At 46.4% G+C, this 71,884-nt stretch overlaps 1 protein-coding gene across 1 annotated transcript; it reads left to right on the top strand.

The window, feature by feature from the left end:
• The first annotated feature begins 37,891 nt into the window (after positions 1–37,891).
• On the top strand, positions 37,892–63,412 carry SUCLG1 (succinate-CoA ligase GDP/ADP-forming subunit alpha). Its single transcript, XM_053257753.1, has 9 exons — positions 37,892–38,049; positions 47,198–47,301; positions 50,566–50,682; positions 52,023–52,235; positions 53,139–53,196; positions 53,895–53,978; positions 55,738–55,889; positions 59,116–59,304; positions 63,159–63,412. Exons 1-9 carry the CDS (start codon positions 37,989–37,991, stop codon positions 63,183–63,185), a joined length of 1,005 nt encoding a protein of 334 aa, XP_053113728.1. The 5' UTR covers positions 37,892–37,988; the 3' UTR covers positions 63,186–63,412.
• Positions 63,413–71,884: the final 8,472 nt, after the last annotated feature.

Here is a 71,884-nt window from a genome sequence, read left to right as displayed (position 1 = left end):
CCCTTAGGGGATGGAGCCACTCTGGGAAGAGCATGATCACAATTCCTAGCCAGAAGGTTCCAAGTTCCCTCCCTGGCAGCATCTCCAAGGCAGGGCTGAGAGACATTCCTGCCTGCAACCTTGGAGAAGCCGCTGCCAGTCTGTGTAGACAATACTGAGCTAGATAGACCAACGGTCTGACTCGGTATATGGCAGCTCTATGTTCCTATGTTCCTAAGTATCACCTGACCTGTTCTGGCTTATTGCTTTCCAAGAAACTTTCCTGTAGTTCTCTTCTTCAGTCAGAACAGGGTGGCGGCGGACAGAAATCCATATTGGCAACAACTTTCTATCCCTTCCCAAATTACAACGCGAATGTGAAATTTGAACACTGTGCCTATCTACATATAATGGCAGTACTCTCGCTGCCTCCATCTGCACAAGGAAATTGGTATGAGGCCCACAGCCCAAACCTCTCTAAGATAAGCCCTCTCTAAGATAATACAGAACAGAGGCATCCAGCCAGATTCATGGACAGCTTCTTTCAAGATAAAACTAAACGATGAACACATTTCCTGACACCTCCTCCTTCATACGCTAAATTGAGTGTGTGTGAGTGTGGAGCCAAATGCTTTTATTGCCTCCTGCACATCCTGTATCGAAAATAGCCCTCCTCTTTGAGCCTATGAATAACTCCTTCCTCATTTCCAGATCTCTTCCATTCCGTCTCAGTCTCTACTTCTGCCAGATGTGCTCGATGCTTAATAAAAAATTTCCCAGCAACACCTAGAGCATGGGAAACTCTCTTCTAGGTAGGCAGACTATTGGTTCATCTAACCCAGTATGGCCTACTCTTACTGGCAGCCAATCACCAGGGTCTCTGCAAAAGAAAGAAGTTGTCTTTTTTTTTAGCACAACCAGATCCATGAACCTTTTAGCAAGAGGGACTATGGAAAGAGCCTGGCACCTTCTGTAACCAATGCATCTGTTCTCCCACTGAGGCATATGGCTGGTCTTGAGAACTGACTGAATCATAGGAACATAGGAAGCTGCCATATACTGAGGCTATTCTCACGATCGGCTAAAATCAGGCTAGGGGAGCCTGGCTCAATTTTAGCAGAACGTGAGAACTACCAGGCTCACAGGCTTGCGAAGCCCTCCCCTTAGCCCAGGTTAGTGGAGCAAGTGCTCCGCTAACGGGGTTTCTGAATTGTGTGTTGCCATGGCGCGGCTCTGCGCCACAGCAACTTACAAGGAGACCCCCCGACCGGGAGGCTAAAAAGCAACCTTCCGGTTCGGGGGTCTCTCCAGCATGTTCTGCGCGCTTTTGCAGAGCATGCTGGAACTTCCGGGGGCCGTGTGGCCCCTGAACTCCCAAGCCTCCACCGTTCCATGACGGAGCCGGCAGTCATGTGGGTGGCTGATCTGGCTGCCCAGGGCTTCCCCTCCGGTTGTCTGCTAAGCCCACTCTCTATGGGCTAAGCCCACTCTCCCCGCAAACCCGCTCTGGGCGAGTCTCACCGATCGTGAGACTTGCCTCCTTGAGTCAGACCATTGGTCTATCTAGCTCAGTATTGTCTTCACAGACCAGCAGTGGCTTCTCCAAGATTACAGGCAAGAGTCTCTCTGAGACCTATCTTGGAGAAGCCAGGGAGGGAACTTGGAACCTTCTGGCTAGGAATTGTGGGAGTTGCAGTCAACAGCATCTGGAATTTCCTGTTAGAGGGAACACTGGCTGGGGCAGCCCCTCCAGTGATCAGGCCATGCCCCTCTTGCACATGATGTCACGTGCATGGGGGTCACTTGCATTCACAGTGTACACGTGGTGGGGCCACCAGTGGGGAGGGACTTGGGCCGCTGTTCTGCTGGCTACGCCACTGATTACATGGGTAGTATTACATGGAGGAGCAATTATTATACGGGTAACATAACTTGGAGGAATAGGTGGTTCTCAGTGTCCTGCAGGAGCAGAGCATTGGCATTGGGTGCAGAAGATGGGGGGGGGGCTGTCACATCTCCAGGGTGGACTCATTTGGTTGTTCTGGGCAGATAAGTCACCCCTGCTCAGATTCAGTTCCTTGTACCAAGGGAAAGAATAGTGACAGGATTTTGTGTGGTGGGGGGAGTTGGGAGGGAAGAGAAGCATTAACACCCAGCCAGATAACAGGAGATCATTTTCACCAAAGTGCATTAGTAAAATGGATGGGGCACCAGCTTAATCTGTGCTTTTTCATCAGCGGCTGCAGCAAGAGCTCAGGAGCAGGGTTCCAATTACCATGATGATATAAATGATGCAGAAGGAGGGCTAAGGTTGCCAGGTTTCAGGATACCATTCTTGAAAGATTGTTGAATGAAATTCTGTAGATGTGGAGTCCGTGTTCTGCAGAACAGGTGACCCAAGCCAGAAATTCTCTAAACGTAACCCCTATCCAAGGCCCCAACTTGGACCTCTTCCATCTCCTGCCCTGGACTCAACGTTGGGAACTGCTAACCCCCAAGAACTAACCCACAGGGGCTAATCCACAGGAACCCACCACTGTAAGGGCTGCAGCCACCAAGGGGCAGAGTGGCCCATTGGGCATTCAGAAGCAACCCTGGCCATTGTTGCCCAGGTGACCGAGAGGTATCTCTGTCACTGAGACCTGAATGTGTTGCAAGACATGGAGAGAAGGAGGGAGAGAGAAAGACTTGTAAAGCCTGCTTAAAGACATGCAAAGGCAGCAGTGTTGGACTGAGGAGGATTCCCTATAACTCAGCCATTCGCAGTCACCTGGGCAGAGCATTGGGATGGAGAGGGCTTGGTCATGGCCATCCCTTTCCCATGGAGGCCATAGGCGGGAATCTGCCTTATACCAAGTCAGTCCATTGCAGTCCTCTTAGCTCAGTATTGGCTATGCTGACTGGCAGCGGCCGTCCAAGGTTTCAGGCAGGAGTTTCTCTCAGACCTACCTGGAGATATCAGGGAGTGAACCTGGGGTCTTCTGCATGCAAGCGTGCAGTTCCTCTTCCACTGAGCCACGGCCCCATGCCCTAACGGGAATGGCTTACAGCACTCACATGTAGACACCCATCCAAATGCAAACCAAGGTGGAGCCTGCTTAGCAAAGGGCACGGTACAGGCTCACTACCACCAAACCAGCTCTCCTCCCATTGAAAAGTTCTCCAAGAGGCACAGGGCACATTCTGGTAGCTGAATGGGGCACTGTAACCACAATACGAATACGACGGCTATTTATATACTACTTTTCAACAAATGTCCCCAAAGCAGTTCACAAAGATACAAATAAATAAATAAAATGACTCCCTGTCCCCAAAGGGCTCACAGTTTTAAAAAGAAACTTAAGACAGACACCAGCAACAGCCACTGGAGGGATGCTGTGCTGGGGATGGATAGGGCCAGTTGCTCTCCCCCTGCTCAGTCAAGAGAATCACCACTTTAAAAAGGTGCCTCTTTGCTCAGTTATCAGGGACCAGACCACTTCTTACTCTAGCTCAGCACTGAACAACTTCAGCCCTCCAGCTGCTTTTGGACTACAACTCCCATCATCCTTAGCCACAGTAGCCAATAGTCAGGTATATGGGAGTTGTAGCTCAGTATCTGCAGGAGGGCCAAAGTTGTTCTGCCCTGCTCAAGCTGAAATGCTTGTTGATGGCTGTGAACTGTGCATCCAGCCAGCCTTTCAGTCATTATCTCCAGTATTTAGGTCAATTCTCTCAATTCTTCCTTTAAAAGGTTGCATGTGATTGTCCACCATCCAGTTCTAAAACCATCTATTGTTCCTCAATATGTTTGTTTTGGGAGGGGGGTTGATTTTCCAAGGGATCTCTGCCACAACTGGTGCTGGAAAACTATAGTTCACCATTGGGGACTGTACCATCAGCCCACATACACTGACATTATGAGCCAGGAGAGAAATCTCCGAAAACAAGCAAGGGCTTTTTCCCCCCCCTTGCCAAGAAAGGTTGTAATTACCAGGCTAATTCCGATAAAAGCTGAGCAGAGTTTGCCCAAGAAGTTACCTTACTGTAAATAATGTGTGTGCTGAAAAGTTTTCAAAAAAATCATTATTGATCATACTTGGTTTCTGTAGAACCCATTCTGCTTTCTTCTTATCCTTTGACCTTTGGAGAGCAAGAGTTATTAACTGTAGCCCAGAAATTCCTGGAATTGCACAAACCGTGAGAGAGAACATGCTTCCTCATTCCAAAAGGAGAGCATGGCGTAAGGGAAATAAGCTGGAACCACTATTAAGTTCTAACAAGGTCTAGATAAAGATGATGTTATAAAAAGGCAAGAAAACCCTTTCCTGGCTGCGAAATGGAGTTGCCTTACCAGGACACGCTTATGATGGCCGCTTGTTGCCCGCGCATACGCAAGTGTGCAAAAAGGAAATGAGGTGTCAGAATGTACAGCCAATCAAGCGAGCAACTTGGCTGAACACTTGCAAGGAGCAATAATGGGGCAGTAATCACAGGTTTGACTTGCGGACACTTATAACTATACATACGCCGCCGCCACCCCCCTGGCTTTTTCATTGAAAATGCCTTAAGGAATGTGTTGGTAAAAAGGAGCTTTGGAGGTGGCAATCAGGATACAATAAGAACTAGGCCTGTTTGCATGACCATTTGGGGGAGGGTTGGAGGCTTAGAGAGCTCCTAAACCAATAGCAGCACACAATCAGAACCTCTGTTTGCATCAGCAAACTCTGGAAACACACAACTAAGCCAGGCCTGATGTCCATCATTGAAATTGGAAGCTGATAGTCCTCTGAAGCCTCCATGACTTCCCAGCATGATCTGTGTTGCCTGTAGCCATTACATCAGCAGCTCCCCTCTGATTGGCCACAAAGGAGCAGGAAGCAACCCAGCCTTGTTGAAGCGGCTCCTGCTACAGGATTATAGATTGTGTTTTGCAGAGTGGCACATCTATTGATGGCTGGCCTTGTAGCCACAACGCTCTATGGTTTCCAGGCCTGCTGGGTCCTGATGCCTGGAAAGAAGAGCTAAGTGGATCCACATAACCAGAAAAGTAAGGTAGGAAAGCTCTCCTCTCCTCCTACCTTGGTTAAGAACAGGGTATAAAAGCTGGGTTACTCTGCTTTCGGACAGGGATTTTAATAAATTCACACAATCATGCAAAACAAGGTAACCCAGATAAAGGGATGATCATCCTAGTCCAGCAGTCTGTTTCCAAATACAACCAGTCAACGCCTTGGAGAAGCTCACAAGAAGTGCATGAAGGCAATCTGGTTGCGTCCAGGCATGTGCTCATTGAGCTATATTGAAAATAAAAGATGTGTCCAATGGCTGATGAGGAGTTGTCTTTCATTGAGACTGGACCATGGTGAAAACCTGGCAGTGGCCAAGGTCCCAAGGAAGTCCTCTTCTAGAGTTAGAAGGTGGAGAGCCCATATGAAGAAGGGGGATCTCCACCTTTACGAAGAGAGGGGAGTGGCATAAGGTCTTTCTTGACTTGCCAGATTGAAGGAATGTTTCTCAAGAATCCTTATATAAATGTTCCTTGGCCTTTGAATGAACCAACAGGTCTTTAAAATATTTGCATTATTCAAAGGAAATTCCTGTACCAAACAATTTTTTATATAATCTTTCTTTCTTTTTCTCTTTCTTTCTTTCTCTCTTCCTTCTTTCCTTCCCTCTCCTCTCCTTTCCTTTCCCTCCCCAAACAAAAATATCATCTTTAAAGGTATCATAGCCATCCAAACAGATCTATAAGACAGATATGCCATGCCACACCATGCCTTCAACTCCTGCCTGTGGCTTCCAGCAGCATCTGGTGGGCCACTGTGCGAAACAGGATGCTTGGCTAGATGGGCTTTGGGCCTGATCCATCAGGGATGTTCTTATGACTTCCACCTGAAGGGGCTGTACCCTTGTCTCATGCCTGACCCCGTGAGACCAGGAAAAGAACTGTGATTTATTTTAAGCACAGAAACGGAAACATTCATTGGGGGGAATTAAGGAAATGGCAACAACCCAGTTTCATCTGACCTTTGGAAAAAACAGGAATGCATTCCGGCAAAAATATGATTTTCCTCTGAAACTTCAGAATTTGATATGCAATGCAAAACGGAGAAAAAAGTAACTTAACCCACCCTCAGTGCAGATGGGATCACTGGAGAATCACACCAATGTTCAAGATTAGAAAGAACAGCCAACATATTTTGTTCTGCTGGCTTCTCCATCAATTTCTTTGAATAAAATTCAACCTTAATTCAAAGGAATGTGTGTGTATGTGTGTTTTTCTTTTCTTTTCTTCCTTGTAAAGAGCTAATGCCAATGGGTTCTTCCTCACTGGTTTGATGTCTGGCCACATTTAAGGACAAAAGATGCAGGTGCAAGTTTAGAAGGAGAAGTGGTATTGAGAGAGAACATAATGTACCATACTCCCATCTCGGCAGACAACCTCATTGCCATCAGCCTTATGAAAAGGTCCAGGTGTTCCACATCTAATACCAGTGTTGGCATTTCACATGCTCCAACTACTCTTTCTTCAATTCCCAAAGAAACTACCAGATCACCGTCATTTGCTTTGATGGCTTGGCCCATATGAAGGTCAGTTTGTCCCCTTAGGGGACCAATATTTCTCCGGCAAACACTGTATGGAGCTGTGGAAAAGAATTCTAATAAATATGAAGGTAATGGGAAAACGAGGTCTTCACAGAACACATGTTGTGTCCTTGCCATGACCTGCGCTCATGGCTTGGACGTCAGAAGGAACTCCTCAAAATAGCATTTGGAAGCGGAGGGAGAGCCTTGTGGCCAGCACCTGGCTATACTTCATGTGATGATATCCACAGTAATGGCTTCAGCAACACATTGGCAGGTGCAGCATCGTAAAGTTCAGTTTCAGCCTGAAATTAGCCGGACAGTTGAGATACAGTAAGTGGCAACTGAAGCACTTGCGGAAGGGAAGAGAAATGAGATTTTACAGGGGCGTAACTATAATAGGGCAAGGGGACACAGTTGTCTGGGGGCCCACTGCCTTGGGGGGGGGGCAGAGGCAAGTCATATGACTGACTCCCCCAGCCACACACCCACCTGGGCTTCCTTCAGTTGTATTCATCCTCCGAAATTGATGTGAGTGTTAAGACCTGGAGCTACCAGAACAGCAGGTCTTTCTCTACTATTCAGCCTCGTTTAAGTTTTCTTTACTTCATAACCTAAGCTTCAGTGAGGGATGCCCCATTTTAAAATCTTTTCTGTGGGCCCTCTCCAACCTTGCTATGCCCCTGAGATTTCAGAAACAGACTCTGGTGTCAATCTCTTGCAGTAGGTTGTAAGCTGAGATCAATGTGGTTCAAACATGTTTTATTTGCTTATTTATTGGCTTATACTGGTTGGCATTCTGATAAAGACTGCAAATACACACTAGAAATAAGTGTTCCCACTGCAGAAGTGTTCCATCCTGACTAGGCATTGACACAGTGCCTACCGCAGTGATAACCACAGGTGTTGTAGTCATTGAGATATTGTCTCCAATTTTTCCTTCCCCTGGAAATTTATTTATTTATTACATTTATAGACCGCCTAACACCTAAGTCTCAAGGCAGTGTACACAGCTTAAAACAATAAATAAAACTCCAGGAAAAAAAATTAAAACCTTTTTAAACCCATAAATTTTAAAAAGAACATTTAAAATCGTTTTAGCAAAAGGCCTGAGAAAACTGGTGTGTCTTAAGTGATTTTTAAAAGGCAGCCAGAGATGGAGAAGCTCTTATACTGACAGGGAGCACATTCTAAAGCCCTGGGTCAGCCACAGAGAAGGCGCAGTTCCACATCACCACCCAATGAGTCAGTGGTAGCCATAACTGAACTTCCCTGTGTGATCTCACTAAGCAGCGGAAGGAGCTGTCTTAAATAACGTGGACCCAAGCCATTGAGGGTTTTATAGCTAATAACCAGCACTTTGTATTTTGCTTGGAATGCCCTGCACCATCCCAAAATATGAGAACTGCACAACCCTAACCCTAACCCTAACCCTTTTTTTGTTTTGATTTGTACCCAAATTGAATCACCCCTGATTTGTTGTGGGTCCAAATTCCCCCCCCAATCACCCCAGATTTGATTTGTACCCGAATTTTCCAAATTTGAACCGATTTGGATAAAAAAGGGCCCCAGGGCCAAAAGAGTGGGGTGGGTTGTTGTTCCCAATGGGTGGAAGCTACCACCCAAATTTCAAAGAAATTGGGCAAAGGGGTGGTTTTGAAAGAATTTTTGGTGTGTCTTTAAGCTTTTCCCCATAGGGAATAATGGGGATTTCAGCAACCTTATAGCTCCAAATGGGGGCCCCCAGGGTGGCCCATAGCAGGTTGTGGTGGGAGGTAGTGCCCAATGGGTGCAAGGAAGCTACAATGACAAACAATTAATCCACTCTAATTTGCTACCAGAGACCTTACTCTCAGCTCTGAAACAACAAATCCCAGTGCCCCATGGGCTTGTGGGTTTGGGGGTGGTTGGCATCCTATGTGCACTACACCACTACTCACTCTGGGCCACCCTGGTGCCCCCCAAGTGAAGTTATGGGGCTGCTGAAATCCCTATTATTCCCTATGGGAAAAAAGCTTAAAGATACACAAGCTTAGACATTATTTTAAAATCACTCCTTTCACCAATTTCTTTGAAATCTTGGTGGTAGCAGACACACAGTAGGGCACTACTACCTGACCCACTCTTCTGCCTGCAAAGCCCCCTTTCTGTCCCAAATCTGCCCCAAAGACATGCCATCTTAAAAAATTATTTTAAAACCACCACTTTGCCCTATTTCTTTGAAATATGGGTGGTGGCTTCCTAGTACCCATTGGGCACTACCACCCACCACAACCCACTCTGGGACACATTGGTGCCACCCCCCCCCACGGGATTTATAACTAAGGCTGCCAAAATCCGCATTATTCCCTATGGGAAAAAGTCTAAAGATGCGTAAACTTCAAAAATCATTTAAATATCACCCCTTTGCCCAATTTCTTTGAAATCTGGGTAGTAGCTTCCTTGCACCCATTGAGCACTAACACCCACCACAACCCACTCTGGGCTACCCTGGGGCCCCCCACATGGAGCTATAAGATTGCTGAAATCCCCATTATTCCCTATGGGGAAAAGCTTAAAGACTCGCCAACTTCAAAAATCCTTTCAAAATCACCCCTTTGCCCAATTTCTTTGAAATTTGGGTGGTAGCTTCCACCCATTGGGCACTACCACCCAACCCACTTTAGCCACAAAATGGAGGTCTAAAACTCTGAATTTTTCAGGTCTGAATCTGGGATTATTTGTTTTGTACCCAAATCTGGGTAATTGAAGACAGAGGTGATTTGTTTTGTCTACAAATCACCTGAATTGGCCAGATTCGGGTACAAATCATTTTGTACCCAAATCATTTCACACATCCCTACCTCTGGGATATATTTTTATGAGGAACAGCATACATTCAGGAAAAGAAGAGATTGGCGAAAATTTGTGTGTCGGCCATCTTGCTTTTATGCTCCCAAAACTTGCATCTCTGGGAGGATTACAATTAAAAATATGCTTTGAAAAAACTTGTCTAGAGAATCTTAATCACACAGGGTCAATATGACCTGTTGTCGTAACTTCCTTGTTCTTGATATACACGTGTAAGTGTCTAAGTAACTGTTTGGAATGCTTAAACAGATGAAGTCAAACATGTAACTTCCTCTTTTTACTGGATAAGACAGTGTGATTTGCTTTGTTGTTTGTCTTTGGGTCTTGACAGGTTTGGAGACCTGTGTGAGCTCTCTGACTTTTTCAGCTGAAATCGTATCAACAAAGCAACCTTACTTGGATTACCAAAACACAGCGTGAAGGCAACGTTTCTTCCACATATGCCACCCCTCCATGTGATAGGAACTGTGGGGTTAAGGAGGGTCTCTGCTGCAGGGATGCTTCTTCCCATTGTGCTCATGCAGCCTTGATCAGGATGTCATCTATGACAATGATGAATATTCATATTCTGCTTTTCAACGTAAGTTCCTGAAGTGGTTTACATAGAGAAATACAAATAAATAAAGATAGATCCCTGTCCCCAAAGGGCTCACAATCTAAAAAAGAAACATAAGATAGACACCAGCAACAGCCACTGGAGGGATGCTGTGCTGGGGATAGATAGGGCCAGTTGCTCACCCCCTGCTCAATATAAAGAGAATCACCACTTTAAAAAGGTGCCTCTTTGCAGAAGACCAGGAGATACTTGATGGAGAAGAGGAGAAGTGCTGGACATCTGGCCAGAGGACTGCCCCTTTAACTGTCTTTGTGGCATCTGGGAGGAGTAGTCTGAGCTCAAAGATATTGATTGATTGATTGATTGATTGATTGACTGATTGGTTTTTACATTTATGTCCTGCTTTTTCTCCAAGGAGCTCAGAGCGGTATACATGATTATGTTTATCCTCACAACATCCCTGTGAAGTAGATTAGGCTGAGAGATGCATGACTGCCCCAGAGTCACTCAGTGAATGTCATGGTTGAATGGGGATGGGAACTCGGGTCTTCCTAGTCCTAGTCCAACATTCTAACCATGATGCTATGCTGGCTCCTAAGAACTCACTCCACCTCTGCCCTTTTTGGAGCATGTTGGCCACTGGGAGCTCTCCAGGGTCCTGCAAGCCTGACTGCCTCGCCTGATTTGGGGACAGGACACTGGTGAGGATTTCACTAGGATAGTAGCAAAGAGAGAAGTTACAGACATCAAATTGATTAGCTTTATTAAGACAACAAAATAAAACTAGAAGATGAGCGGATAGTACATAAAACTTGGGATCGTCAAGTTACACATTATATGTTTGCACATGTCAGAAAATCCTGAAGACAACCTGCTTAAAAACGGTGGCTCCACATTGGACCTGACCATGCAGCATGATTGCATCAATTCTAAAAACAACTGCCATGGTTGTGGGACATAGGAAGCTGTCTGATATGGAGTCCAACCATTGATCCGTCTAGCTCAGTATTGTCTCTGGCAGTAACTCTCCAAAGCAGGCCTGCTCAACTTTGCCCCCCCTCAGCTGTTTTTTGGACTACAGTTCCCACAATCCTCAGCCATAGTGGCTAATTGGGATGTGCACAAAGCCAGCTTGGCCTGTTTGTCTTGAATTCAAACCAGCTTCAAACCAGGGTGGGTAGATTCAGTATTGGTTTTGCTCGAACTCCCCCACCCCCACCCCCCGGGTTTCATTCAAATTCAAACCTGATTCAAACTGGTTCTAAAAGGGCATAATGGGGACTTGAACTGGCCCGTTATTCCCTATGCAGAGCACCTAGAGACACAAGACCAGGGTGGGTGTAAACATCCCAGGGGTGCCCACCAACCACTGAACACCACAGCAATTGGACACTCCTGTTATTTTTAATGATTTTTTTGAAGATATTTCCAATTTTTACATTTCTTCCATAGGAAATAATGGGGATTTGAGGCCCCAAGCCAGTGGGGTTTATGGTCTCTCCCCCCAGGAATTATTTTGTTTCTGGCTTCTATCTCTATCAGAGTAGCTTCTCTGTGTATGTGTATATGTATATGTATGTGTGTGTTTGTGTCTGTCTGTCTGTCTATCTATCTATATATCATCAAGTTACACATTATATGTTTGCACATGCCAGAAAATCCAGAAGACAGCCTGCTTAAAAACGGTGGCTCCACATTGGACCTGACCATGCAGCATGATTGCTGCATGATTGCTCCATGCAGATATATATATATCTGACCCATCCGGTCAGATCTTCTCAGATGGCCCTTCTGTCAGTCCCTGATTTCTGAGAGGTTCGAGGCGCTAGGACTGATGAAATGGCCTTTTCGGTTGCTGCCCCACCTCTCTGGAACTCCCCCTTCAGATTCGTTTGGCTCCTTCCTTATTGATTTTTAAATCTCTATTGAAGGCTTTTCTTTTTTGCCAGGCTTTTGCCCTGTAGTTTACCTATTTGGTTTTCTTTCTTTTTTGTTAGTTACTTTAGTTTTTAATTTAGAATGTAATTTTAATGCTGTCTTGCTTTGCATGTTTTTGTACACCGCCCAGAGTCTTCGGAGTGGGCGGTATATTAAATGTTTCAAATAAATAAATAAATAAATAAATAAATAAATAAATAAATAAGAATGAATGAAACATTCTTCGTAGGGGTTCACTGGGAGAGCACATAGAGCAACCAAGAATCCAGTTTGTGTTTGGACTTGCTGCTGTATGAGTTCTCTCAACGACTCCCTATGAAATTTTCACACACACACACACACCAGAGAAGCTACCCTGATTTAAGTAACACTGGTCCATATGTTCCACAGCATTAAGAGGCAGAGCAATGGCTTATGACCTCACAGAGAGGCTGTTGTGGAGATGAGCCAGAGGCTTATCCCATAGGGATGTGCATGGAACTGGCCAGCCTGGACTGGACTCAAACCAGACCGGGCCAGTTCGGTCCGGCTCCCCCCCCCCATTTTGGTTCAGTCCAGAGGGGGCGTGGTTCGTGGACCACTTTCTCTTTTTAAAAAATTACCTGATTCCCCCTTAGAGGGGTTACTGGAGGTGGGGGTGGGGGGTCTGTGGAGTTTCCCCCTCCCCCATTGGCACTCTTTGGCTGGTTTGCAGCCTTCACCTGGCAGCCCGGCGACCATTACAGAGGCTGTGTGCCTGCACACATGGCCTCTGCGTGGTCTGAAAACCGGCCGAAGAGCATCCGAACGAATGACATGATGAAGCATGACGAAGGCCAGTGGGGGGAGGAGGAACCTTGGTGGACCCCCCCCCGCACCACCTCTAGGAACTCCCCCAAGGGGAATCAGGTAAAAAGGTATATATATGGGGGGGGGGAGGGAGAGAGAGAGAGTGGTCCGTGAACCCCCCGAACATTTGGGGGTGTTCGGTCCAGGGTCGGACCAAATGGGGTGATTCGGTTTGACCACGTACGGTCACACTGAAAAGGTTGAACGTTGAACCTGTTCGATGTTGAACCTTTTCACACACCCCTGTTGTTCCACACATTCAAGTGTGTGTGTGTGTGGAGAGAGAGAGAGAGAGAGAGAGAGAGAGAGAGAGAGAGAGAGAGAGAGAGAGATTTGCTGCACTCTCTCTAGAAACACTTTTTGGCTTTGAGAAATATGTCCCTGAGGGCTATGCAACCCTCAGGGACATATCTCCCAAAGCCAAGAAGTACTTTGCCGGGGGGGGGATTGCTCTCCATCTGTACATACTCAGCTGTGGGACAGTCCTTTGACCCAGCTCTGCAACAGCCTCTCCGCAAGGGTGCAGCTCTTGCTCTGTCCTTCTAATGCTGCAAAACATATGGACCAGGGTCTTTGTCTATGAACCCAAAGGCAGTCCCACATGCTCCTGAGAAACTCAGGTGTGGGCTCTCCTCTGCTGCTGCCCTCCCATCATTCAGAGGTATACTGTCTCTGAACGTGTAAGCTCCACATAGCTATCGAGAGGTTCGTTCTGAACTGGGCAGGAGTGCCAGTGCCAGCAGTAATTATAAACTAGGGAATCAATTTTTTGATTCAATTTGTACCCTAATCGAATCACCCCTGATTTGTTTTCAGTCTGAATCCCGCCCCCGCCGAATCACCCCAGGTTCGATTTGGATCCGAATCAATCTGAATCTGAATTGATTCAGGGCAAAAAAGAGGTTCCAGGTACAAAAAAGTGGGGTGGATGGTAGTTCCCAATGGGTGGAAGTTACCACCCCCATTTCAAAGAAATTGGTGAAAGGGGTGATTTTTAACAAATTTTTGAAGTTAGCACGTCTTTAAGCTTTTCCCCATAGCAAATAATGGGGATTTCAGCAGCCCCATAACTCCACGTGGGGGGCATCAGGGTGACCCAGAGCGGGTTGTGGTGTAGTGCACATGGGGTGCCAACTGCCAACCACAACCCCCAAACCACAAGCCCATTGGTTAATGAGTTTTGTTGTTATTTTCGATTTTTGAAGTGTTCTGAGAGTGGATTCTTGGGTGCAAAATGATAGTGGATTCTCTGGTCATACCATCGTTTTGCACCAAAGCTGACTGCTAACTGGGCAAAGAGGCACCTTTTAACGTGGTGATTCTCTTTATTTAGCAGGGGGGAGTAACTGGCCCTATCCACCCCCAGCACAGTACTTCCAGTGATTGTTGCTGGTGTGTGTCTTATGTTTATTTTTAGAATGTGAGCCCTTTGGGGACAGGGAGCCATCTTATTTGTTATTTGTAAACCACCCTGAGCCATTTTTTGGAAGGGCGGTATAGAAATCGAATTTTTATTAATTATTATTATTATTATTATTATTATTATTATTATTATTATTTATTAATGAACAAAGATGAACAACGATGCTCATTCATCATCTTTGGTGCAAAATGATGAATGAGCAAAGAATCATAGTGTAGTGGTTAAAGTGTTAGACTAGGACTGGGAAGACCCGAGTTCAAATACCCATTCAACCATGAAACTCACTGGGTGACTCTGGGCCAGTCGTGTATCTCTCAGCCTAACCTACCTCACAGGGTTGGTGTGAGGATAAAAATAACCATGTACACTCTGAGCTCCTTGGAGGAAGAGCGGGATATAAATGTAACAAACAAACATACAAATAAAAACTCTTAACCCCTTTTCTTCCTCTACTTCAGTTCTCCTTCTTTGAAATGGGAATAACACACACTTCAAAGTTGATTATAAAGTTGAATGAGAGAAAGATTGCATATGACTATGGTATAATTAAAAGAATAAATTATCCCTGCATCTGTTTCCCTTCCCTTCCTCTGATATCTCGCTTGTGACAGTTTCTAGTCTAGATTGTAAGCCCCTTGGGGCAGGGAACTTTCCTCTCATTCACTGCAAAGTGCCATGCACATGCATAGCAGTATATTTATAACAACATAAATTTCTCTCCCACTTTTTAAAGTTACAGTTGTCCCTGTTCTTATTGATGAGAAAATTCCCGAGGAATGCTCTAAAACTTCCCAGCATAAATATGTGTAACTCAAATAATACTGAAAGTTCTTCTAATAGCTCTGGAAATAAATTAGTGTTTGCCCCCCACCCCCATGTAATAGAATCCATCTCTAGACCAATTGAATTTTAGCCCTTTTAAATTCAATACTCTTTACAAGGAGAGAGAGAGAGGAAGGGGTATGTGCTTGAATGGTTGTCTGCGACATTAGCATTTAATCAAATTACCAATGAGGTCAAATTTTACAAGCATATGGAGACAATTTGAAAGCACAGATTAGGAAACAGCAAGTTGGACAGAAATTGCACCCTTGATTTGCAGAAAGGGAAACATGCAGCCATTCCTTGGAAATATTTTGGCATATTTGCTCAGCCTGATTAAGGACAAAAAATAAATATGAACAGAGGATATAATTTAAAGAAAGAAAAAAGCATCCAGTTCTACAAAGAATGCTGATGACAGACAATCAAGGGTCACATCAATGTGCATTTTGCAATTGATTTTTTTCCCTACCAGCACATTTCAATCAGCTGTTTCCCAGAACTGACAAACGTTTATGAAAGCCATATTCACCGGAGCAGATGTACTACTAACACAGTGCTATCCTTGGCCCATTTAGCCCAGAGCCCTATTGAAACAATAAGCATCCTTTTATCGTATGTTGGTGGGGGCTAAAGAAGAGCAATATGACACCTGGCAATTCCCTCTCTTTATCTTAACGTCAAATCTTATAATAATCTCTCTGCCAGAGGATGTGGTGACTGCCACTAGCTTTGATGGTTTCAATGGCGATTATGCAAATTCACGGATGTTAAGAAGTCCATCACTGGCCATTAGTTATGATAGCTGTGTGGAGCTTCCATGTACAGAGGCAGTATATCTCTGAATATTTCTTGCCAGTGGACAGGCAGCAGCAGAGGAGAGCCAGTGTGGAGTAGTGGTTAGAGTGCTGGACTAGGACTGGGGAGACTGAAGGTCAAATCTGTTCAGCCACAAGATTCACAGGGTGACTTCGGGCCAGTTACTTATCTGGCCCATTATGTGGATGGGTGCTCAGCAATCTCAGACCATGAATCAATGCCTGAGGCAACCATACCTCCATGCCTCATAGCAGGGCTGCCCATAGACCATACTACGAAGGTGACTTCAAATCAGTCAAACCATTGGCCAACCTAGCTCTGCACAGGAGACCCTCATTATCTTGCAGTTTCACCGATTGTGGTTCCCTGTGTCCACAGATGGGTCTTAGAGACCCAGTTTCTTTATCCGTGGCATAAAATATAGGCAAATTCCACCTATCTGCTGTTCTTGAGTGGCCAGAAATGACTTCTGATGTCTTTCCAGCTGCCATTTTGAAGCACAGAGCCATTTTGTGGCTCTTAACACACACACACACACACACACACACACACACACACACACACACACACACTTCTAAAAAGCAAAAAATTGGGGGAATTGGGTGGGGGGGCATTCCTGGAGAGCTGGAGAACAATGTAGTGTGCTTTTCCTGCTCTTATTTCTGCCCTATCCCTGCCTTTTGGTATTATTTTCGGAGCAAGGAACCTAACCCCTGGATTCCCATAGGGAAAAGAAGGTTTCTTTATTCATGGTTTCTGTATCTGGGCTTATTGGCAGGGACGGAAGTTGGAACCCCCGCAAACAAAGAGGGCCTCCTATAGTGTTGTCTACTTTGATTGAAGCACCTCTGCAGGTCTCAGGTAGGAGCTCCTCCAAGCAGAGATGTGTGAATTTCCCAATTCTTTCCCTTTATGTTTTCAGACACTCACCCTGTATTGTATTCCGTTCCTCCTGAATTCTGGTTTAACTAGGAAACTTAAATTAAATTAAATTAAATTAATCAAATTAATTAAAGATGAGCTCTGCGACTTGCCCAAGGTCACCTGGAGACTTTTGCGGATGATGGTTTTGAATCCCGTTCTCCTCTGCCCCCGGTCCAGCACTCTAACCACGGCATAATAACACTGTCTCACCAAGTCACAAACATCCATGTTTGAACTGGCCCCGAGACACTTCAACCCTTCTTCCCTGAAACGCTGATCCAAACTGGGGCACCTACTGCTGGTTCAGGTGACCGTCAAGGGAACGAGAGCCGAAGAAGCAGGTGTTTGAGAGACCCTTCTTTCTGTGCAAATATTGAAGTCAGTGTCATCTCCATGCAAAGCCACTGAGATCTAGTGCCCATGTAAACAAATATACGGTACCCAGTTCCCTGCCTGGGAGGCTCTCTGTTTTCGGAGTGGCGAACGGAACAGTGCGGCTAGATGCCCTTTCCAGCTGAATACTGTACCAGTGTGAGACGTGACATTCTTTCCCTGTTTCTCCTGGAAGTTAACAGAGAAACGGGCGCTTTATAGGTGAAGAATTTCCAGTCAAGCTGCCCACAAGAATGTGCTGTTCAAGCAGAAGGAGAGGCGTGTGTGTGTGTGTGTGTGTGTGTGTGTGTGTGTGTGTGTGTGTGTGTGTGTGTGTGTGAAAAGCTTGCATCAGATCTAAACAGCAGAGACGCAGGTGGCAGCTATGCTACAGATAATATCTAGGAGTCTAGATAATATCTAGGAGTCTGTGTCCAGCAGTGCATGGAGTTCTCCCTGTAGATTTAATGCTCCTCCACCCATGGACGAAAGTAGTTCTCCCAACATACATTGGCCGATAGGCTCCAACTGCCCATATTTACCAAGTACAGTCCCTGAGCAACAATGGGGAAGACACTTTTGTCCCACAGAGGGAGGATTTAAAGGGAATGTCCAGGTCAAAGGGGTCTTGGTTGACTGTAGTGTTGAGGACTAGGGATGTGCATGGAACCAGTTCTGTGCATTCCTGGGAGGACTGGGGGGTTACTTTAAGGAGCAGGGAGGGTGCCTCCTACCTGCTGATCCTTGCCCTGCCGCTTCCCCCCTGCTGGCGTTCTCCCAAAAAAGTGTGGGTCCAAGACTACAGCATTCTGTCTTGTAGCCCCATTCAGCATCGCCATGCAAATGGCCAATGTGCGTGTGCACAGCACACATGCACATGCGCGTCGGCCATTTGTGTGGCAACACCAAACCGGGCTGCGAGGAGGAATGCTGCAGACCTGTGCCCATTTAAAGCAAACCCCCACCCCATCCTCCAAACCGTTGTGAACGCTGGTCAACGGAACTGGTTCAGCACTCCAGAAAAGGAGCACCAAACTGGTTCCGTGAACATCCCTATTGAGGACCGCTCCAGCCTTTTTAAGGAACCTTTCCCATCCACTGCAGAACATCTTCCTGTGTGCTGCAGGCCCCCATAGGATTCTGGGACATATTCTAGGGATGCATTTGGTTCACCCACTCACCCACTGACCAGCTCACTGGTCAGCTCTGTTAGGCCTCTCAGTGGCTATGAACTGAGCTGAACCAAGAACACAACCATCAGGACCCTGAGATGAGTTGGGGGATGGGGCCACAGCTCAGTGGCAGAGCGTCTGCTGTCTATGCAGAAGGACCCAGTTTCAATCCTGGGCAGCAACTCCATGTAGGGCTGGGAGACACGCTGACCTTGGAGAGCTGCTACCATTCAGTGCAGACACAGTATTGAGTAGGAATGTGCACGAATCGAGATTCGGGCACAGATTCGAAGCAGAACCGGTTCGTGGGGCCGCCAAACCGATTTGACTGGTGTGGGCAGTGAGTAGCACCTTTAAAAGTGAGAAAAACAGGTCCTTACCTGCTCCTCTGGCATTCTACACAGCTTCCTGCTACTGCGGTGCGCCCCAGAGGAGCCTGCACATGCCAGCAGCCACCACATGGTGGTGTCACGCACATGGCCTCTGCGCATGTGTGGTGGCCATCTGCATAGTTAGCAACCATGCTGATCACAAATGGCTGCCGCACATGCACAGAGGTCAAGTGTGTGTCGCCGCGTGAGGGCTGCACGGGGGTGCACCGCCGCAGCAGGAAGCTCTGTGGAGTGGTGGATGGGCAGGTAAGGACCTGTTGTCCTCACTTCTAAAGATGCCACTCACTGCCGCCCCCCCCCGTGTGGCACCTTCCAGCAGTTGAATCGGTTCGGCGGCCCCACGAACCGGTTCAGCTTCGAATCTGTGCCCGAATCTCGATTGGTGCACACCCCTGCCATGCAATTTCCAACGACTTTCACTTTTCAGCAATTTAATTGCTTGCAAACTTGAATGGACTCGTTTTAAAAGCTCTTCAAGGTGTTTCTGCGGTGTTTCTCTGATGCTGGGGTTTGCCAGGGGCAGCATATTTGAATCTTGGCATGATTAACTCAGTTCAATTCAACCGAGCGAGTCCACCAGCATGGTAAGAAAACAAATCCAAGAGGCAGAAGGGATTCATTCTTCTCCCAGCTGGGCATCTTGCTACAAACACAGAGGGCTTTGCGAAGACAGCCAGGACCGTAAGAGGGATTGCGCAGACATCTGGCCATTCCCATTTGGCATCAATGTCCCTGAAAGGCAGATCAGCTGCATAGATTTTTCTCCATTCTTCTAAAGATCAGCAGTGTTAAAACACTGGGTCACATCAAAGACTTACGGCAATGAAGTGGAAAAGCAGTGAGCATTGGAAAGGCACAGATGATTAAGCTTGAAACAGCATTACAATGAAAGAGAAGGTGCACGTTTGACCTCAAGGGGTCCTTGCTGCCGTACCCTAACAGTCCGTCGCTGGGCAGAACTGAGTTTTTAAAGGCCATTCAAAACAGCCTTATATTTTATTTTATTATTTATTTATTGGGTCATATTTTTACACCACCCAAAACTTACGTCTCTGGGCGGTTTACAACAAGAGTAAAAGTAAAACATTAATTAAAAAGAAAAAAGAAAAAATGTGAAAGCAAGAAATTTAAAACACAATTTAAAATTTTAAAACAATATTCTAAAAACAACAACATTAAAACAATCAAAACAATATCAGATATCAGAAGTCTGGGTGAAGAAATGCATCTTTAGAGACTTTTTTTAAAAAAACTGTCCATGCACAATTCTTCCTTCCTTTATTGACAATTATGGCTGACATGTACAATGTTCTGTCTGCCTTGTAATGGAACATGCACACCACTATGCAAGAGCACCCTTGGGCACAATGCGAGAATTGTGTGAATGCAGTTGCACAATGGACAGCCATTGTTTCCAGTAGTCATCCATCACATCAATTCTGTGTTTGCAGAATTCCTGCAATGGTGTGCAAGAGCACTTTTGTGCGATTGCGCCCATGTTCCGTTAGAAGGCAGGCAAAACGTTGTGCAGAATGTCAACCACAGATATTCTGCTTTTACTTCCGACGCCTCCAGTCACAGCAAATTATGTTGGAGGTGGACTTCCAGTGCATCGACCTTTTGCACCAACTATCCTAATGACTATCCAATGACCTTTTGCACCAACTATTTGCAGACTAGCATTTGGTAGGGTTGCAATGAAGGAAAGGATATTTAGATGCCGTGATGTGTCTACACATACAAAGATTAGAATCATTCAGACTATGGTTTTTCCAATGACAGTCTATGGATGCAAGAGCTGGACTTTGAAGAAGCAAGATAGAAAAGGTATTGACACTTTTGAACTTTGGTGCTGGAGAAGACTTTTGAGGATACCATGGACAGCCAGGAAAACAAACAAATGGATCATGGAAAAAATCAATCCAGAATTTTCACTCACAGCACAAATGACCAGGCTCAAACTATCATACTGTGATGACCCAGCTCCCTTGAGAAGTCCATAATGCTGGGAAAGGTGGAAGGAAAGAGAAGAGGACAACCAGCAGCAAGGTGGATGAACTCGATTACAACAGCACTGAATGCACCCCTGAGAGTCCTTAAAGGCCAAGTGGAAGATAGATCTTCCTAAAGAATATCTATCTATGTGGTCGCTAAGAGTCGACACCAACTTGATGGCACTTATTTTATTTATTTATTTATTTATTTGGTTTTTATACCGCTCTTCCAAAAAGGCCAAACAGATGGGTTTTTAGGGCTCTCTTGATGGTCAGTAAGGAATTAAGATTATGAATTTCTGCTGAGAGTGCATTCCACAGCCTGGGAGCAGCCACAGAGAAGGCCCGCCTCTGAGTCGCCACCAAATGAACCGGTGGTTACTAGAGATGGACCTCCTCAAATGACCTTAACATGCGGTGGGGATCATGTAAAAGAAGGCGCTCTCTAAGATATCTTGGACCCAAGCTGTTCAGGGTTTTAAAGGTAATAACCAGCACTTTGTATTTTGCCCGGAAACATATCGGCAGCCGGTGTAACTGTTTCAAGACAGGCATAATATGTTCTCTCCGGGTTGCCCCAGAGACCAATCTGGCTGCCGCCTTCTGAACTAACTGATGTTTCCGGACTATGTACAAAGGCAGCCCCACGTAGAGTGCATTACAATAGTCAAGCCGGGAGGTTACCAGCTGATGCACCACTGTTTTGAGGTCATCCTCTTCAAAGAATGGGTGCAGCTGTCGAATCAGCCGAAGCTGATAGAAAGCACTCCTGGCCATGACCTCCACCTGAGATACCAGGGTGAGGCCTGGGTCCAGGAGTACTCCCAAGCTGCTCACCTGCTCCTTCTGGGGGAGTGTAACTCCACCCAGCACAGGAAGATCTAACTCACTCCTCAGATTCTGAGCCCCCACAATGAGCACCTCCGTCTTGCTTGGATTCAGCTTCAATTTGTTATCCCTCATCTAGCCCATTACTGCCTGTAGGCAGGCATTTAGAGAATGAGTGCCATTTCCTGGAGATGAAAAGGAGAAGTGGATTTGGGTGTCATCAGCATACTGATAACACCCAGCACTCAACCTCCTGATGACTTCACCCAGTGGTTTCATGTAGATGTTAAAAAGCATTGGTGACAGAATGGAGCCCTGATGGACTCCATACAACAGCTCCTGTTTTGAGGAGCGACTGTCACCAAGCTCAACCATCTGGAATCTACCTGAGAGATAGGAGCAGAACCACTGCAAAGCAGTGCCCCCTATCCCCAACTCCCCCAGGCGATCCAGAAGGATACCATGGTCGATGGTATCGAATGCCACCGAGAGATCCAAAAGAACCAGCAGAGTCACACTCCCTCTGTCGATTCCCCGGTAAAGGTCATCTATCAGGCCGGCCAAGGCTGTCTCAACCCCATAGCCATCTCTAAACCCAGTTTGGAATGGGTCTAGATAATCAGTTTCCTCCAAGACTGCCTGGAGCTGGTTGTCCACCACCCTTACAATCACCTTGCCCAACCAAGGGAGATTGGAGATTGGCCTATAATTATCTATCGCTAAGGGGTCCAGGGAAGGCTTCTTTAAGAGCGGTCTAACCATTGCCTCCTTCAGACAGGGGTGCACCCTACCTGCCCTCAGTGATGCATTTATGATGTTAACTAGGCCACCTCCAACAATCTCCCTGCTAGATAGAAGCAGCCAAGTCGGGCAAGAATCCAGAGAACAGGTGGTAGGCCGCACTGCCCCAAGCAGCTTGTCCACATCCTCAGGAGTAACAGATTGAAACTGATCCAATCTAATACTGCAAGAGGAATCGCTGGACACCTCCTCCATAGACCTTGCAGAAATAGTGGAGTCCAAGTCGGCCCGAATACAGGAGATTTTATTTGCAAAGGTCTCGGTTATACATGCCAGGTCATCTGCTTCGTGGACAATTTCAGTCTTATTCTGAACTGACCTGGCATTGCAGAAGAGCAAGTCCAGATTCTGTGTGTTGTCGGAGCTGCTCCTCAAGGCCGAAGAGTTGACAGAGCAGTTGGAAGTGGAAACAGTTACTAAATTATTTGATCAATCAATCATCAATCAATCAATCAATCAATCAATCATTCATTCTAATGATCACTAGGGGCATTGGGAGTAGAGAAAGTGAGTAAGGGTCTACCTAACTGTTCTACCTGTCTCTAGTCCATGACCCCAGATATGACTCTACAGGTATTTCCTGTGCTGAGTCAGAATCCTTTCCTTTCCTCTTAGAAAGCAGATGGAAACATCTCTCTCTCCTCCTACCTATTCATTATGTAGTTCTATAGATTAGGATTAGGTCTTTCCTATCCAAAGTGTACTTCACCAATAAATACTTAGTGTTTAGTTCTACAAGAATCTCCACGTGTCTTCTCTAAATAGCTACAACAACTAAACTCCGCAACTACTCTATAACTGGAGTGGGTAGCTTCTTTAGTGCTCTGCTAATTAACTAGGAGATAAAAATTACAACCCCCAACAAATTAGCACCAGGGATGTATTATCTTTCACAGCAGATTGTGTATATTCCCAGTACTAAAGTCAACAGATTTCTGGCCACAGTTCAAAACAGAATGGTAGACAAGATGGCCCTTTGGTCTGATCCAGCAGGGCTCTTCTGATGCAATTGAGAAGCCTGAAGGCAAGGCATAAGATAGCCCTCCCTTCCTGTTTGTCCACAGCTTCTGATATCCAGAGATACACTGCCACTGAAAATGGAGGATCCATTTAGCTATCATGGCTAGCTACCAGTCATTGCTAGTTCAAAAATCTGTCTAGTCCCCTTTGTTTTGTTTTTGTTTTTGCACTGCACAATTGTGCTCATCTGTTCACCCAGGCTTTTAACTGATATTATTTTGATTGTTTTAATGTGGTTTTTAGAATATTGTTTTAAAATTTTAAATGGTTGTGTTTTAAATTTCTTGTTTTTGTTTTTAACTAATGTTTTACTTTTGTTTTTATCTTGTTGTAAACCACCCAGAGACGTGGGTTTTGGGTGGTATAAAAATATGTTAAATAAAAAACAAACAAACGAATAAATAAAAGCCATCTAAGTCAGTGGCAGTGCATTCCACAAATCGATGGTGCATTTCATAAAGACATCCTTTGTGTTTGTCCCAAACTTACCCTTTTACCAGGTCATCCCAAGACATAGTGGCTGACATTCTGACTACCAAAACAATCACGCTTCAAGTAGCTGTGGGGATGCAGTGAGAGCCCGCACATTGCTTCATTGTGTTCTGAATTATGAGCGCAATTGCGCAAAAGCGCAAGAGTGCTAGTATTTTGGAGTGTTCTCCCACACTCTGGAACATGTGCCTTAAGGCAGGTGCATGTTTCTGCTTCTATAGAGTGCTTTTGGAGTGTGGGAGACTGTTCCAAAATATCAGCCCTCTAGCAATCTTGCACAATTGTACTCATAATTCAGAACGCAACAAAGCCGTGCATGAGATCTGACCACATCCCCACAAGTGCTTGCAGCATGAAGACTTCAGCAGCCACGATGTTGGCCAGAGTTATGAGAGAAAAGGACAACAAATCTCTCCATCTGCTTTCTCCGCTTGCACACCATTTGTAATTTTAAACCCCGCCCTCGTCCCAACTTTATTCAGTTGTTCTAGATGCTGTTTTACAAGCAACAGTCATCAATAGACATGCCAGAGAATATGTGTTGGCTCTCTGAAAGAAGCAAATCAGGGACATTTCTCAGTTTCCAGGCTTTATGCTGGTGGGTGAGCTTACAGTCACCATCTGTGAGCTGCTTTAAGCCGCTCCATGCAGTGACTGTCACCAGGTGGTGAGCTATTCATGTGCAACAGTTTGCTTTGTGGCTCTGCTGATTTGGTTTTCTCACACCAGGGACACCCAGAGATCTGAGACAGAATCAAAACTCTGTTACAAGCTTTCGTACATGCTGACTTTCTGTTACCTGGAAGCCCCCTCCCTCACCCTGCCCCAGTACCATTGGTTGAACTGCAGTGATGTCACAGAAAGTTACCCATTGTCCACTGTTCATAAACTATTCAGTCAGCGGCAGAATGTTGATAAGCAGAAAGGGGTAAAACGCCGACACAGTGCGTAGAAATAGGAGAGACTGCTTGTTCTCATTGTGGGAAAAGGACAGACAAGAGACCATTGGGAATATCCATTTGCATCTGATGCGTCACTCAGAAAAGTCTGCCAAGGAATATTAAAGGAATGAAATCAATCTATGTGGTTGCTAAGTGTCGACACCGACTTGATAGCACTCACTCAATCAATCAATCGCTCTGTTGTGTCTGCCTCTGCTGGAAGTTCTTGTTCAGTGTTTTGGAGGATGAGACATTCAATCACTCATTGTATATCCTCGATATATAGATGCTCTTGGTTGGTCCTGTGTGTTTTGGAAGATGGGTTGGGGTCGGGGAGGGAGAACTTTCTAACTATACTCTATCCAAATGTCACCCTGGGCTCTGTTCCTTTGTATAGAGTGGTGCAGTAACAGAGCTTGGGTCCCTTTGAGTGTGCAAAAGGTAAACGGAGATGTTCAAGCAGGTTAATGGTTGCATTTATTAAGAACTTTGGAACTGAGCTGGATGTGCATGCCATGAAATGGCAGTGCCACCTAGTGGACTTTGAAGGGATTTTAGAGAACAGGGAGAGAATTAAAGGCATATCTGCCATCCCACAGGTCTACATTGATTTCACATTTGCTCTCTCTTGCAGCGGGGGTGGGGGGGAGGCTTGAAACGGCTATTCTATTAAGTTTAAGGATCTCTAACGGACAATTCTCAGCACCTTCCAAGGGGTGGGATTACTACCTCTGTTTATTTTTTGAGCGTTGGGTGGGGATAGCCGAAGGTCCCAGGTTCAAACCTTGGCATCTCCAGGGAAGAGATTCCTGCCTGACGCCCTGGGGAGCCACTGCCAGTCAGAATAGGCCATACTTAGCTAGATCAACCAATGATTTGATTCAGCTTCCTATGTTATTCCTAAAGCCCATTGAATGCTTTATCTCGGGGGTTCGCAAACTTGGTTTCCCAGATACTTATTGAACTAACATAAGAACAGCTGGGCTGAATCAGGCCCAAGGCCCATCTAGTCCAGCATCCTGTTTCGCACAGTGGCCCATCAGATGCCGCTGGAAGCTTACAGCAGGAGTTGAGGGCATAAACTCTCTCCTGCTGTTACTCCCTTGCAACTGGTACTCAGAGGCATCCTACCTTTGAGGCTGGAGGTGGCCTTTAGTCCTCTGACTAGTAGCCGTTGATAGACCTCTCCTCCATGAAATTATCCAAACCCCTCTTAAAGCCATCCAGGTTGTTGGCTGTCACCACATCTCCTGGCAGAGAATTCCACAAGTTGATTATGTGTTGTATGTAGGGATGTGCGAACCGGTTCGGATCCGAACCAGTTCGGGTCCGAACCGGTTCCGGTTCGGAGGTTCGGATCGAACCGAACCACCCCCGGTTCGGTTCGAATCCGAACCGAACTGGGGGTGGTCCGTTTCGAACCGGTTCGGATCGGTTTGGATCGGTTCGGAAAGCTGAAAATTGGTCAGATGGTAGCTGGCACCCAGGGGTACCTGTCACCCAAACCCCAAAGCAATCGGACACTCGTATGATTTTTTATGAATTTTTGAAAAATATTTTTATTTTTTTCTCATAGGATATAATGGGACCCGAACCAGGCCATTATTTCTTATTGTGGAGCACTCATGCTCATGGGTGCCAACAACCATGCAAACCCTGAAGCAATCAGACACCCCTATGATTTTTTGTGAATTATGGTGAATTTATTTGTATGAGGTTTGTCTTCATAAGGTGAAGTGTGATAAATTGATTACTTCCTCATATTATTCATAGTAAAGGAAAGTGTGAAAAAGTGAAAGTGGGGTCATGAGAGTTGTTTAATTGAAAAATATCTCATTTGCTATGATAGAATGAGAATTCACACCTCAGAAAAAACTTCTGAGGTGTGAATTCTCATTCTATCATAGCAAATGAGATATTTTTCAATTAAACAACTCTCATGACCCCACTTTCACTTTTTCACACTTACTATGAATATGAGGAAGTAATCAATTTAGCACACTTCACCTTATGAAGACAAACCTCATACAAATAAATTCACCATAATTCACCCCTCTGCCCAATCACTCTGAAATTGGGGATGGGTGGTAGCCTCCAGCCATTAGGCACTATCTACCAGCCCAGCCCACTCCTTTGGGGCAGATCCACTTTCTGCCCCCAATCTGCCCCAAAGACACCCAAACTTCAAAAATTCTCAAAAAATCAGCCCTCTGCCCAATCCCCCTGAAATGGGGGTGGTAGCCTCCACCCATGAGGCACTACCACCCCACCCCACTATTTTGGGGCAGATCCACTTTCTGACCCCAAACTGCCCCAAAGTCACTAAAACTTCAAAAATTCTCGAAAAATCAGCCCTTTGTCCAAACCCCCTGAAATTGGGGTGGTAGCCTCCACCCATTAGGCACTACCACCCCACCCCACTATTCTGCCCCAGTCCCCACTTTCTGCCCCAATATGCCCCAATCTGCCCCAAAGACATGAAATTTCCAGAAATTTACCAAAAATCAGCCCTTGGCCCAATCCCCCTGAAATTGGGGTGGTAGCCTGCACCCATTAGGCACTACCATCCCACCCCACTCCTTTTGCCCAGATCCCATGCCCCCGAACTGCCCCAAAGTCAGTAAAACTTTAAAAATTCACCAAAAATTAACCCTGAACCGAATCACCCGAATTTTTCATGCCCGAAATTCGGGTGATTCGGCTCGTGCCTGAAAAATATCGGGGGACATCGGGGGTGATTCGGTTCGGCCCCGAATCACCCGAAATTGTTCATTTCGGGCACAGATCGTTCTGTGCCCGAAATTTTTTGCACATCCCTAGTATTGAGTGTGGATTCTATGATAGCAAATGAGATTTTCAATGAGACACCATCAATCCACTCTAATATGCTATCATAGAATCCACACTCCGCCTCCTGCTTCTTCTCTGTGTGTGTGCTTAGTGTGCTGCTCCACTGCTGGCAGGCAGCAGCAGCAGTGGCCTTTTTGTTAGATCAGAGAGTTGGTGTGTTGTCTCTCTGAGAGTCATCTTGCTTGGGTAGGTGGTAGGTACTAGGTGTTAAGTGTTAGGGCGCCCAGAGAGAGGGGCAAAAAGGCTGGGGTGGCAATTGATGGGTGCCCCTAGCATTGTTGGTGGATTTCTTGAAAAGAAGAGAAAAAATCCCATTGGCTAGATTGGGGTTTTTTGGGGGGCAGCCCCGGACCCACCTCTGTGGGGTGGCAGCACCCCCAAAGTGGGTCTGGGGCCATGGCAAAAATGGCCTCAGTCCCTCCCGGCAATCCCCGGAGAGATAGGAGTGATGGTTTTTTTATTAGGATTTCCTAAGGCATTAAATGAATAACTGTCTCTCTATGTGGCTTTTTATCACCTTTCACCCAGTGACACACATTCTATTCTTTCCAATTAGATATTATTTAATGCCTTAGAAAATCTTAATTAAAAAAAACATCACTCCTATCTCTCCGGGGATTGCTGGGAAGGACTGAGGCCATTTTTGCCATGGCCCCGGACCCACTTTGGTGGTGATGCTGCCCCACAGAGCCGGGTCTGGGGCAGCCCCAAACCCCCATTCTAGTCAATGGGAATTTTTTTTTCAAAAATTCACCAATAATACTAGGAGCAACCAATTGCCTTGGGATTGTTGGGGTGGAGGACACCCATTGGTGGCTACCACCCACCCCAGCTTTTTGCCCCTAAGTGCTCCACATAGGGAGTTATGGGCAAAAATTGAAATTTTTTTTAAAAATTGTAAAAAATCAGAGGAAGGTCCAATCGACTTGAAATTTGGGTGGCAGGTAGAACACAAGGTCCCCTTTCAAACCAGCTATTTTTTGAGATCCAAACCGGTTCGGTTCAGATCCGAACCGGGGGGTTGTTCGGCAAAACCAAAACCGAACCACCCTGGTCCGGTTCGGACCCGGTTCAGATCCGAACCGAACCGGGAGAACCGGTTTTATGCACATCCCTAGTTGTATGAAAAAGTACTTCCGTTTGTTGGTCCGAAATTCCCTGGCAATCAATTTCATGGGATGACTCCTGGTTCTAGTGTTATGTGAGAGGTAGAAGAATTTCTCTCTATCCAATTTCTCTACTCCATGCCTGATTTTATAGACCTCTATCATGTCTCCCTGCAGTTGTCTTTTTTCTAAATTAAATAGCCCCAGGTGTCGTGGCCTTGTCTCAATTACCATCATCCCCAGACATAATGGCCAAAAGCTGGAGATGAGGGGAGTCCCCAAGAAGATGTGGGGACCCAAGTGAGAATGCTGAATTCTGCTTTAAGTTTGACAGGACGTGCCTCAGTCCCATCATCACAAGAGCTCCTGAAACCTGTTCCTGGAGTTCCCAGGGTCCTCTCACCCAGGGTCCTCTCGCTGATTCCCTGGAGCTGCCATTCAACAGGACTAATTTTGGTAGCAAACGGGGCTTCCTCTTTGCCCACCGAAAAGATTGAAAGGTGTTGAAGAGCTCACAGTCCTGATGCACAAAAATCCACTCGGGGTTTCCACCCTAACCTATGTCTTTTTTCAGCATCCTGGTTAAGAAAAAAGGAAGTCCTTTTATGGCTGGATTTGTTAAGCTTTTGGAGGGCAGAAATCTTTGCCAATCTATTGCAGATTACCCAGGGAGCTATCCCGGTAACAGATCCTGATCTACTTTGGCTGTTCCCATAAAATCTCTCTCATCCACGATGGAGGAAAGGTCCAACTTGGTTTGTATTATGAACAGTGAGGCGGGGGTGCTGGAAGAGATTAGTCTTTCCCACCTGTGTCTTTAGTGCAGCATCGGCACAGGCCAGAGGGCCAGGGAGGGTGGGGGTTGTTGTAATTTATAAAAGCTCTATTTTCCTCTCTGGGGAAAATAGCACTCACTTTCCAAGTGAGTGCTGGTTCAGAGTGTTTGTACCTGGTGTTGGGCTCTTGGAACAGAGTAGGGATTCGGTTGGTGTACTGCCCACCCCGTTGCCCACGGAGCTCACAGAGGTGGTCTCGGATTTGGTGTTGAGGACTCCCAGAATGATTGTTCTGGGTGACTTCAACATCCATGTTGAGGCAGCTTTGTCTGGAGTGGCTCAGGTCTTCATGGCCACCATGACAACATCCCAACATGTTGTTGGCCCAACACATGAGTTGTGGCACACTCTGGATCTGGTTAAAAATAAAAATAAAACTGGGCTGGAGGATAGTGATGTGAAAGTGGGGGATGTGTCATCTGTGCCCTTGTCATCATCAGATCACTTCCTTCGGAGGTTTAGAGTTTCAGCAGCTATATCACTTTGCAAGGGGCCTATTTGTGGGGGACCTATTAAAGTGGTCTGCCCCCGGAGACTGACCGACTCCAATGGATTCCTGAAGGCTCTGAGGGATTTGCCAGCTGGTATGTCGGGTGCTCCTGTCGAAGCTCTAGTTGCTCTCTGGAATGGAAAGGTGGCTCGGGCAGTTGACACAATGGCTCCCAAGTGCCCTCACCTACAAAGTAGGGATGTGCATGGAACCAGCTGGCCCGGTTCAGATCGAGTCCGGACCAGACTCAAACCCGACTGGGCCAGTTCGGTCCTACACCCCAGCGAACCCCGCCCTGGCTTGGTCCAGTCTTGGGGGCAGGGTTCGTGGACCATTATAGTTTTTAAAAAATAACCTTATTCCTGGTGGTGGTGGGAGTGTGTGTGTCCATGGAGGTTCCTCCTCCCCTCCCCCCATGGGCCTTCCTCATGCCCCCTCGGGCGGTTCAAGTGCTCTTCGGTCAGTTTTCGGCCTTCACTCGGTGGCCATTATGGAGGAAGCACGCATGCACACTTCGCCTCTGTGTGGTCTGGGCCTTGCAGAGGCCAAGTGCGCAGGCGCACAGCCTCCATAATGGCCACGGGACCGCCAGGTGAAGGCCGAAAACTGGCCGAAGAGCAGCTGAACCGGCAGACGGGGGGCATGAGGAAGGCCAGCAGGGGGAGAGGGAACTTCTGCGGACCCTCTACTGCCTCTAGGAACTCCCCCCAGGGGGAATAAGGTAAAAACAAAATTTATTATTTTTTTTCTAAAATGGTCCGTGAACCTCCCGAATATTTGGGGATGTTCGGTCTGGGCTCGGACTGAACAGGGGGTGATTCGGTTCAACTCCGAACTGTTGAACCAAACCAGTTTGACGTCAAACCTGTTTGCACACCCCTACTACAACGCAGAGCCTGTGCAGTGCCTTGGTATACACCTGAGCTGAAGGCAATGAAGCAAGCTGGGAGACAGTTGGAATGTAAGTGGAGGAAAACTCAGGGTGAGTCTGAGTGAATGCAGGTCAGGGCTCATTATCACGCCTATTCTGTGGCAGTGATGGAACAGAAGAATTTTCCCCCCATCCACCATTGCATCCTCTCAATGTTGTCTAGTGGGGCTTTTCCGGGTGGTGTGGGGCCTCTTGAAATCTGGCCCTGAGCAAGATGTGTTAGAATCCTTGGTAGCACACTGTGATGCATTTTGCACAACATTTTGAGGGTGAAGTTGCTCACATTAGCCATGAGTTGGGCTCTGCAGTTGATGCTGTGCATTGGGAGAGGGGTCCATAGTAACACCTGGCCCAATTTTGCTGGAAGAGGTTCAATAATTGGGGCTTGAGGATATGGACACAGTGTTCAGTTGAGTTTGGCCAACCACATGCATGCTTGACCCTTGCCCTTCATGGCTTATTAAATATTGTAGGGAGGGGATTTTTAGCTGGGTCCTGCATGTTATAAATGCCTAACTGAGAGAGGGAGTGGTCCCAGCTCCGTTGAAGTAAGCTATTATTCAACCATTCCTAAAGAAACCTAATCTGGACCCAGAGGATGTAAACAACCAAGGTGATTGAGCATGTAGTGGCTGACCAGCTCCAGACACTCTTGGAGGAAACACATTTTCTAGATCCATTTCAATCAGGCTTCAGGCCCAGCTTTGGAACAGAAACTGCTTTGGTCACCCTGTGGGATGACCTGTACAGAGAGACAGACAAGGGGAGTGTAATCCTGTTAATTCTCTTGGACATCTCAGCGGCTTTCAGTATCATTGATCGTGGTACCCTTTAGGATAGGCTGGCCGAGTTGAGTGTGGGAGGCACTGCTTGGAGGTGGTTCCGCTCCTACCATGAGGTCCATTTCCAAAAGGTGGTGCTGGGGGATTACTGTTCAACCCCACGGCAGTTATGCTTTGGGGTTCTGCAGGGTTCCATTTCCCCCCCTATGCTGTTTAACACCGACATGAAACCGCTGGGAGAGGTCATCAGGAGAGTTGGCCTGGTTGCATTTGAATGGGAGACCCCCTGTGAGCACTGTAAGATATCCCCTCAGGGGATGGAGCTGCTCTGGGAAGAGCATCTAGGTTCCAAGTTCCCTCCCTGTCAGCATCTCTAAGATAGGGCTGAGAGAGATTCCTGCCTGCAACCTTGGTGAAGCCACTGCCAGTCAGACAATGCTGAGCTAGATGGACCAATGGTCTGACTCAGTATATGGCAGCTTCCTATGTTCCTATATATCATTGGTATGCGGATGACACTCAGTTGTATCTCTCTTTTTCATTAGACGCAGGTGAGGTGGTGACTGTCCGGAAACAGTGCCTGGATGCATTAATGGACTGGATGACATGACGGTGAACATCCAACTGAGACTCAATCCAGACAAGAGAGAAGTACTGTTGATCGATGGTTCCTCTGCCTGGGGGAATGATGTGCAGCCTGTTCTAGATGGGGTTGCACTCCCCTTGAAGGACCAGCTTCACAGTCTGGGGGTGCTCAGCACTGTTGCTAGAGGCTCAAGTGGCCTCTGTGGCTCAGAGAGCCTTTTATCAGTTTTGGCTGATATGCCAAGTGGCTTGAAACCTGAGAGAGCACCTGGCCCCATATGTCCCAACCTGGACCTTAAGATCTTCTTCGGAAGCCCTGCTTCGAGTACCCCTGCCAAATGAGGTGAGGCAGGTGGCTGCTAGGGAGAGGGCTTTTTCGGTGGCCGGACCCCATTTATGGAACAGCTTCCCCAGTGAGGTTTGCCTGGCACCGTCACTTTGTTCTTTAAGATGCCAGGTAAAGCCCTTTCTGTTCGCTCAGGCCTTTTAAATTTGATTTTTAAAACTTAATTTTTCAAAGTTTTTAAATTGTTTTGTGCTGTATTTTGTATTTGTGCATGTTGTGATTTCATATGTTTTATGCGGTTTTACTCGGTTATTTTAATGCTGTGTTGTCAGCTGCCCAGAGAACAATTTGTTACAGGGTGGCTAACAAATAGAGTTTATTTATTATTTCACGAATTATTATCATTATTAATAAAAATAATAATAATAAGTATGTTTCCGTATACAAACAGATAAACATCTGCCACAAAATACACCAGATATAACTGTAGTCGAGAAGAAAGAAAAACAAGGGAAAATAATCGACATAGCAATACCAGGGGATAGCAGAATAGAAGAAAAAGAAATAGAAAAAATCACCAAATACAAAGATCTACAAATTGAAATTGAAAGGCTGTGGCAGAAAAAGACCAAACTAATCCCAGTGGTAATTGGTGCCCTGGGTGCAGTTCCAAAAGACCTTGAAGAGCACCTCAACACCATCGGGGCCACAGAAATCACCATCAGCCAATTACAAAAAGCAGCTTTACTGGGAACAGCCTATATTCTGCAATATCTATAATAATAACAGTAACAACACTGATAATAAAATTCAGCCATCCCAGGTCCTTGGGAAGGACTCGATGTCTGGATAAAACAAACCAGTCAATAGCACCTGTCTGACTGTGTAGACAATAATAATAAAACAAAACAAAACAAAATAATAATAATAATAACTACTTTCTGCCTACCCTCTGCGGTTTAACATTCTGCAGGATTTCACAGACTGTTATCCATTTTATTTCCCTATATTCAGACTTATCTGTTTTTATTCATTCTGCATGTATCTGGCAGGCCATCAGTGATTCAGCCATCTGGAAAGCCAGCCAGGCACCAGTGAATTTCCCCAAATGAACATTTTCTGAGGTTACACAGGCAGACTGTGCTTGACACCTGAATTTTCTGGAAGGGAAAGGGGAAAAAAAAGGAAACTTCATACTTGAATGAATAACAGCCAAAGGAGAGAATTTCAGTGGAACGTGTTTATCTTTTCTGCCTCTGGACTGCTCAGCTATTACAAAAGCCAATCAAATGTCAAGATCACCTTTAACAGATTGGGGTTATTGAGCCTTCCCTGCTGAATTTACTGAATAAATCAAAGTCAGCCTTGATAAGGCCAGACAGGCAACAGAAGCTGGAGATATTTCAAAGTGAGGTGCTGTGATGGGAGTAGAGGAACATAGGAAGCTGCCTTAAACTAACCATTGGTCCATCCAGCTCAGGAGTGTCTACACAAACTGGCAGCGGCTTCTCCAAGGTTGCCGGCAGGAGTCTCTGTCTTGGAGATTCCAGGGTGGGAACTTGGAGCCTTCTGTGTGCAAGAGCTCTTCCCAGAGAGGCCCCATCCTCTAAGAGAGAATATGTCACAGTGCTCACACATAGTCTCCCATCCAAATGCAAACCAGGGTGGACCCTGCTTAGCAAAGGGGTAAATTCATGCTTGCTACTGCAAGACCAGCCCTCCTCCTCACCTTCCCCAGGTGAGGGAAGGGAGCAGAATCCAAAAAACAAGTGGGTTTTTTTTAAAAAAAGGATTTGAAAGCTGTTCCATAGACCTGCAGCCAGAAAGAGCATGAATGTCCAGCACATAGAAAAAAATCTCTTGCCTACTCTGTAAACTCAGGGCAGCACACTTTTGGCCCTTCTGTAGATAATGGACTACAACTGCCATCATCCCATCACTCAGGATGATGGGAGTTGTATTCCCACAGCAGCTGGAGAACCAAACAGACTCCTGTTTTTCTATAACAAGAGTGCAGTCCTGTTATAGACAAACATGCACTAGAATTGTTTCCTGGACTGAACAAAGGAGAGCAGGCATAACTCACCATAAAAATATTCCATCAAAGCAAGAAAACCTTTGGTTTACAGGATAGTTATGGATGTGGCAGCTCCAAATGTGCTCCAAAAAAAATAATAATGAGGAAATTTGATGGCCCCTGATGTTTATGCTATGGGGGTATGAGACCTGATGCCCTGTCTGTGATACTATGCTGGCCTACAAAATCACAAACACAATTTGTGATTTTGTGTTGAGATGGTCTTGTGGTAGCAAGCATGACTTGTCCCCTTGGCTAAGCAGGGAATGCCCTGGTTAAGTATGCATGGGAGATTTGATGGAATATTTTTAAGATATTCCCCTTAGGGGATGGGGCCACTCTGGGAAGAGCATCTGCACGCAGGAAGTTCCAAGTTCCCTCCCTGGCAGCAATTCCAAGACAGGGCTGAGAGAGATTCTTGCCTGCAACCTTGGAGAAGCTGCTGTCAGTCTGTGTAGACAATACTGAGCCAGATGGACCAAGGGTCTGACTCAGTTTATGGCAGCTTCCTATGTCCCTAATTTGGCTAGCGCCTCCATGGTCCAATGCACTACCTGCATAGGCTGGTGGCAACCACAAAAGCTGAGGATTCATGTCACAGCAAGGTTCAGGAAGAATTTCTTACAGCCCCATTCCTAATGTCAACAACTCACAGTAACTTACCTTTTAACATGGTATCCCCAACTGACCAGCAAAGAGGCACCTTTTTCAAATGGGGGGCTTTATTTTAATTGAGCAGGTGGAGAGCAACTTTCTCTATTCGGTTCAGTTCATTGCGGTCATTGATCAGATAATGCCTCTATTTATTCTAGCACAGCATCTCTCCTGTGGCTATTGCTGGTGTCCTCTTGAGCTTCTTTTAGATTGTAAGCCACTTTGGGACAGAGAGCTTTTCTGATTCATTTACTATATAAACCACTTTGATAAGTTTTTGGTGTTGACTAAGTGATATATAAATATATTATTAGTAATACCCTATTTACCTTAAAGCCAACTACTGGCACAGCAGGGAAATGCTTGACTAACAAGCAGAAGTTTGCTGGTTTGAATCCCTGCTGCTACTATATCAGGCAGCAGCGATATAGGAAGATGCTGAAAGGCATCATTTCATACTACGCAGGAGGCGGCAATGGTAAACCCCTCCTGTGTTCTACCAAAAGAAAACCACAGGGCTCTGTGGGCACCAGGAGTCGAAATCGACTTGATGGCACACTTTACCTTAATCCAAGAGTAGGTCCTCCCGCCAGGTTCTTTGGTGTTAGAAATTGGGGGGTCGTTTTACATTCCTCTTCCTTTTGGATTAATATAGGTGCAACCTATATTTAGCCTGTATTTTAAAAGAGGTCATCTGACCTGCAGAGTAATCTTCTATTTGGGGTAAACACGGTAATGATATTGGCTGACATGCAGACTGTATTACTCAACAATACTCAAGAGTTACTCCAAAGGGCTACTTCACTTCAATAGGACTTCCAGCAAGTAATTTAATCAGGGTGTTAGCCAATAATAGACAAAAACCAAGGATTATATAGGGAAGTGGGTTTTCCAGGGGCAGGTTCCAACAGATAGGGTTTCTCCCTGGCAACGGAGGACAGTTGTAGGGCCTAAAATTTACAAAGGAGAGGGGCACGTTTGGAAGAAAGCAAGGATGATCCTGCAATCTACTGCCAAGTGTTACATTTGCCCTCACAAAGCTACCTTTGTGCAGAAGTCCTTTGTGTAGGAGCAAAGTCTAGTCTAACTTTGTTTGGAGGCCTTTGGTATACTTCTTGGTGGCTCACGTTTATTAGAACAGTGTTTACCAAAGACCAGAAGCAACTGTGGACAGAACATATGTTTCCTTCATGTTAAACAGCCGAAACAGCTCCTTGGTTCAGGTAAACTCTACCTAGAATTCCAGGTATTTCTGGAGAAAAGCTGTTCCTTGTAAAACACTGACTGCCACAATGATGAACCCAACTTCCAAAATGTAATGCAGACAGGTATGGTAGAGGTGTACTTGCACCCTTAACCCTAGCAAAAGGCTGGGGCAAACAGTAGGGTTATGTGGGGTGAGAGTTTCGGGATCCAGAGTGGTGGCCATCACCACATATCATGGCAGAGAATTCCATGGATTCATTATGCTCTTATACAGGGAAATGCTTGACTAACAAGAAGGTTGCCAGTTCGAATCCCCGCTGGTACTATATCGGGCAGCAGCAATATAGGAAGATGCTGAAAGGCATCATACTGTGCGGGAGATGGCAATGGTAAAAACCTCCTGTATTCTAATAAAGCCAACCACAGGGCTCTGTGGTCCCCAGGAGTCGACACTACTTTACAAAGAGACTGTGGAGGATATGATAAGAAATTCTTATCATATCTCTCATTAAAAAATCCAGTGAAACTGACTCGTAGGAGATTTAAGAGAGACAATCAAAAGTACTTCTTCATGCAAGACATGTGGAATTCATGGCCACAAGCTATGGCGACAGCAGTAGCTTAGATAATTTAATGGAGGAGAAATCTACCAACGGTAGCTGGTGATGATGGAACCTCCACGTTCAGCAGCAGTGTATCACTGGCCACCAATGTTGTGGACCAACAACACAAGAGTGTTGCTGCTTTCATATCCTGCTGTTAAGAGTTAAAGCATCTAGTTGTATGTATGTATTTGTTTATTTCGGCCCAAGGCCAGCATAGAAGCATCTAGTTGGCCACAGCGTGAAACCACGTGCTGAAGCACCTTGATCTTTGATCGGATGCAGCAGGGCTTTTCTTCTTCTTCCCAAGAGAGAGAAGACTGCTAAACATCGATTGCATCGCACTCCTTGGTAGCCTCTGTGGCCAACAACCGCCGCCCTCCCCACCACTTTCCAGATATACTCCTCCGCTCCCTCTATCCACCGCCGCAATCCGCAAAACCATCTCTACAGCCCCACTGAAACGTGTACAACATCTCCTCGCCTTTCAAAGAGGCAAACTACAACCCCCAGAATCCCCTGCGGTGGAGTGAAGCGGGGTCCTTTGGTTCCTCTTCTTTCTTCCAGGTGGGCCATCAAGGGCTACCTGGCTGCAGCCTGCTTTTCTCTCTAACCTCTTTAAAGCTCCGTGAGGCGCTTTTGGCGATTTTAAAAAAGGACCTGAGCGCGTCCGTGGCGAAGTCTGGCGGCGCTTTTTCGATGCAAAAATCAGGCATAAAATAGAACCAAAGCCTTTTGACGCATGCGCGCTGACTGGGGGGGGTCCGTCGATTGACCGGAAGGGGCGTGGCTTGTGCCTCTGTCAAGGCCCCCTTGTCATTGGTAGCTGGACCGACACCGAGGCCGCCGGGAAGGGACGGCGACGATGTCTTGCTGCGGGAGCGGCGCGGTTGCCGCTCGGGGCCTCGGCCGCCTTCTGGTGCTCGGTGAGTGGCTGGCAGCCGGCCGGGGGCGGGATGGTCTCTGCCACGTGACCCTGATTGACCTGGTTTCCCCTTAACTCTGCCCTTCCAATGCGAGTGAGCATAGAGGGCAGTGATCTTCTCGCCCCCTCCCCGAAGGCTGACGGGTGGGCTTGACTGGCGAGTAAACCCACCGGTGGGATCGGGGCGTCAGCCTGCGCCCTGGAAGTACACAGGAAGCTGCCATATACTGAGTCAGACCCTTGGTCCATCTAGCTCAGTATTGCCTACACAGACTGGCAGCAGCAGCTTCTCCAAGGTTGCAGGCAGGAATCTCTCTCTTGTCCTATCTTGGAGATGCTGCCAGGGAGGGAATCTGGGACCTTCTTCCTTTCCCCAGAGCGGCTCCATCCCCAGAGGGGAATATTTTATGATGCTCACACATGTAGTTTCCCATTAAAAATGCAAGCCAGGGTGGACTCTGCTTAGCAATGGGGATAACTCATGCTTGCTCCCACAAGACTAGCTCTCCTCAAGAGCCCCAGCGAAGAGGTTACTGTGTAGTCTGTGTGCTTTTGAAGATTTGGTCCAGGCTTTTTAGGGCGCTGTTGCAGAGGCTTTAGAGTAGCCCCACTGCATGTAGTGGGCCTGACTTCCTCGTGAACTTGGCTAGGGCTTTCTGTCTGGGTGGACTGAAGCTCACTACACTGATTGACTCTAGAGGAGTCCTGTTGGAGGCCATGGGAGTTCTGTCTGCGTTAAGCAGTCTAGGCTTGCTGCCTCCCGAGGAGTCCTGTTGGAAGCAGAAGGGCTTTCTTGGGGAGGCTCTGGGCAGAAGGCTCCAAGGCTTTGCTTGCAGACTTGCAAATAGCCCTGTTAAACACAATAGACTCTAAGGCTGAGCAAAGGTGCGGAGGTTTGGGTTGCAAGGTTCAAGGTGCAATCCTTTGAGGCACACCGATGTGGAATGTCTGATCTCTTCTTTGCCTCCCCTGCCTTCAAAAGGGTTTCTTATCTAGTTATTCCTTGCAATCAGCAACAAAAAAGTGGGTCTCCCACCAGTGATGTGGGGTGGAAAACCTTCTGAAATAGAAAACTGTACCTTAAGAAATTTTCCCCACAGATATATTTCTGCTCCACATCACTGGAAGTATCCTGCCAGATCAGATTACAGTCCAGTTAGAGTGTCAGGAAAAGCTTTTCTGTGAAAAGATTTCTTTTGCAAATAAGCAGCAGTTTGCATGGAGAGTTTTCCGAGGTGTTCACTTTACTGATGGCAAGACATTCCGGTTCAAAGTTTCCCAGAAAGCCCACACTATTGTCTCCCACCAAGCTGTGATTGCCGCCTTTTCTTTTTTCTGACTTGGCTCCTGTGACTTCCAACAGCTGTAGTAATATTGGAGGCCAGACTTCTTTTGCTGTGGAGATGCAGCAAGAATTGGGAGAGGCTTCATCTGTTGAATGCTTGCCTGTCACACAGCTTTATTACCGTTTGAATGCCTCTGGTTATCCGACACTTGATATTGTGGTGCCATATTGGATTTTAAGCCACCATTTTGCATTTTTGTGTGGTGCTGACTGTTACTTTCTAAAACCATAAACAGCTGACAGTGTATTTGCCAAATCTCAGGCCTTTATTACCTTTTAAATGATGTGGTGATCTTTAATATGCATTTTTTGTGGTGCCAAATTGGATTTCTTGCCACCATGTTGAATTTTTGGGCTGCTCCGATTTAGTTCCTAACACCACACCCATCTGAGAACATTTCTGCCAAATCAAGTGTGTGATTCCGCTTATATTTTTTCCAAGTATCTGCTACACTAGCCAGGCTAAATAGAGGCAGCCGTACTTGGCATTCAGGCTCCATCAAGAGCCCTAGAACAAATTCTCCCTCTTCTTGAGCCCTATTGAACTTTACTCTCATTCGTTCTGTAGCAGATGTTCTAGGGATTGTTATAGGGATGTGCACAAACCCCGGTTCAAGCACATTTCGGCAGCAGGGCCTGGGACTTATAAGATGCCTGCTCTCCACCATGCCAGGCAGCTTTCTGCTGGGGCTGTGTGAGTCCCAAGAAGCCCCGCGTGGCGTCATGCACGTGGCATCCATGCGTGTCTGCGCAGGAAGCTGCATGGGGCAGCAGAGAGGACGTAAGGACCAGCTCTCCTCTTTCTTGAAAGCTCCCAAGCCCCACTTCCGAAATGTGCTCGAACCACAGTTTGTGCAGATTCCTAATGTGTTATTCCTACAGAGTTTTCTCTCCAACATTTGTTTCTCCTTGCGACATATGTAAAGTTTAAGTTTAGACCAGTAGTGGCCGGTTTAAACAGGCGCCACCGGAGGGGCGGCGAGAGGCGCCTTTAAGGGTAAATTAATAAGTGCTTATCTCCACTCTTGCCGCCCCTGAACACTGCTTCGAGCAGCAGAGCGCCGCCCAGGACTCCCGATGGTGGTGGTGGTGGGGGCGCCTCTGACACTCACCTGGCTGCTGGTGGGGGATCACCTCCGCGGAGGCCAGGTGAGTGGTGGAAGGAATCCCCCACTGCAGGGTGCTGGGTGGCACGCTGCCGCTCGCTCCAAGCAGCATTCGGGTGCGGTGAGAGCAGAGCTAAGCACCTATTAATTTGCCCTTAAAGGTACCTCTCGCCCGCTCCAGCCGCTTCTACATCAGATCCCACATCTCCTCTTCTACCATGCATGGTACTAATTTCTGTTTTCCTAGCCTGGCTTTTGGACAGGAGCTTGACAGGCAGAAATGCAGCAGGTGAAGTGTGTCAGGAAGAATGTTGCCTGCAGAATCTTTCCGATTCAGCCTCCGCTTCAGCTAGGAAAAGCACAAGAGCCCTGTCAGATCTACCACTGGCGAATGGCCAAGGTCGTGGGGGAAGGGGAACCTTCTAGTATTTCCAAATCTCTAATTAGGTAGGGTGTCATAATTTCTTAGTCTAGAAGGTGCTGCAAGACTCTTTTGGTTTTATTCCTTCCTTTAATTACTGTTTTTCTTACCGAGGTTGGAGCATTGCAGGTGCCCCCTTTGAAGCTGTGCGTGTCCAGATTTTCAGGGGAGTTTGTTGTTAATCAGCTGGGGAACTGTACTCGGTGAAATGCTTCCAGTGGTCCATGGGTCCCGCGATGAAAATAAAGATCTTTCTTTTCAGAGGAATTAAGCTGCATTACAACTCTGCTGCTTCTGCATGCCAATGCAGCTGGACTACGTATGCCAGGAGTTCTCAAACTTGGGCCCAGAGATGTTGGACTTCAACTCCCATAATGGCCAAGCCATTGTGTCTGGGGATTATGGGAGCTGAAGTCCATCAACATCTGGGAACCCAAGTTTGAGCGCCCCTAATGTATGCCAGTCAATGGCGTAAACATGGATGGGATGGTTATGAAGGAGAGGCAACGTAACCTTTGTGTGTGTACTGCGTCACAGAGACGCTTTGTCAGTCAAAATCCCATGTCTTTGTGACACAGAACATGGACAAACTTAGCACTGCTTCTTTCCCCACATCTTTCACAGGGTGTTCAGTTTATTGATTGCTGTACTCAGTACGGGTGTGTTGTAGTGTGGAACTAGTTGGATTTTAACTATCATCTTTTGAGTGGCCTCCCTTGTCACTTGGGATGGCCATGAGGCAGGACAATCTGGAGGTCTGCAGAGAGCTTATCAGATCAGAGCGGTTGTTTGCAGTCCAACCAGAGATGTGGGTTTTCTGGAAACATTTGAACTGGAAAACTTTCCCATGCAGATTCCCCCACCAATTGCATAACATTTGCATTAGTTTTCCTCCCCACCCCAATACTAGACACATTTGATGTCCTGAAGAGATTGTGATCTGATTTAGAATGCTATTTGACTTATTTATACAGTTTTTTAAAAACCACCCACCTCCACCATATTCATTTTCCCTCACTGTATCTTGAAAGTAGCGAAGTAGAAATTTAGAAATGGAAAAGGTTCCACAGAGAAATAAAGGATGGGCCATCCCACACCTCTGAGTAGAAAATGAACTACAATAACGCTTCTGCTGCATATGCTCCTGCATCCTTATGTCTTCCATTGCAATGAAGATTTCATTGATGGAACTCATCTGTTGCTCAGGCAAGAGCTGAGAAGCTCCAGCAGCAAAGAAAACAGCTCCCAAGCTCTGGGGAATTTTAATGCTCCATCCCAGAAGGCCAGATTTAAGAAATATAATGAGGCTGAGCCAGCTAACTTTTAGCCATTGTACAGTTGCAATTAACACTAATTGCTTGTCATTCATGGGCTTGATAGGCACCATGCCGCCGCTTATGGACACAAAGTCCTTGTTCTCCAGTAAATCTGTTCTGCTGTTGGCTTTTACACTATGAACAAAAGCCTGAATTAAGTGTCTGCCAAGATCTGCCAAGTGACTGATGACGAATATTTATATATCGCTCTTCAACAAAGGTTTCTAGAGCATTTCACATAGATATAAAGACATAAAATGGCTTCCTGTCCCCAAAGGGCTCAGTCACAATCTAAAAATTAAAGCATGATGGAGTCTGAGTAGCCATTTGTTTGGTAATCTCTACCTTGTGTCGTTGTTGCACATATTTTAGCATGTATGCCACTGGGCTTTGGGGCATATTTCTGCAAGCATGAGTTCTCAAAATGTAAAATATTACTAAAGCAGAGTTTATCCTGCTGTGCATTATAGGTAGCCAGAGAGTTGCAAAAAAAGTACCTTGGAGAAGAACCATGCACAGCTACCTGCGCATGGTTCCTCTTTGATTTTTGCTCCAGTATTGTGCAATGGAAGTCTTTAGGAAGGAGGTATTAAAATGCATGTTGCCAGTATGGGGTAGGGAGTTCAAGCAAGCTGTCTGCAACTGTGCAAGCACAGTGTGAAAGAAGAATGTTTTATTTGAAGAAGGTTGACACTGTGCTTGCTAGAAGGCTGAAACAAATTCCTGGCTTTAGTCATGCAAAGTCTCCCTGGGAACTTGGGAAGGCCTACAAAGTGTATGCATAGGAAGTTGCCTTTTAATTAGTCAAACCGTTTGTCCATCTAGCTCATTACTGTCTTCCCTGTTTGGCAGCAGCTCTCCAGGCATTCAGGCAGGAGTCTTTCCCAGCCCTACCTGGAGGTGCTGCCAGGGGTTGAACTTGAGATCTTCTGCATGCAAAGGAGGTGCTCTTCCATTGAGCCATGGCCCCATCCCCTAAGGAGAACATCCTACAGTGCTCACGTGTGGAACCTAGGAAGCTGCCATATACTGAGTCAGACCATAGGTCCATCTCACCCAATATTGTCTTTACAGACTGGCAGCAGCTTCTCCAAGGTTGCAGGCAGGAATCTCTCTCAGCCCTGTCTTGGAGAAGCCAGGGAGGGAACTTGGAACCTTCTGCTCTTCCCAGAGCGGCTCCCTCTCCTGAGGAGAATATCTTACAGTGCTCACACTTCTAGTCTCCCATTCTTATGCAACCAGGGTGGGCCCTGCTTAGCTAAGCGGACAAGTCATGCTTGCTACCACAAACCAGTTCATCTATCCAAATGCAAACCAGAATAGACTCTGCTTAGCAAAAGGGACAGTTCATGCACTGACCAGCTCTCCTTAGGTCTCTGCAGCTAGACTTCAGATGTTCACAACTTGCCACTGCATGCAATTTCCAACTCTTCCTGGACATTTGCCACCTTGGGCTCATAGCTGCAGATGTTAACATACAACATGCTGAGGTCATTCATGCAATCAAAAGCTGTGTATTATCTGGGTTTGGGAGCTGTGTTCTCTAATTTTCGGCTGTGTGGAAGCAAGGTAAGAGGAAAACCTGGGTAGAAGTGATTGTGTGGAGGCAAGGTAGGAGGAAAAGCTACCCAGGATTTCCTCTAACCTTGCTTCCACACAATCACTTCTACCCCGATTTCCACACAATCACTTCTACCCCAATTTTCCTCTTACCTTGCTTCCATACAACCGACACTTAGAGCACACGGAGCTCCCAAACTTGGGTAGAACAGTTTTTGATTGTGTGAATGACCTCAAGATCTCACATTTACCTTTGCTAGTTGAATACATGGTGCTACTTGAGATGTTTCAAGGGCTCTTTATTTTTAGCCTACTTTCCAGTAGCCTTATGAGATCACCCAGCTGTCCTTGTGTGTGTGTCCCCAATCAACTTTGCAGCTCCTGGACCAATATGAACCAAATCAGGTATAGCTGTAGGGACACATAGGGATGCCCCCATAGTGTAGTTTGTGGTGATGTCATCCACCCCGATCCAAGGTGGCAGTCGTGTGATCCTTTGAGGTGCAAGTGCACTAACTTGAGGACTGTGTAACCGATTTGAACCAAATTGATTGCAGTCGTAGTGAGTGACACACAGGGACACCTCAATGGTGTAGTTTGTAATGATGCCACCCACCCCAATCCAAAATGGCGGACGAGTTAACATTTGAGGCGCAAGAGATCTAACTTGTGGACCTCGATTTGAACCACATTTAGTCCATTTGTAGGGATAGTGAAAGGAAAGTAGGCAGATTAGTTCTTACTAGAACAACTTGTTAAATATTAGCGATCGTGTGAAGTTCAGTATCTTGTTGAACACTTATTGGAGGAAAGGCATCTGATGCCGGCTGTAATTGTTTTATAGCTTGTGTGCGGTGAAAGAGTGAGAAACACGGATTGCAGTGGAGCATTAAGCCTGCATAAGCCTGGCTCCTCTGGTGCTGGACTGGAAGGTTCATGGAAGCTGTACTTGTTCCACATGTATTCAGTTTTTTATTGGAAGATTCTGCACAAGTTTAAATATGGATATTGCTGGGGGAAATTAAATGCATAGTATTTAATATTAAACTGTATTAAACTGATTGCTAGTATTAAGCTGAAGCTCAACAGGGCTGGATTTTATTTTTCCCAAGTACCTTTAAGAACAAATGTGAACATTTCAGGCATCTAGCTTACCGAGTGCTTGAGAATATTTCAGCCCTGGCGTGGTATCCTTATAGAGTTGGTTGCCCAAGTGTGGTTTCATGCTCCAAATTTTGATTAATTTCAGAAAAATGTCTACAAAAAATATCTTTTTCAACAGGAACACTCAGTGCAGTTCACGTTTTTAAAATTAAAAAGAGCAACATGTGATATTTTAAATCTGATGGGTATTAGTTTTTTTGGGGGGGGGAGGGAATCTTATAGCTGATCATAGCCCACAGAATGACACAACAGTATAAGTCAGACCCAAAAGGTCTAACCCTAAGGTTACAAGGGCTCATCAGATTAGCCAGGCTTTCAGCTGTCCGGGAGGCAAGAGAAGCTGCTGCCTGGCCTCTCAAGGTAATTTGATAACTTGGGGGCCACCACAGAAAAAGCTCTGCTCCTGATTGCTAACAATTAAACATCTGCAAGTGATAGTACTTGGAAATGGGCTTCTTTGGTGATCATACAGCTTGAGGTCAGGGAGGAGAGTGCTCCACGAACTAGCCAAACTGTTTAGGGCTCTGAAGGTCAAAGCCAGGACCATTCAAGCCACAGTCCCACCTGTCTGTGGCGGGCAAGTTGTGCATCAGCTTGTAGCCCTTCATTCCCTTGGGAATCTGGTGGGCCACAGTGTGAAACAGGATGCTGGACTAGACAGGTCTTGGGCCTGATCCAGCAGGGCTCTTCTTAGGTTCTTAAGCTGATACCAGAGTGAACATTGTGACACTCAAGTACGAGTCAGACTCCAGTACAGCCAAGTCAAGTGAGGTCTTTTGGAGTACCCAGGCACTTTGTCATTCCCCATGTATGGCTCTTCTGCTTTGCCTGAGGACAGCTGGATTGCTGCACGGGCTTGGGAAAAAACAAGCCGCAGAAGGGCCTTGCCCAGTTTGAATTGCCTGCCACACCTAGTAATCGGTGTAGCAGCAGTTTCCCAAGGCAAGGTTATAACTGGAGGCTTATGGAAGCCACTCTGCATCTTTTCTCTGTGCATACAGTTTGTAGAATTGCAGCTTTTGTGTTTTAAATGTGCCACTCCTTTGGGAGGTTGGGTCAAAGCAAAGACTCTGGCTTGTCCAAAGTTCATGCATTGTGCACTCTCATAGGAACATAGGAAGCTGCCATATACTGAGTCAGACCATAGGTCCATCTAGCTCAGTATTGTTTTCACAGACTGGCAGTGGCGTCTCCAGGTTGCAAGCAGGAGTCTCTCTCAGCCCTGTCTTGGAGATGCTGCCAGGGAGGGAATTGGAACCTTTTGCATGCAAGCAGACAGATGCTCTTCCCAGAGTGGCCTGATCCCACAAGGGGAATACCTTACAGTGCTCACCTGCTTAGTGAAGGGGACAATTCATACTTGCTATCACAAGACCAGTGTATTTTGCTTGGCCATAGGTATCCTTACCTTCAAGGCTCAGGCTGCATATTGAGAGTTCACACGCAACATTACATTCGACCCCTGACATGCTTGTTCCTATTTGAACTGAAGCACATTCAACTCATTTCTACAAACTGTCTTTATAATTTCTCCTGTAAATCTTGACCCTTGTTTTGTGCTGTTCATAGAATTCAGTGATCCATATAGAGTTCTTGTCCATTCTGGATTCCAGTGGAGCTGGAATGCTTTGTAGGTGTCTACACCTACAAAGATTAGAATTGTTCGGACAGTGGTTTTCCCCGTGGCACTCTATGGATGCAAAAGCTGGACTTTGAAGAAGCAAGACAGAAAAAGCATTGACACTTTTGAACTTTGGTGCTGGAGAAGACTTGAGGATACCATGGGCAGCCAGGAAAACAAACAAATGGATTATAGAACAAATCAGTCCAGAATGTTCACTCGAGGCACACGTGACCAGCCTCAAACTATCATACTTCAGACACATTATGCGAAGACCCAGCTTCCTTGAGAAGTCCATAATGCCGGGAAAAGTTGAAGGCAAGAGAAGACGAGGATGACCAGCAGCAAGGTGGATGGACTTGAATACAACAGCCATGAATGCACCACTGAGAGACCTTAAAGGCCAAGTTGAAGACAGATCATCCAGGAGAGAATCCATCTATGTGGTCACTAAGAGTCGACACCGACTTGAGGGCACTTAATCAATCGACTAATGTGGCTGTTCTCATGTAACTGGCAACAGTGGGACACAGCTTAACCACTGAGCTTTTGCAGGTGCTATAGAAATGAAAAATGAGATTATCTATTAATCTTTCATATTTTTCTTTCTTTCTAGTGCAGAAAAATGGAGTACGGCATTGTTCCTATTTAGCCACACGGAAAAATCTTTATATCACTAAAGATACAAAAGTCATTTGTCAGGGTTTTACCGGCAAACAGGTTGGTGGTTGAGTGAGTGACCAATCCATTCCTTGTACTTCTCTCATGCTGTATAACACTGTGTCTCAAACTAGGCTCAGAACGCCCTGGGTAGATCTTGACAGATCCCAGGCACCAGAGAGCTGTGGAGTCTAGAAGTTTATCTCTGGTGCCTAGACTTGGATATTCAGAGGCAGAATCATTTAATATAATCTTTATTTGTCCCAGGCAGCCCTGTTTCTGTTCTAAGGAAGTCAGTTGCGAAGCGGATAAAGCAAAGCCCTTTTACCCTAACCCCTACGTCCATCACTTGAGTCCAGGAATCTTATCAGGTGTCCACTGGCTGGCTCCTGAATTTTGGGGCTGGCTCCTAGATCCAAGGAAAACTTGTCAAGGCCTGCCCTGGTGTGCTCCAGAAGTGTCTTAGGCATTTCTCTGTGAGAAGACCAGTAATAGTGGACAAGCTTCTTTAGCGACAGCTTGTCCACCACTGCTGTGCTCCTTATAGTTTGCAGTGGAAGCTTCTGGGGCATTGTAGAATGGGGATGGGCCCTGGGTAACTTGGAAGTGTGCTGGGAATGCATGCATGCTGCTGGCAGGGAGACTTTCCATGCTGTGCCTCATGGCACTGCAGCCATGGGGGAATGACCTTCAGTCACTTCTTTGTGGGGGTTGTAATGTTAGAATTTGCTCACTTGATTGTGCTTTATTGTCTGTTCAAACTGGAGCTGAATTGCTCTGGAGGTGAATAGTAATATGCATGAAGGGTTCCCAGTAAGGCTGCAAACTTCAGTTGATAGATTGGTCAACTGAAATTTGACTCTCCCATCTGCTCACCCAGTTTCAACTTGCAGATCTAAGAATCGGAGGCATTCCGTGAGCCTGCCTGTTCTTGGCAACCTTCAGCGAAAGCCTGGAAGGGCAGCTGGTGGTGATGCACAGCGGGGCCTTTTTGGTAGTGGTGCCCAGCTGCTGAAACTCCCTCCCTTTGGAGAACTGTATAGAAACCCCCCCCCCCACCATGCTACAGGTATTTAATTGGGCCCTGAATACGAATATGAATATGACAAATATTTATATACAATTTTTCAACAGAAGTTCCCAAAGCTATAAATACATAGATATAAATAAAATGGCTCTACCTTTGAATCAAATACCTTTTTACCTCTGCCAAGTGTTTGGCCTAAATTGAGCTGTTTGCCTGGCTCTCCCTGCCTGTTGGGTGGTTTTAACCATTCTGCTGCGCTGTTGTATGTTCTGCTCACCTTTTATGGCCCGGTTTGTTTTTGTCGCCGCTGTTAACTCTGAAAGCTGCTTTGAAGGTCCTACGGGCTGAAAAGCGACATGAAAAGAAATGCTTGTTTGTCTTTTGAGGTTCTTGATGAGGAACATAGGAAGCTGCCTTATAGCGGAGTCAGACCATTGGCTCATCTACTGTCTTGTCCGTAGAGAGTATTGTCTACTGTCTGACTGGCAGCGGCTCTCCAAAGTTTCAGGCAGGAGTTTCTCCCAGCCCTACCTGGGCGCTTTCCAGATTAGACCCTGCAATTTGGTCACGTCTGATCTCGGAAGTGTGCTTTTACACTTTGTGTGTTGTGACACCGCAGTCCCTATGCGGACAGCAGGGTGCCGTTCACATTTCCAATGCTTCATTTCAAATTTAATCACTGTGATATAGAGCTAGGACATTGTATATCTGGCGTAAGGAAGTAGCTACTTTTTCAGGTTGTGAGTTGCTGCGAGACTGCTCCCCCTGCTGTTCACGTTTTCAATGCGACTTGCCTGAGTGGAGGCATTTTGCTGCTGTTGAGCAGCTAGTCTGGAAAGAGCCCTGGAGATGCTGCCTGGGCATGAGCCTGAGACCTTCTGCATTTAAAGCAGATGCTCTACCACTGAGCTACAGCCCCATCCCACTTCTTCTGGTTCCGGGGAATTATTTATTTTTATTTGAAGTATTTATACCCCACCCCTCCAGTAACCAGATTTAAGTTAAACAAGTTAAAAGACCAAGCTAAAACTAGGGGTGTGCCCGAAAGGACCTCCCTGTCGCCCCGTTGCCGTCATCGGCCGGAAGTACCGATCGCACACGCACACGTGACGGGTGCATGCGCGAGCAGTACTTCCGGCCGATGACTTCAATGGGGCGGCAGGGAGGAATGCTGATGCCCCAAGGGGATTGAAATTAACAGAGTGCCAGCAGGGGAGATGTTGCGGGAGGGGTGAGTGCACCCTCCCCCGCCCTTAAAGAACCACCCCCGCTGACGCCGAAATGGCCCCCGGAGCCGAAACTTTTCGGAGGCCTTTATAATGGCCTCCGAAACATTTCGGGCTTAAGCCTAGCTAAAACCACATTTAAAATTACTTTTTTTTAAAAAAGTTCAAATTAAAAGTTATTTTAAAAGCTGAAAACTATAAATATTTTATTTATTTAAAAGATTGTTGTAAGGAATGAAAATAAAATATTTAAGGAATGCCACCCCCCCAACCCCGTTTTCTCCTAACAGTGAGCAGCAGCTTTTGTTTCTTAAACCAGTTGCCGTAAAATTAGTTACCTTTAAAAAGGCACTTATATTGAGGTGTTGGAAATATACAACTGCGCTGAATCAACTAAAAAAGAAGTTACGATTTCTTTAATTGGCTGACAGACCTAATTTTGAAAACTTCCTACATGTATAACTTGGTCTGCCTATACTGTAAATGGTGTGGTGTCGTGTCATCTATTTATAATATCTCATGCCACACTTTGGTTGTGGAATGTCTTTCCATTCTGGGTAACAGAAGTGGAATTGTGTCTTCGCTCGGAGAGCAGCAGGAAATGTTTCTGGATTATTAATTTGTAGATGAGCCATTGATGTGTTTTCTGCTCCTAAGAAAATCCAAGATCCCATTTTCCCCATCAGAATTGGGAGACAGTCCTGTTTGGTCTGTATTAGTTCAAGCTGGTGATGGCACTTCTAACCCCTGAGAACTGAGCAAAGAGGCACCTTTTAAAAGTGGCAGTTCTCTTGTGTTTAGCAGGGGGAGAGCAACTGGCCTATCCAAACCAGCACAGCATCCGTGGTTGTTGCTGGTGTCTATTTTAGAAACACAATTTTAGATTTTGAGCCCCTTGGGGGTCTAGCACCTCCATGAGAGAAGTTCTAGCATTGCCCTCTTTCTGATGTGCTAGAATGACAGCTGTGCTCTTGTGAAGCTCCCACCTGTTTTTGTGGGGCTTACGCAGGAGAATTCTTGCTCAGTGTCCTTTTTAAAAAAAATTCTGTGTGTTTCCTCTCTCTCTTGCAGGGTACCTTTCATAGTCAACAGGCTTTGGAATATGGCACCAACCTAGTAGGTGGAATTTCGCCCGGCAAAGGAGGCAAAACCCATTTAGGGCTTCCAGTCTTTAACTCGGTGGAGGAGGTAATATTGCAGTAGTTCTCAAGAAATGAAGGGGGGTGGTTGGGAAAGAAAGCATTCATCTGGAATTGAGGTTTTAAAATGATGGTGCTTGATCAGAGACCTGTGCATGCACCTTGGAACACAGAGCTCTCCTGAGCATCTGCTTCTCCCTCTTTCATTTCAGTCGAGAGACCTGACCAGCCCAGACAGTACTTGCCTCCACTGACACAAATGGAGAAGCTATTCCAATCAAGGGACATCCGTACATGCCCTGCAAGTCTTGAACCTGTGACAGAACACTCTAAATTTCAGCTCCTGAGGCTGAAATAATCTTGGGCTGGCTGTGACCCAGGGGTGGCCAGTTGGTCCTAAATCTCGCTGGTTCTATGCAAGCTAGGATTGTGACTCCGAGCCATCCACTGTGGCTCTGCCTTTATCACTTACTAATCTGTGTAAATCAGGCTGCTGATAGAGGCACAAGAAGCATTTCCTCATAACCACCACTATTTATTTATTCTTCTGCCACATATTGGGCTTCCTGGCATTAGGCTTTCAGACAGAGGCTGGATGGCCCATTCACACATTGTGTTCAGCTTCCGTACAATGAGTGTACACAGGTACAGATCTGTACACAGCTGCAGTCATTCACATGTTACTCTGAACACAGGTACAGAAGTACACTTCCTATCTGTACCATGCTTTTGGAACATAGGAAGCTGCCATATATGGAGTCAGACCACTGATCCATCTAGCTCAGTACTGTCTACACAGACTGGCAGTGGCTTCCCCAGGGTTGCAGGTGGGAATCTCTCCCAGCCCTGTCTTGGAGATGCCAGGGAGGGAACTGGTCTACCCAGAGCGGCTCCATCCCCTAAGGGAAATATCTTACAATGCTCACACATGTGGTCTCCCATTCAAATGCAAACCAGGGCAGACCCTGCTTAGCAAAGAGGACAATTCATGTTTTCTACTACAAAGCCAGCTCTTGAAAGGCCTGTATCCAGGTTCACTTTTAAAATGAACACAGACACGTCATTCAGACAAATATGTGTACGAGTGTACAGATATCTGTACACTTGTACAAAGTAATGTCTGATTCAGGCTAGATTCTTGCACTGAACATCAAGTTGGACTGGAAGACCTCCAACGTCTCTACCATCTCTGAAGTGGTCTGTGCGTCTGGCCGGTAGGTCTTACATGGTGGACCTCTGTAGAATGCCTGAGAATGTAGACATCTGACAAGATACTGTATCTGGGCACTAAGAACAGAATTTTTGGTAGAGGTGAGAGATGTATTCTTCTGGCCTGCTGATCATTTCAAGAGAATTATTTCTTCTTCCCCCAATGTAATTGTGTCTTAGGCTAAGAGGAAAACGGGCGCTTCTGCCTCCGCGGTATACGTGCCGCCTCCGTTTGCCGCTGCTGCAATCAATGAAGCCATTGATGCAGAAATCTCCCTAGTTGTGTGCATCACAGAAGGTATTCCCCAGCAGGACATGGTGCGGGTCAAACACAGATTGCTACGTCAGAACAAGACTCGGCTTGTTGGCCCAAACTGTCCAGGAGTTATCAACGTAAGGGTTCCCATGCAGTTAAAATGAATTGGTGTCTGATATCTTTGAGATGCATTCTTAAAGCCAAGCGGGGCAGGCATCAGGCTTCTGGGACCTGTTTTGCTCTTTTCCTGGAATCCCCAAGGTTGACTGACTGACGTCAGGTGCAAAATAGTGGTGGGGAGCAAGATGCAAGTTGGGAATGCAGAGCCAGCTACTTAACTGCACTTCATGAGCTATAGGGACATTGGAAACTGCCTTGCACCAGGGTCAGACAATTGGTCCATCTAGCTCAGCATTCCGGGGACTGAAAACAGGGACCTTTTGCAGGCAAAGCAGATACTCTGTCACTGGCCCGGTCCCCAACACTGGGATAACCTGCAGATATACGTGCAAGTTACTATGGATCAGGGATTCTAATACACAGTCCCAAATTGGCCAAGAGTGCTGTTCAAAGACATGGTCAAAGGGAAGCCAATTCATTCTTGGATGTTACAAATGAGAAATACTGAGGCTGAGAGGGAAATTAGTAGAGGTCCAGCCACTGAAGAGAATAGCAATTTTTGCTTGTTCTCATTGAACTGTGCCTTCAGGAATCCTTGCAAATTCAACTCCTGCCTGTAGGCTTCCAGCGGCATCTGGTGGGCCACTGTGTGAAACAGGATGCTGGACTAGATGGGCCGTGGGCCTGATCCAGCAGGGCTGTTCTTATGTTCTTAAATTGCTCAATACATCCTTATGTACCTCCTGCCCATCTAATCTTAAAGAATGCAGGCCTCATTTCCCTTCTGGTTACTATCCTTGCCTGACTCTTGGGCAATTCCTTGATGAGAAATCATGCTTATGGAGGCTTCAGAGGCTCCTTGTGATAGGATAGGAAAGAGATCTGATTTGCTTTGTGTTTTTGTTTTTGTTCTCTTCTAGCCTGGAGAATGTAAAATTGGCATCATGCCCGGCCACATTCACAAGAAGGGAAGAATTGGTAAGCTCTCCAAGACTAATCTGGTGCTTCTGTTGAAACTTGAATAGTGTCTGTCCTTTGTCAGTAGATTGCAAATGTGATTGCTTGTCCTGGCCTTAATAGATGAACATTGATGTGATGGTGATGACTTTTAAAATGAACACAAACACGTCATTCACGCAAATATGTGTACGAGTGTACAGATATCTGTACACTTGTACAAAGTAATGTCTGATTCAGGCTAGATTCTTGCACTGAACATCAAGTTGGACTGGAAGACCTCCAAGGTCTCTACCAACTCTGAAGTGGTCTGTGCGTCTGGCCAGTAGGTCTTACTTGGTGGACCTCTGCAGAATGCCTGAGAATGTAGACATTTGACAAAATATCTGGGTACTAAGAACTGAATTTTTGGTAGAGATGAGAGATGTCTCATATCCCTGCAATGACAGCCCCTTTCCAAGGGCAGCAGTGTTGTATCATTGCCCGAAAGCAGGTTTAAATCATTCTGCAGCATCCCTGTTACACTACAGGGAGCTGCCTTTCAAGCTGCGCAGCACCCGTGGTGGGTCCCTAACAGGGCTGCCCGTCATGTTGGCCAATGAATGCAAAGGCTCTGTGTAAACTGCATGTATCCCTTGTTAGTTGGCATATAAACGAATACATATCACGTGAGCTTGTCACCTGAGACCATCTTTTCCCTGTTCCTCCAACCCCCTTAGGTATTGTATCAAGATCTGGCACGCTGACGTACGAAGCTGTTCATCAGACAACTCAAGTTGGACTGGGACAATCTTTCTGTGTTGGTGGGTTTGAGAGAGGCTCAGTCAGTGTGTTAGAAAACACGTAAGACTGTACGAACCACTAAGAAACGACTAGAGTTAGACTGCTACTAACTCTTCTCTGCCCCTCTCGTGAATTGTTTCGAGTAATGTTGAGCATTAGCTCCCTCACCAGTTTCGTGTCCTGGGAATATGGTGGCAAAGAGGGGAGGAAACATTGGCAATGGGGGGGAGCAGATGGGGGCTGCGTGTGGGGCAAATTTACCAATGGCAGTTACAAGCAGTCTTCCACTTAAGAGCTCTTGGAGCCAAGACAACCGATGCTTAAGGCATTGGTAAATGGCCGCCATGTTCCAACTTTAGAGCACTTGCCATGGAAGGGCCAGCATAGCATAGTGGGTAGAGTGTTGGACTAGGACCGGGAAGACCAGAGTTCAAATCCCCATCCAACCATGGAACTCACTGGATGGCTCTTGGCCAGTCATGTATCTCTCAGCCTAACCTACCTCACAGGGTGGTAGTGAGGATGAAAATAAGCATGTACACCTTGGAGGTGTACTCCGAGGTGAGCTCCTCGGAGGAAGAGTGGGATAGAAATGTAAAAAATAAATAAGTAGGGATGGCTGTGGTGTGCGTGCTAGAGGAGGCCGCGGTGACAAAAGTTGCTCAGGCTCCCATCGTCCTTGAGACTGGCAGTCCTAGCAGCAGCTGCAGCAACATCTGAGGCTGTGGAGCGATTGCTTGTCCAAGATGCTGCCACTTCTGTTTTGGCTTCTCCTCCTTCAGGCTCAGCCACTGTGCGGTGGCAGCAAGAGGGAAAGAGCCCCGCCTGTTCCCTGCCCACATGCTGCTTCCAGCCCGCATGTGCTTCCTTCCCTGTCTGTCTGTGGTCCAGGAGGAGATGGAGGCAAGCTATCCAGTTGCCTGCCTGCCTTCTTTCCTTCCTTCCTTCTACAAAAAAGTGAGAGAGCGAGCCAGGAAGGGAGTGGGTGGCAAGGGTGAGCAGCTTCTGACACCCCCTGTCCCCCGCGGCCCCCCCCCCACGATCTGCTTGACGTCTGTGGCTGACCTAGCACCAACTTTGGCGGCGGCAGCAGCAGCAGCAAAAAGAAGAAAGAAGAAAAGAGGGTATCTAGCCTTGGCTCAGGACCTAGCCTCCCATCTATATTATTTTTTCCAATGGGAGAACAGATTCTGAGTTAAGAAATTTCGACTTAAGGCATAGTGTTCAGGAACCAATTGTGTTGTAAGTCTGAGGACTTGCTATATATTCCTGCTGCTGGTGGGTGCTTCTCTCCCCCCCCCGCCCACTTTGTTTAGACCCACGAGGCTTCAGAGGGAGGGCAGGAAGTGTTGCCCTCGTTCTGATTTGGATTCATGACTGAGCCATGTAATGTTGCTATAAGCTAAATCGAGGCTTCCTGCCTTCACTCTGGAGCTTTGTGGGTTAAAAGTAATTGGCCTTCAGTAGCAACCAAAAGACAGTTCTTACTGCCAGCTTAGCATAGATGGTATCAGTCTAAACCCACTAGTCTAGAGGTAGTTTTTTCTACTTTTGGATTGGCTATATATCACACTGTGTTTTCCTGAAACCAGAACGGCTGGTAATGGATTGAAAAATAAAAAATGGATTCAGTGACTTAGCTGAATCTTTGCTACCATTTGCAAGACTCTTGTCCTTGGCCCAAAACATAAAATTGTATTATGCTGCCCACTCTCTCAATCTGAATTGGTCTCCAGAAACAAGGGGATGCACTTCACAGTCCTCTTTGAACCTCTTCAGGAATTGGAGGAGACCCATTCAATGGGACAAACTTCATTGACTGTCTGGAGGTCTTCCTGAACGATTCAAACACGGATGGCATCATCCTGATAGGTGAGATCGGTGGGAATGCTGAAGAAGATGCCGCCGAGTACCTTAAAAAAAACAATTCTGTAAGTTTTAACTTTCTAAAACAGAAGTTGCTATGAATGTTGTGTTCTTGAGGGGAGAGGGAGGGAAGGAGCGTCCTTTTAAAAATGTCCTATTGGTACGCAGCAGCTTAAAGTCATTGGATTGAATCCAAAGATGCCCTTCCGTATGCAGAAGTTCTCTTTCTCTCCAGGAAGAGCTGTTTACAGCTCTAGGTAGGCAGCAGGAAGCTGCCTTATACCGAGTCTTACCATTGGTCCTCCTAATCATACCATTGGTGTGTTACACTCAATGTATCGCCTACATTAATTGGTAGTGAAACCTCCCCAAGGTTTCAGGCAAGAGTCTTTCCCAGCCCTTCCCGGATATGTTAGGGATTGGATCTGGGATCTTTGGCATGCAAAGCAGATGGTCTACCCTATGGTCTCACAGGTACTCATCATCCTTCCAAATGCAAACCAGGGCAGAGCCTGCTTACCAAAGGGGACCATTCATGCTTGCTACCGTAGGACGAGCTCTCCTTCCCAACTTTCTGTGAGAACAATGGAACTCAATCCATATGTCTTTCTGCTTGTGCAAAAGCTGGTGAACCCTTGTGGAGGAGCACAAGAACTGCTATGAAACCCCCATATATTGCTGTTTGAGGTCTTGTGTAAACCCAATGTTGGGCCTTATATGCGACAGAGTGGCCAGTGATAGCAACTGTGTATTTTGAGGACATGTGTGCCAACAGGAAGACTAGTTTATTTAAATGCTTAAGACTTTTATCAGTTGATATATAAAAACCACTAATAGGTTGAGAAAATTTAAGAACATTTATTTAAGAGAACGCTGTCTTCATTATGAGTCCCGCCACCCATGGAGATCATCCGGAGAGGTTCATCTGCAGTTGCCACCAGTTCGTCTGGTGGCTACTAGGAGACAGGCCTTCTCTGTTGCTGCACGGAGGCTTTGGAATGCTCTCCCTGCCAAAGTAAGAGCCTCCCCATGTCTGACAGCATTAAAAAAGAGTCTTAAGACAGGGCTGGACTGCGCCCTATGATAGTCGTCCATCACTGTCAGGTCGGCGGCCACCACCACCACCATCATCTCCCATGCCTGGGCTCGCTGCTTCCTTGCCTGGGCTCGCCAAGGCGCCTGGCAAGGACTCCCCCATAGGCAGCAGCCCGCCCTGGCTCACCCCTCTCCTGGCCTCCCTTCCCTGGCTCTCTGCCGCAGCACTTCTCCTTGCCCCTGCTGGAGAGGAGGAGCAGCAGCCCCTTCCCAAAAGATTGGCCTCACAAGGGGCTGGTGCACGGCTCCTCCCCAGGAGATTCGGGGGGTCCTTGCAAACATCACTGCTGCTTCTGCTGCCCGATCACGTTTGCCTTTCCCCCCCCCTTTGGAGACTACGAAAGTAAACTTGGCGAATGGAAGGAGAGCAGGAGAAGGCTGGCATCTGGAGAAGGGGGCAACAGCTGAAAGCTGAGTGGGGGAGAGAGAGAAACAGGCAGAGAGAAATCTCAGCCTTGCCCTCTTTTCATCTCCACAGATCCCAAACCCACTTCCCTGCTCTGCATCATCTCCTCCTCCTCCTCCTCCTCCTCCTCCTCCTCCTCCTCCTCCTCCTCCTCCTCGCTTGCTTCCAATATCACTTGAGCTTGTCAACACAGAGGGGGAGGGAGGAGATCAGAGTGCATATCCTGTTACTTTATCCTTATAGTAACCTATAAGTAACGGAAAACATGGAGGTCAGATATCAAAAGTTAACAGAAAAAAATAATTCGTAAATCCAACTGAAAACTACTCCCACCCATTCTGCTCAAAACCCGGTGCCCTCCCAACATACATTCCCCAATCCGGCCCTCTCTTAAAACACATTTGTTCACCTCAGTTTTTAAGCTAGAACTGTGGTTTTAAACTGTTTTAATTTGTTCTGTGTTGGTTGTAAACTGCCCAGAGACATTAGTTTGGAGCGGTGTACAAATACACTAAATAGATAGATAAATAATAAACATGCAACTAAATGTTTGCTAGTCCCCTACTGGTCACAGGATGCTGCTTTTATACGGAGACAGACCATTGGTCCATCTAGGTGGTGACTGGGGAGCAGGGCTGCCTTGGTGGTGTTTCCCCACCTGTTTAGTAGGTTCCCCAGGGAGGTTCGCCTGGTCCCTGCCTTGCTGTCATTTTGGTGATTGGTGAAGATCTTTTATTTTTCCAGGCCTTTAAAAATGTGAAATGTTGGTTCCTGGTTAAATTGGTTTGAAGCTGCTATTTTCATCTGCTAATGTATGTGAGTCACAAAACCCCAGCCAAAGTTTCAGCAGCTCCAGTTACAAGATGCGGCTCCTGCTGCATGCAGGAAGAAGTCTACACTTCTTTAAAGAATTGGCTAGTTTCATTCTTGATGCTTTTCACTCACTCGTTGCATTACTTCCTGCCTGGGTTTTTTTTGAACAGTGAGAGTTTCAGTGAGTGAAAAGCATCAGAAATGAAACTACTGAAACTTTGGCTGGGGTTTTGTGACCCACATACATTTGCTCCATACAGAAATTCTACCAAATACACCTGCAACCAACCAAGATGATCAGGGGCCTCCAGCACCTTCCTTCCGAGGCAAGGCTACAACACCTGGGGCTCTTTAGATTAGAAAAAAGGCAGTTGAGGGGAGACTTGCTAGAGATCTGTCATTCTACGCATTGTGTGGAGAGATGAATTTTTCTCCCTCCCAACACTACAACCAAAGATCATCCCATGAAACTGATTGCCAGGAAATTTAGGACCAACAAAAGGAAGTACTCCTTCACACAGTGCATAATCAATCTATGGGATTCTCTTACCAGATGTGGTGATGGCCACCAGCTTGAGTGGCTTTAAAAGAGGCTTAGACAAATTCATGGAGGACAAGACCTATCAATGGCTACTAGTCCTGATGGCTATAGGCTACCTCCAGACCCAGAGGCAGGATGAATGCCAGTTGCAGGGCAGCAACAGCAGGAGAGGGGGCATGCCCTCATCTCCTGCCTGTGGGCTTCTCGGAGGCATCTGGTGGGCCATTCTGGGAAGCAGGATGCTGGACTAGATTATGGTATGTTAGTCCCTTTTCCTGGAACCCTCAGGATGGTGCTTTGGTAGCAGACATCTAGTTGGCTCTCTCGACCTAGAGATGTAGTCGTTGACTAGCTTTGCCATTAATTGCACTCACCGGGCTAGCTGCATTTCGGCTTCCTTTCTTCCCCTTTTGCAATAAGCCCTCTTTTATTGCAGGGTCCGGACGCCAAGCCAGTTGTCTCATTTATAGCTGGAGTCACTGCTCCGCCTGGCCGGAGGATGGGCCACGCAGGGGCAATCATTGCTGGCGGGAAAGGAGGCGCTAAAGAGAAAATCGCTGCCCTTCAGAACGCCGGGATCATTGTCAGTATGTCTCCTGCTCAGCTGGGCTCTACTATGTACAAGGTGAGTTGAGGGGATGTTGCTGGACAGGTGTGGAAGTGATGCTGCTGGTTGTCAATAAGTAACTGGAGCCTTGGGCTCTGTGAAGAGTGTTTCACTTCATCCCCTTGAGCCGACTTTCAAGGTGACATGCCCACCTGTCGAGCGGAATAGCTCTATTAAGCTGCGGGAGCCCGTGGCATTTAAGTACTAGAGTTGCTCTTGTAGGCACTTGCTTGAGGAGAAGATGCCAACAAGTCTTCTAGGGGCAGGAAGGGAAATAAAATAACACCTGTCCGGGCAACAGAGCTGGTAGCACTGTCTGGCTTAATTCCAGTATTATGAAAGTTGGTAGTTCTTTCCCTCACCCAGGCTCTGTAGCAGAATAAGTGGTGATCTTACCTGTTCTAGACCCAGGGGTTCCCACCGGGGTACTAGTACCCTTAGGGGAACTTGAAGGGCTCCTGTGGGTGCTTAGAGCTCTCTTGTTTCTGTTCCCTGAGGATGGCCAGTTTGAAGCTGACACATCCTCAGCAATGTGTCTGCTGCAGATGGGGAGGGAGGAGGATGAAGACCCCCCCACCCCACCCATGCTCCTGATTGGTTTGCTGTGTCCTGAAGCTTGGCATACCCCTTCCCTCTGCCTGATTGACAGGCTTCAGAAAGTTGGCCGTCTCTGCCAATGGTAAAATGCGGCCTCCTTTCCCCTCACCCGCCCTCCAGCCCAAGCCCTTTACTTGCAAAGAGGAATCCTTCCCAGATTCCTTGTTACAAGTATGGCAGTGGCCGACCTGTGGATCAGTGGGTCCATCCCCACCCCACCTCCCCGCCCCCGGATATGCCAAGATCAGGTGCCTATTCCCCGACTACAGATACGCCAAACCGCAAGGGCCCAAACCGCAAATTACAAGGTTTGCCTGTACTACTCTTGACTTGTCCTATTAAGTTCAAGAAGACTGCTTATGAGTAACTTTGGATGTAAGCCTATGAGTGGAGTAGCCTGTCTCATAACTGTAACATTTAAGTGTGTGCGCACACATGCGTGCACACGCACCCTGGGGCCATTCACATGACTGGGTGGGCCGCTGGTCCGACGACTCACTTCCCCCTCCGATGGTTGCTGGGGGCGCGGACCGCGCTGCCAGATGATCTGCTCTGTGTGGTGTAGTGCGGAGCTCCGGAAGCTGGGACGACACATCCTCACCTCTGGATACCCCACAATGCACTGTGCAGCATGTGCAGTGCCTTGGGGGATTCCCCCAGGAGACGGGCACTTCTCTAGGAAGCCGTTTCTGCGTCTGCTGGGGCTGAACCCAGCCCCAACAAACACACGATCCTGGACCCTGGGTTAAGGGCTCCCTCGAGCCTTTAATCCCGACGAAAAGCTGAGTTAAAACAGCTGGGCTAGGTGGGGCTGCCCCGCTGGGATCGGCCCCAATTCTGGCAGTTCTCGTGCGCAGCCTAACACAGGCTGGGCTTCTCTAGTCTGAGTTCAGGTGCATGTGAGAACAGTCTTTCTCTCCTCCTCTCCCCCCTCCCCTCTCTCTCCCCCCTCCCCTCTCTCCTTCGCTCTCCCCCCTCCCCTCTCTCCTTCGCTCTCCCTCTCTCTCCTTCTCCCTAAATGTCTGTAGGGTACCTGAGTTGAAGGTTTATGACAGAAGGGGTACACTTGTTTAAGGAACCCCTGGTCGACTCTAGACAATTCAAATGGGCATAATGTCAGCATACACAGTTGGGTAGTTCTTTGGATTTGGAGCAGCAAGACCTGCATTCAGACCCCTGCTTGGCCACAAATCCTCCTGGCTGGCTTTGTTTGGGCTGCCGTTTCAGCCTAACCTGATTTTCAAGGTTGCTGCAATGAAGTTGGGATACTCTCCTGTACAGCACCCTGAGCTCTCTGGAGGGAAGGGCAAAAAGAAGCAAACATCTAGTGGGTGTGTCTGTGCTTGCTTTTCTTCTGAGAGCAATTCAGTGTGACTTAGTGTCCACAGAACAATCTGTTTTTGTGTTTGTCCACATGCTATAACTTTCCAGTTTCAACTGACATCTCCCTTCTCACGCTCTGCTACTTCAGTAACAGCGACTCCATACTCCCTCGCACAAGGTGTCAAAATATAACCAAAAGTGTACTTGCAGATGAAGGAATTCAGTTTGCCAGAGTTGCTCAAGGACCTCTGAAGCTGCTCAGAAGCCGAAGGGACTGAAGCAGGCCTGCGCAACTTCGGCCCTCCTGCAGATGTTGGCCCACAGCTCACATGATCCCTGGCTATTGGCCACTATGGCAGAGTCAGACCACAGGTCCCTCTAGCTCAGTATTGTCTACCCAGACTGGCAGCAGCTTCTCCAAGGTTGCAGGCAGGAATCTCTCTCTGCCCTATCTCGGAGATGCCAGGGAGGGAATTTGGAAGGAACCTTCTGCATGCAAGCATGCAAATGGTCTTGCCAGAGTGGCCCCATCCCCTAAGGGGAATATCCTACAGTGCTTACATATAGTCTCCATTCACATGCAAACCAGGGTGGATCCTGCTTAGCAAGGACAATTCATGCTCGCTACCACAAGACCAGCTCTCCTCTATCAGTTCAGCCAGTGTCATCAAAAGTGGCATGTTAAGACACAGGTCAAGGAGGAGATCGTAAAAGTGAAGATGAAGTGTGGGGAAAGCAGGACACTCAAGCAGGTCGACATGCAGTTGCAGCCAGTTGTACTGTAAAGGTGACACAGCCCAGTCTCAACCAGTCCTGTGATGTTAAGCTTCACGTAGACTTTTATATTTTCTCCGGCTGTGTCTACTGAGGCAGCCTTCCAGAGCTCTGTTGCATTCCGAGTTAGGTAGTGTGGAAAGGCTTCTAAGTGTGGGGTGAGGGGAACAGACCGAAGCTACAGATTTTTAAATCTGAAATGAGAAATCTTACTTTAAAACAGTCCAATTCTTAACAGGGTTTTAAAAAAAATGGTACAGAGAAAACAGCAGCCATATATGAGCATAAATGAAGAAATAAAATGGGGGGGGGATCCAATCTAACCTGCACCTGTGCTTTAACCCAGAGTCCTTACCAGGAGTTTTCTTACAATTGCTACTAATCAGCTTCTGCAGCAAGCCTTACTTTCCCCCTTGGTCAGCCTCAGGCCTTGCTCTTTCTCTCCAGTACTAGTGGGTTCAATTCCAGACTGTTCCTTCAGTTGCTTTGAGGGTGATTCAGATCTGAAGAGAGTTTTCAGCTTAACTCTCCCCGTAATTTCTCAGCTCTATTTTCCACAGCTCTTGCTCATCCCTTCTCTCCTGGCTCTCCAAGACCACCTCAGCTGCCCAGATCCATCCCTTTTTATTTGTGTAACTCCACCCACTTTGGGGGGCGGGGTCTCAAATCAGAACAAACAAAAACCAGACAACATCTTTCTATTTCTAGAAAGAACAGTTTAACAGAAACTTAAAATGTTTGACCTTAGAACACTAGCTATTAGAGCACACAGTGGGCAACAGGCAGACATTTAAGGACATAAGCAACTTAATTCATAATGTAAAACAAGCAACAAAATGGAGGATCAACCTTCATCCTTCACAAAAGGTAACAGTGGAAGCTGCATTTGAGAATAAAAAGTAAAGTGTGGTGCCTACAGAGCCCTCTGGTTTTCTTTTGGTAGAATACAGGAGGGGTTTACCACTGCCTCCTCCCGTGCAGTGTGAGATGATGCCTTTCAGCATCTTCGTATATCACTGCTGCCCAATATAGTACCATTGGGGATTTGAACCGCCAACCGTCAAGCATTTCCCCGCTGTGCCATTAGGTGGCTATTTGAGAATAGTCCAGTTTTAATGGAGAGAAGAAGTGGAGAAGACTTGTCACGACTCTAATGAAGTCTCTTCTTTTCTCTCAAGGAATTTGAGAAGAGGAAAATGCTGTGAGAGAAGGATCTGTGGAAAGCTGTCACTCCAGAGATATCGACACAGCCTTTCGCCTCCTTCCTGTACTGGTCACCCGCTAATTTTTCTTTGCCTGCATTCAGCTGACATCAGTTTTACCAATTCAGCTTTAAGGCCACAGTGTCACATTTCAGTGGCTCCTTTGTTCAGACATGATTGTACATCATAGTAAATGAATAAATCTACCACTAAACTTGATTTATTTGAAATTCTGAAGCTTGCTAGCTCTTTATTATGTTAGTATTTTTCTCAAACTATTCTATCAGAAGTCAATACTAAAACTCTTGGAAGATCCCAAAATGTGTTTAAGTAAAATTGCCTCTCTTTGGGAGGGAAGTGGGGTTGAATTTTATTTTTCGTGGGTGATTGGGCCTGACCATACCATCGACCTCGTGCATTAGCTAGTACTCTGTTATGTGCAAATGTGTCATTTAAGTTTTGCTGAGCCATGTAAAGTTTATGTCCTGTATTGGTAAAGATTGGAAATTTGTTCATGCAGAGACTTAAATGTGTCCAGCCTTCAAAAACCCATTAATTACAGGTGAAACTCAGAAAATTAGAATATCGTGCAAAAGTCCATTAATTTCAGTAATGCAAATTAAAAGGTGAAACTGATATATGAGACAGACGCATTACATGCAAAGCGAGATAAGTCAAGCCTTAATTTGTTATAATTGTGATGATCATGGCGTACAGCTCATGAAAACCCCAAATCCACAATCCCAGAAAATTAGAATATTACATGGAACCAAGAAGACAAGGATTGAAGAATAGAACAATATCAGACCTCTGAAAAGTATACAGTGTACTGTGCTTGATTGGCCAGCAAACTCGCCTGACCTGACCCCATAGAGAATCTATGGGGCATTGCCAAGAGAAGGATGAGAGACATGAGACCAAACAATGCAGAAGAGCTGAAGGCCGCTAATGAAGCATCCTGGTCTTCCATAATACCTCATCAGTGCCACAGGCTGATAGCATCCATGCCACACCGCATTGAGGCAGTAATTGCTGCAAAAGGGGCCCAAACCAAGTTCTGAATACATATGCATGCTTATACTTTTCAGAGGTCCGATATTGTTCTATTCTACAATCCTTGTCTTGGTTCCATGTAATATTCTAATTTTCTGGGATTGTGGATTTGGGGTTTTCATGAGCTGTACGCCATGATCATCACAATTATAACAAATTAAGGCTTGACTTATCTCGCTTTGCATGTAATGCGTCTGTCTCATATATCAGTTTCACCTTTTAATTTGCATTACTGAAATTAATGGACTTTTGCACGATATTCTAATTTTCCGAGTTTCACCTGTACTCACACGTAATGACGTGAATTTTAGGAGTGTCTTGCAGAGTCTGAGGCCAGACTTTGGTGGTCCGGTTGCACCTTTCCCCACATTATGTACTGCTGTCCTATCTAAAGGCCAGATCCCGTCCACATTGTATGGATAGATGGGGCTATGATTGTGAAATGATCATAGGCAAAAATAAAAATGGAAATTGGTCACTTCTTATTGAGTTTTAGAGAACTCTCAGCTGAAGTTTGGGGGGTGAAGGCAGTCGGGGGTGGGGGAGTTAAAACTGCATCTGCTCAGATTTGCTTTTTCTCCCTGACTTCCAGTTTTACAGCAAAGGAATTCTCCCAGTTATTTTTCCTCCGGAATGACCCCCAACAACACTACATGATTAAATATCATTCTGAGAAGAAAATGAAGACAAATCCCCCATATAAAAATGGTCTGTTTCAATCCTTCATTAAAAAAAAAAAAAGTTAAGTGAGTCCAGATCTCTTCTCTCTGCAACCCCCCACACAAGAAAGAGCCCTTCAGTTTGGTTCTGGGGCTCAAGTGGTATTTTTGGATTTCTTTCTCCAACAGGGAAATTTCTTTTCCCTTGCCCTCTGTGGCATGTCGCTTTTGAAAGAAACCGAATGAAGTGTCTGGAACAGTATGTGAACCATACAGGGACTGGGGAGAAAGGGTCACACATCTGAAAACCACAGTAAGAACAGCCCTGCTGGATCAGGCCCAAGGCCCATCTAGTCCAGCATCCTGTTTCACACAGTGGCCCACCAAATGCCTCTGAGAAGCCCACAGGCAGGGGGTGAGGGCTTGCCCCCTCTCCTGCTGTTGCTCCCCTGCAACTGGTATTTAGTGGCATTTTGTCTCTGGGGCTGGAGGTAGCCTATAGCCTGCAGACTAGTAGGTATGCCCTGTGGATCCCAACCCAGTTTCCTGTAGGGGAGCTGTATGTTTAGAACTCTTTGTAAACTGCTGATGGAATCTTTCTCCTGTTCTTGTATGGTGCTCGGTTTTATGTGTTTTAAACTACTAATGAGTTGCTGCACATTTTTTTGTTTTGTTTTAGGAGAGCAAGAGAGAATTCATCTGCTGGGGGTATATTTCCTGCAAATAATTACTAATGCTCCTCTGTTGACAAGTTTTGCTACTTATTGGCATCAATAAAATGCCACACTCATAAATGAGCCTTATGAGCTATAATGAAATTTGATGAAGTTTCAGTTTGCTTTCATTACAAACAGAAATAAAATCAGCTGAGGTGAAATAAAACTAGCTGCTTATGTAGCATGCATGGTGTTGTTTCAAAAAAATAAAATGATCTGTAAAGGCTGTGTTTAGGAGGAGGGATACTCTGCACTCTCCCTAAAGTTTAACATATGGAATTGCCTTGCAGATCAGCCACATCTGGGGACAGACTACAACTCCCATAATCCCTAACCACAATGGCCTTTGAGATACACACTTCAGGCTAGATATACATCTAGAGATATATACATCAGGTGGTATATAAATCCGATAGATAAATTGGGGCTGGGATTATGGGAGTTGTAGTCCAACAACATCTGGGGGCTCAAGTTTCAGAACCCCTGCAGTACAGAGTCTGACCACCAGTCCATCTAGCCCAGTATTGTCTGCTCTGATGGCAGCAGCTTGCTGAAACTCTTTTGGAACTGGAGATGCTTGGGATCAAACCTGAGACGGCACAGTAAACGCTCTGCTAATGAAGTTTTAGTTGATCAGACAGCCAGGCAGTTTCCCCCTACCCCGGTTGAGATCAGTTCCAAGGCTTTCAGTTTGCTCTGGTTTTGGTTTAAACGATTTGTGTGCTTGGACTTCATTTCTTCTGCCTTGCACATCTTTGGTTCCTAGTCTGAGGTGTGTGGTTGGGTTCTGGTGCCCCAGTGGTGATCACTCCATGTTGGTGCGGAATTAGAATGCAATAATGTAAGAATCTCTGCAGAAGACCGTATTGCAGAATGCAACAATCTCTGGGTTTGTTTGGGAGAAACAAAAGCCAAGTTCTTCAGGCTATGGTTATGGCCTTGAAGTATTCAGCTGATCTAGCAAGAGATTCTCCCTCTCAAACCGCACTTGAATGAGTGGGAGCTGTGCAAGACCAAAGGTGTGGATGTTTCTCGGTCAAAATCTTTGCATCATGAGAAAGCAGCAAAGGGCACTGAAAGATTATCCACTGCCTCCCGCTTCAACCCATTGCTTTTTAGTATGGCTTGCTTTCCCACTGGCCTTTGCCCTCTAATATTCTGTGCTCTAGCAAATGCAGAAGCACACTGTACCAAGTTTATTACTGATAGTTTTGTGCTTAATATAAAGCTAATAGCACTGTGTTTCTCTGCAGAAGCTTTGCATTCATCAATTTGAAGATCCAATAAAGAAAACTTGATCTTCATAACAAAAACGGCATGGTGCATTGCATCAAAGGCCAACATCCTGTTCCCCAGAGTGGCCAGGCAATCTTTCGAGGACGCCTATAAACTGAGTGTGAAGGCATAATCTGAAACTGGAATTTGCATTAGCTCTCATGACTAAGAGCCAGTGCTATACTTGTTCTCAATTAATTTGTCTAATACCTCTTTAACATTGTCTGTGCTAATGGCCATAACAGCTTGTGGCAAAAAAATGCTGTACGTTAGTTATATGTTGCTTGCTGTAATGCTTCCTTTATTTTTCCTGTGTTACAGCACATGTTTAGGGATGACGTGAATCGTATGGGATCTCTGTGTTGGAACAAAATGACAAGAAGAGAGGCAAGACATGATCAATGATTACCTTGCTCAATGATCAAGCTTCTAAAGATCAATAGCATATTCATTACAGGAATTTAAATTGGTACATAATAACCAAGAGGGAATCTGCAATAAACATGAAAAGCATAGAGGGAATTGGCAATAAAGCTTTCAGTTCATTGGCAACAATTGGTGTAGCAAGCAATGATACATAATGCACTCCAACCATAAAGTTTTTGAGGATGAAATTCCTAGACTAAAATGCAGCTGAATCTATTGGGAAGACAGAGGCCGCGTTCAGGCGTAACATGAAACTGGAGGTTGGCGAATATGCGGTTTCAATTTTAAACTGTAAATCGCATCACAGAGGTTTGTTTGACAACCTCCGGTTAAAGGAGAGGAGCCCTTCCCTACTGCTCAGCTGCCGAGGCCAATACCAGCAAACTCCACAGCTAGACTGTGGGCAAAGCATCAGCAGAGCAGCCGTGACTGGCCATGATTTTGAAGGGGGTCTGCCGAGTGCAATTGTGCATTTTTGGAGTGGTCCGCCTGCCCTGGCATGAAGAGTTCCTAGGAGGGGCTATGTTTATAAGGGAGGACAAAGGATCCATGTGTGTCCGTTCCGCCGTGACCTAGGCTGCTCTTGTGAGGAATCACCCCGACAAAGAATGTTGACTAAACCACACTCCTGATCCCCTTGCAGCTTCGTGCCGGTAGGGTATTCCTCTCATGAGAGGGCCAGTCTACTGGGGAGGACCATGGGGTTGTAAACCCTAGGTCTTCTACCAGACAGCACACTCATGAGTTGAGCTAATCCAACAAAGGGGGCCCCTGCGAGTAGTGTGGGTATCTCTCTGGTAGAAGATAGAACTTTGCACTGCAACCCCCTTCTCCCATGAGAGGCCTTGCACACACCCATAGGATTTTTACAGAGCCAGGCCATATGTGAAATGGGGCGGGGGGACGCCGACGCCATGTATGAGGATGGATCTTTACTCCCATTCAAAATTTCGAGGTCTGGCCCAGCATTGTGCCATATTATGAGTCCCTGGTTGCGCAGTGGTAAAACTGCCGCCCTGCAACCAGAAGGTTACAAGTTCGATCCTGACCAGGGGCTCAAGGTTGACTCAGCCTTCCATCCTTCCGAGGTCGGTAAAATGAGTACCCAGAAGGTTGGGGGCAATATGCTAAATCATTGTAAACCGCTTAGAGAGCTCCAGCTATAGAGTGGTATATAAATGTAAGTGCTATTGCTATTGCTATTGCTATATGCAGATCTGCTGCTGCAGGGAATCGTGGGAGACGGGAGTCCTGATTTCATGCAACCCGAGGAGAATGGGGTCACCATTTCAGGGCACAAGCAAAGGTTGCACATCTCCACATGGGCTGGCAGGGGGCATGCTTTGACAGCTACTTGGGGGCGGTCACTAAGACAGGGAGAGAAGTTGCCGGGGTACCTTTCCCCGCTGCTTTCCTGCTTAGAGCAACTTGGCTCGATATCAAGCCCCAATGGCCTAACGCACTCGTGAGAGAGCTATCTGTGGGAGAACGGGGTGGTTTTGTCACCAGGTAGCATTTGAGATTTTACCTGACACCCTGGTCCCCAAAGATGGTTCTTCTCATGAGTTGTGAGGGGTCATCCCCATGGCCTGGCACTCTCTTGAGCGAGTGTGGTCTGCCCCAAGTCAGCATCCCTCCTCACCACATATGAGAAATGGCTCCTTTCACTGGAGCAATGCTGATCCTGCCACACGGCCTGGCTCATGTGTAAGCCTAGGGAGCATAAATGCCCCCAAAGGGGAAGGGGCTGGGGGCCTCTTCCCCAAACTTTCTGTTTAAGAGAATAGAAATTGGCTGCTCAAGAATCCCTGGTCTGTGCTGCCTTTTAAACACAATCATGGGCACACACACCAGCCATATGTTCCTGTCCTGGCATTGTTATGGAGTGCCCTGCTTATGCTGCCACATGGAGTATTTGTGCTTGTGCACATACATCACGGTCACTTTATTCTCGGGGAGCGAAGCACTTTAATGTCCACCCTGTCATGCTGTCCCTGTTCCCTCCTGCTTGTCGGGAGCGGGGATCAAGGCACAGAGTGGGAAGGGGGAATTCCCCCATGTGACTTTGCCACTCAGAAGGCTGACAAGGTTGGGATGGGACGTGGCAGCGTCCCTGTTGCTGGGCTGCTGGATAGCTGGAACATAGGAAGCTGCCATATACCGAGTCAAACCATTGGTCGGTCTAGCTCAGTATTGTCTTCACAGACTGGCAGCAGCTTCTCCAAGGCTGCAGGAAGGAATCCCAACGGGTGCCCTCATACTAGGGAATTGGAACGTTCCCCTTCTCGTAATCAGGTTAGTAAACCTGTATGTCATTTATGCAATGCTCCTGCATAGGAATAGGGAGGGAAGACGCCACCAAGAGTTTCACGTAGATGAGACAGTAAATCTCTTCTGGAAAAGTTTGTATGGTTATGTGCAAAAAGACAATCGTATCTCTTCTAAACAGCAGTGAGACAAATTGTGGAAATGGACACTGGACGTAACACACACACACCCCGATTACCTGATGTGCCTTGTAATCCCACCCCCCTGTTATAACCCTGTGGGTTACCAAATCCTTGTTTGTAAATCTTTGTAGATATATGACGTACAAACAACCACTTTGTATATAATTGTGGCTACATACTGGTTACGTATTTGGTAACGTACTGTATGCTTTGGTAGTTTGTTGGTTCAATAAAAAAATCTTGTCCTATCTTGGAGAACCCAGAGAGGGAACTTGAGACCGTCTGCTCTTCCCAGAGCATCTCCATCCCCTGAGGGGAAGATCTTCCAGTGCTCGCACTTCTAGTCTCCCATTCATATGCAACCAGGGCAGACCCTGCTTAGCTAAAGAGACAAGTCATGCTGGCTACCACAAGACCAGCAGGGCTGGTGTTCAGAGAGGGGGACAGCGAGAAGTGCTGCAGGCATGGAGAAGGCATCATCCCAGGCGGTTCTGCGCCACCGGCTTGTGTGGGAGGCAGCACCGGATTGCCCATGATCCTGGTGCTGCACATGAGCAGCCAAGCCCAGGTAGGGCTGGACAAGCCTGGGTTTGGCTACTCGTGTGCACAGCTCCAATTTATACTTGGACTTCCAAAAAGCTTTTGACAAAAGTTGCCCACCAAAGGCTCTTGAGTAAACATAGCAGATAATGGGACAGGTTCATGTGTGGATTGGCAACTGGTTGAAGGACAGGAAATAGGGTAGGAATAAGTAGACAGTTTTCACAATGGAGAGAAGTAGGAAGTGGGGTCCCCCAGGGATCTGTACTGGGACCAGTGCTCTTTAACTTTAACTTTTTCATAAATGATTTAGAACTTGGGATAAGCAGTGAAGTGGCCAAATTTGCCGATGATACTAAACTATTTAGTGTAGTGAAATCCAAAAGAGATTGTGAGGCGCTCCGAAAGGATGTCTCCAAACTGGGGGAGTGGGTGACAAACTGGCAGATGTGGTTCAATGTAAGCAAGTGTAAAGTGATGCATATTGGGGCAAAAAAAACCCCCAACTTCACATATATGTTGATGGGGTCTGAGCTGTCGGTGACTGACCAGGAGAGAGATTTTGGGGTTGTGGTGGACAGCTCATTGAAAGTGTCAACTCAGTATACAGCAGCTGTGAAAAAAAAGGCAAATTTCATGCTAGAGATAATTAGGGAGGGGGTTGAAATTTGAAAATAAAAATGCTAATATTATAATGACCTTATGCAAATCTATGGTGCTGCAAAGTTTAGAATACTGCATACGGTTCTGGTCACCGTATTTTAAGAACTGCTAAAAGAGCAGAAGAGGGGGCAACCAAGATGATCGGGGCCTGGAGCCACTTCCTTATGAGGCAAAGCTACAGCTTCAGGGGGTTTTAGTTTGGAAAAGAGGTGACTGCAGGGGGACATGATAGAAGTGTATAAAATTACACATGGAGCAGAGAGAGTGGACAGGGAGCAATCTTTCTCCCTCTCTCACAACACCAGAACCAGGTGTTATTCCAGGAAAATTGGCCAGAAAATTTAGGACCAGCAAAGAGTGATTACTTATTCACACAGTGCATAATTAACTTATGGAGTTCTCTGCCATGGGATGTGGTGATGGCCCCTAGCTTGGATGGCTTTAAAAGGGGCTTAGACAAACTCATGGAGGACAACTTTGTCAATGACTACTGGTCTGATGGCTGTAGGCCACCTCCAGCCTCAGAGGCAAGGTGCCTCTAAATACCAGTTGCAGGGGAGCAACAGCAGGAGAGAGGGCATCTCGGAAGGGCATCTGATGGGCCACTGTGTGAAACAGGATGTTGGACTAGATAGGCCTTGGGCCTGATTCATCAGGGCTGTTCTTATGTTCTTTTAGTTAGTTAGTTTGTTTAATACATTTCTATACTGCCCAAAATGCAAGCTCAATTGTATGCAGATCTAGCTGTATATAAACCGATGGGTTTAGGCTACTAGCTGTTTATCCTGGCTAGATATTATAATTCAGCTTCTTTATTGTTGGGAAGGACTGATGATGATAATAATTTCATCCATCCATCCATCCATCCACTCAACATATTTTTATACTGCCCAAAATTTCATCTCTGGGCAGTTTATAAT

The sequence above is a fragment of the Hemicordylus capensis genome, chromosome 5 (genome assembly GCF_027244095.1).
Source record: "Hemicordylus capensis ecotype Gifberg chromosome 5, rHemCap1.1.pri, whole genome shotgun sequence".
NCBI lineage: Eukaryota > Metazoa > Chordata > Lepidosauria > Squamata > Cordylidae > Hemicordylus > Hemicordylus capensis.
Note: the sequence above shows the minus strand (reverse complement) of the source record. Positions and strands in the feature narration are given on the sequence as shown.

What these genes read in the sequence shown, in the direction of transcription:
- SUCLG1 (XM_053257753.1), top strand. Translation starts at nt 37,989, where the DNA reads ATGTCTTGCTGCGGGAGCGGCGCGGTTGCCGCTCGGGGCCTCGGCCGC. An exon ending in CGGCCGCCTTCTGGTGCTCG is followed by an intron (nt 38,050 to 47,197) that starts GTGAGTGGCTGG and finishes CTTTCTTTCTAG; the next exon opens with TGCAGAAAAATGGAGTACGG. An exon ending in TGGGCTCTACTATGTACAAG is followed by an intron (nt 59,305 to 63,158) that starts GTGAGTTGAGGG and finishes TTTTCTCTCAAG; the next exon opens with GAATTTGAGAAGAGGAAAAT.